This window comes from Lepisma saccharinum, chromosome 28, assembly GCF_977018435.1.
Source record: "Lepisma saccharinum chromosome 28, izLepSacc3.1, whole genome shotgun sequence".
In the NCBI taxonomy this organism is placed as follows: Eukaryota; Metazoa; Arthropoda; class Insecta; order Zygentoma; family Lepismatidae; genus Lepisma; species Lepisma saccharinum.
This window is the reverse complement of record NC_139256.1, coordinates 11563543-11635631: the sequence shown is the minus strand read 5'-3', so window position 1 is coordinate 11635631 and position 72089 is coordinate 11563543. Positions and strand designations below refer to the sequence as shown.

Below are 72089 nucleotides of genomic sequence, written 5' to 3'. Positions count from 1 at the left end.
GTTAAGGTCCAGGAATTTTTAATAAATTCAATTCCGGTCCAGGAGAGAAAATCAGCGAGCGTAAATTAGTTCTGGACCGTAAAGAACCTTTTTATCTGTAAAGTATTCCAATTCTGTCGAGGAACCTTTTTTTCCGGATAAATTTAAATACGGTCCAGGAACCTTTATTTTCGGTCCTGCAGCGGAAAACCCAATAGAACCCATTAGAATTTATGGTCCACTTTCCTTTCTGAGGAAATATATCTTTATCAGTTTGACGTATGAAGTTTAAATAATTCCACTTCTGTATTGATTGGGAAGTCTCTCTAGTTTGTGACAAAAGTCTATCATGTCCTCAGTGATTTTTAAATCTAGTGCTCGACCTAAATTTTTTAGAGCTTCGAAAGAGTGTTCTTTGTGAGTGTCCATCAATTTCATCGCTCATCCTCATCTTCGGGATTAGCCAAAGTGGCACAAAAGCGACGCTAAATAGCAAAAATAAAATAAAATCATCTTTCGTCACCAACATCGTGATGTACCTCTCAGAAGGTACTTACTTCTCGGCCTCCCTGTGCCGCCCCCTTGACGGAATGGTTAGCATATCGCGCTACGACGCCAGGGCCCGGGTTCGAATCCCAGCCTGGGCATGGATGTTTATGAGTGTCCATTCATCACTCATCCCCATCTTCGCAAATTAACCAAAAGTGGTACAGAAGGCGAAGTAAAAAAAATGCAAATCAAACAATTGCTCAGCCTCCCTGCTCCCAGTACACCCTTAAAGCTTATCGGCTAACGATGCTCTGGCGCTTGCATCCACAGCCAGTGCGAGGGTGTTTTGTGTCCTTTCCGCGTGATTGCTTCACCAATATAATATATAATCATCATTCACCATAGTGGTAGAGATTAACCAAAAAGTGTAAGAAAAGGAACGTAAAACTCACGACAGATGAATATATACTAAGCTACAAAGGTTGCTGATTTCAGGCTCCGTCAAAGTTTTTTACACCTTCCGCCGCGGTATATTTCTTTGATGGTCAGGGCAGGATACGGCGGCAGTGTGTCAACACTTCTCTCCAGATAAGGGTCAAGATGGCGTTTCCATCCTGTTTGATATGAAACTAATTGGACTCTGCCGTCACCCAATTATCACTCTGTTGCTTCAGTTTCCTCTGTTCTTGGAGGGGATTGCATCCACTTCCTCCCCGTAAAAGTCCCCTTCAGCCAAGGTCGAGGGATAACTCAAAAGCAAAAACAAATATGCACATTGGAGCAGAGTGGCAAAATGTGTCTTTTTTCACAAAAGAAAAGCAGACGGTGGCCGATAGCTTACCATAGCCGTAAACCCTCCCTTTCTCTGATGTAGGCGACGTGATTGGTTACATGAATGCGGAATTACCTTCCCTACGCGTCACAGCAATAAGACGAACTTGTTCTTGGCACTGTTATGCTATTGGAGGCCGGGAATAACACTGGCCGTATTCTATGTTTTCGACCTTAGATCTCGCCACAGATATCCCTGATGTTCTTTGTGAATGTCTCTTCATCAATTTAATCTAAGTATCACCCATTCTCAGCGTCAGATTAACCAAAAGTGACAAAAGCCAAGCGAAATAAAAATCCAAAACTAACAAATGTTTTGTAAATTCTGAACGTTTTAAACAGAATTTTAAATCGAGAACATGTTTTCAACAAATAAAACGCTTACACCACACGCCAAGAAAACTAATTTTCTATGAAGAATGGTTGATAAGGAGCCTACTATTAATAATTCAATGGAAGTCTGTGTTTCTAGCTATATCATAAACACTTAACTAACTTGTTAAAATACCTATTTAAGTCATTTGAAAATCTCTCATGTTGTACGATATTCGAGAATGTTCAGATTATTTCACTGTTGCCAGACCTTACTCTATCCTAAGCCGTTTCCGGGTCATTGCAAATGCACTAAATGCAATAATAATAAACAACAAATTGCGTTAAGTACGGAACAAAAGTATTTCATCCAAATGGCATTGAATTTAAAAACATTTTAAAACCCCATCTGAAAAAAAGTAGGTATGTTTTAAACGTATAAAGCATTTGTGTTTTAAATACTTTTGTTTCAAACACGTCGACCCTGTCTTGGCATGGGTCTGAATAATGAAAGTGACTATTAGCAGGCACGTAGCCAGGGGAAGGGCTCAGGGGGCTGAAGCCCGCTCCCGAAATCCTTCAAATATCTAATTTAAATAGTGTACAGTGGTAATTCATTTTACTTCATTAGCGGGATTAAACACCTTGCATAATAAGTTGTAATATATTGAGAAATTCATCTTCAGTTTTTCTACCCCCTCCAATCTTTTGTCTATAGATAGCTGCTGCTGATAAGGGGTGAGTCCCCTCCGAAATAAATTTCTGGTTACGGGCCTGACTGAGAGTATCAGTTTTTGGAAGCAACGAGTTACTTGTATGGCAGGTACTAGTAACAGCTGTTCTTTCTCCAAGTAAGACCTTGGAACTGAGAAGTAAACGTCGCACTAAATTTGTACTGAAAACTACAGACAGCATGGTCCTTAATTACCACAGCGCGTCTTGACGTCATAATGACATTGACTCTTGGAAGGGAAGTCTGGACGACCCGTCACCAGTCTAGAATTGAACGGATGAGGGGGCGAGCAGGGGTCAAAGACTGTCAACGGCTTCACGTAATAGGCTCTATTCAGTTCATCACGTGAACGACAGGCAATGTACAGGACACGGAGGAAGGGTGAATGCTCGTGATAATTATCAGTTCAAGTGATATAATTCTCATTCCCCTGACTAGGGGATTAATAGAAATGGATGAATGACTTATCCTCATCGCCACGATTATCCTAGAGACGGAAAGCGACTAGGTAGCCTAAAACACAATACAGCACTAGTTTCGATTTGATGTAAAGTGAGAATACTTTCGTAACATCTCATTGGTAGAAACAATCCTCTCTAAGCTTCAAAATAAATACTGTTAAAATCGGTACACTACTTCTCGAAAATGGAAGATAAAGCGCAAAAGGAACGTACGACAAAACGAGAAAAGGAAAGAAGACAATATATATATATATATATATATATATATATATATATATGTAACGAGTGCACTCACGGTCCCCGAAATGACGTGTCAATCATACCCCGGCACGGGGCCAAACGTCGTTATGTGTACGGGAGACCGGTCGTGACTCTCGGTCCAGCTTTTCAAGTTCGGTACTGAGACGGTCGTTTATTGTCATACTATTGCGAGGCGGGGATAAATACCTTGAAATATTACACTGTTTTGTTTACCTTTGATATGTAGATTCGAACATTCATAACACACTAATAGCATAATATCCGGTACCTGAAAAACGTCAAATAACAACACTGACAAACGGTAAAAAGTGAATATATATTGTAACAACAAAAAAAAATATTGCAATCAACAACTGTTTACAAAGCCTCCTCACTCTCACAACATTCACTCTATCTCTCTTTCACACACATGAGGTATTTTTACATGTGAAGTATGGATACAAATCATGGATCTCATTAACATATCATTCCTTTTAATTTTTAAACCTTTATGTGAATTTAGGGCATTTGTCTGCCAGCTCCTGTGCTCTTTTAAATTAACTTAAGTGCCAGCCCTCGGAAAGCGGTTAACTAAGACAATTGGGTCGGCGTGGTTAAATCTTTCGTTCGAATGAACGTTTGCACCCAGTCGTAAGCACGACATTATACAAGTTTCTCGGACGGGGGTAATACACATCAGCCTCTCTCGTCCAATGAGAACAACTACACAATTACATATTGATGCAAAAACTTAATTGGCTCCAGCTGCCGGAATACACAAATCAATCGTCGGCGCGAGCAAAAATTACCTTGAAAACCACTATGCAACAAATAATACTATTTCACGCACACGACCTTGCAATAAAAACAACTACGCTTTCCACAATTAAAAGGACTCATCAGTCAACTATTGACAAATTAAATGGCGCGACGGGGCGGTCGGTTACACAAGAAATGGAGCACACTTTGACAATTTATACTAAATATTAAAGAAATGAAATGGAGCTTCTAACCCTGAATGCAGACAATTAAATTTGAACATCTGAACATGAAATTACCCTTTTTTATAACAATACCAAAACAATTTTTAGACGCGGAAGTTAGGTTTGGGTTTTCCTGAGTAACTTTGCGAATAAGTGAGACTTCGGCGTTAACTGTACGGTGTTGATACTAACGACGCACGTTTACATGTACATGAGACCCTCTGAAGTATACTGTACCAGACTCTGCTACATGGCGCGGTCATTCATCTCTCCTGGACGCGGGACTTGCACACGGTTCCTTTGTGGCGAAATTGTCCTCCGAGGTCGATCGCGACGAAGAATAATTGCGACGATCTGGTGTACTTGCACCTCCTTAGTACTTCGGGCGTTCCTCTTGCCACTAGCGTCGGATGTACGTGGTCACGCGTAGGTTCGGAATCTCTCTGGTGACGGGCTTCGACTCGGCGTCGTTCTGGAAGCGTCGTTCTGGAGTCGTCCTTCAATCTCTCCCTCTGGCTTCGATCGGCGTCGTTCTGGAGTTGTCCTTCAATCTCTCTCTCTGGTGACGGGCTTCGATCGGCGTCGTTCTGAAAACGTCCTTCGGGCTTTGGGCAGTGTTTGGCTTTGGTGTCGTCTTTGGCGTTGGCTGACTGGCTTCATCGGAAGATGGCGATGCATCGTTGCGGGGTCAGGGAAGTCGACAGACTCCCTTCTCAATCTCCTTTAGCCGCCCATGATTATGTAGTTAACGCTTGGCAAAAACAAATCACCGCGTAATCTTCACCAAAATAAGGCGCACACTGGTAACCCTCTATCTGCGAGTCGCTCACGGTACGTAAGGAAACAAAGTCCACGGACACAAAACAATGATCACGCGAGAGTGTAGCGCGGAGATGCTCTCTCTGTGAAATCCGGGTAAAAACTGTGTCTGGAATCATAGTACTGCCTATATATAAGAGATTCAAATTCTTCCGTTGAACAGGACGCTCTAGTGGCTTGGCTTCTGTTTCAGAGGGATGGAAATGACCTCTCTCCATTGTCTTGAAACGCGGTCAAGTGCGCGTCGTCGATCCTTTCAGGCTTGGGCTCCAGCTGATCTTCCTGGTCATCCGTGAACATGGGTTCGAACGCCTGCTGCGACTCGAGTCCGGTAGCGGCGAAAATAATCTTTCCTTATCTCCGTGTTGGTGCAAATATGTCATGTTCTAAGCGGCGGCTGTCACTCAAGAAAAACCCGTCCCCAGCTTCCGACGTCTGGCTCGGATACAAGTTTATTCACAAAATAAGATCAAACCTCACACTTTCATGTTTGTGCATAAAATGAATCAATAAACAAAAAATAATTTATATCGAACCGCGTTTCACATGTCACTAGATACCGTGACATATATATATATATATATATATATATATATAAACGATAAACGAGAGAAGCATTTTAATATTCAAAATCCTGGGAAAAACCTGGTTCTACATTTGGATAAATGACAAAGCTTATTCCTTTCTTTAACTAAGAACTACAAAAATCTACTAATGTTATCAATATCACCTCATAATCAAAGGGTCCTGGGTTCGTTCCCTGGTGGAGATTCCACCCTCAAGGTCTAGTCCCGATTAGTTTATCTGGCTACAAATTAGCCTTAAAACAAGTCCTTGTGATTGCACTGACGTGAATGTTACATTACACGCACGCTCGCACACATACATATGAGGCTGCGTTAGCACGGAGAAAAATTTACACATTATATTTCCAGTCTTACGACGTGTTGCTATCATATGTTTACAGCATAATCTGTGCCCCTCCCAGAAAAAAAGTTCTACGAGGGCTGATCAACAAAGAGGGAGACTGATTTTTCTGCACAGCGTCCTGTATCCTTACATGTTTGTAATGTGCATATTGGACAAGAGTGGGGTTTCATATATAATACCCAGAGATGGCAGCACCATCGGATCCTTTGTTTGGCAGCAACGCTCTTTGTTTTAGGCACTGTGTGCATTTCGCACAACACACAATGGAGATGAGGAGCAGTATGATTCTGGAATCAGTTATCATCAGTGATGAATCGTGGATGCACCACTACGAACCAGAAGGAAGACAAGCCAGGATCTCCAACATCGTAAAATGATAAAGTTGTTCCATTTGCAGGTCAAGTATTGGTGATGTCTTTCTTTGACTGTAAGGAAATGGTGTACCAGCACGCAGTTCACCTGCACAACAACATTTCAGCAGAATACTACACATCAGTGTTGGCGACCCTGAGGAGGCACATTGCGAAAAAGCGACCACAACTTCATCGGAACGGGTGGATACTTCATCAATACAACGCACGACCTCATGTGGCATACTAATTTGGCGAAATTCAACATCCCCTTTAAATCCCAGACCTAGCCCCATGTGACTTTATTTCTGTTCCCTACACTCAAAGGCCTCAGTAACGCAGTGGAAGCGTCGTCGCCTTGTAATCAAGGGGTCTCGGGTTCGATACCCGGTGGAGGCACATAGTGGTTCGTATCCCACTTTAAACTGTAGGTCCAGTCCCGATTAGCCTTACTGTGCATAAAGTGCACTTAAAACACCAACTCAACTCAACTCAACCCTACACTCAAGTGAAAGCTACAGTGCCATTGTTTTGCGGACTTTCAAGCAATGCCGAAAAGAAGTGAGGCGATTCTCAAGGATCTCACAAAGAATGGCTTACCTCGTGTGTTTCCGGACTTGTGGAAATGGTGTCATAAGTGCATTCGAGTCGGGGGGTACTACTTTGAAAAAGATCACGCAACCCTTTCACCAGATTAATAAACATCTGTAGGAAAAAAAATCAGTCTCACTCTGTTGATCAGCCCTCGTAGATCCTTCCATGACCCTGTGCAATATTTCTATAGCATCTCCAGCAATAATACCACCGTCACACAGTATTCATGATCTATGCATGTTCTCAGACACTTCCCAATATACATTCTAAAATACAGAACGTGACAATTTGCAAGCATTTCCACTTGCCTGCGGCCATATACGGAGCACGAACTTACAAAATAGCACTTCAAGATATCAATTGCAGAAAGGGCACACACGAAGAAATGCAAACATTTGCACAACAATTGCAAAACACCAATAAAAAGCAACTAAAGCGTACATGGGAACAGGTCTTCGAGTCGCAGCAATTTTCGGGTTCATTTCTGATTTACGATTTCTCTCGACTGGCCGATGTGAGAAATCTCGAACGTCACATTTCTCGAAATTCCTTTGTTTTAGTGTTATGAGAAATGCCTGTGGGGAGGATTCACCAAATGCATGCACCTTCTTATATAGCATTCGTGACGTCGCTAGAGAATTTTGTTCGTATGGGATCAAATGGTAGATTTTTCCTTACATTACATATATTTGCCCCCAAACATTTCCCTTTCATTCTTACTAGATTGATTTCCTTCTTCCCTGCTCCGTCAATTACTCTTTCTTTTTCTATTTTGTTGTCCTTCTTTCTCTTCCCTTTTACCTCAATCTTTCCCTTTCATTTTACTCACCCAATATCTCCTTCTGTTTTTACTCTTTTGCTTTCCATATTTCTTATTTTCCCTTTCTCTTTCATTCTTACGGGCTTGCTTTTCTTCTCTTCCTTTTCTATCTTTCTCTTTCATTGTTACTTGATTTCCTTCTCTTTCTTTCTTCTCACCATTTTCCTTAATCTCTTACTGTTGTTTTACTCGCTATCTTTATTTTTATCTTTTCCCTTTCCCATCATTCTTCCGTTTTCATCCTTACTTGCTTGTTTTTCTTCTTTCGTTTTTTCCTTTTTCCCCTTCAATATTTCCCTTTCATTCATACTCGCTTTCTATCCTCATTTATCTTTCTTTCCCCTTTTGTCTAAATCCCTTACTTTCCTTTTACTAGCTTGTTTTCATTATTTCCCTTTAATTTTTCCTCCATTTTTACTCTTTTTCTATCTATACCTTCCGTTTATTTTCCTATGCAGCCTCTTCTCATTTGCTTTTTTCTTTACTCATTCTTTCGATCTCACTTATTCTGTTCTCTCTTGCCAATTGTCTATCTCTTTTGAGCATCATCCTCATGTCTCTGTCCTTTCCTCGTTGTTTCAATTTCCTTCGTAGGCTATTTAGGTGTTCAGGAGAGTGATTGCCGATATCAACGTGTAGTCGCATGTAAGACTGAGAATGAGTCTAGTGTACTGGGGGTTTGTTCTTATTGCTTCTCGAAATATTAAACTGGCCATTTGCCGTCTATGGTGTGGATGTAATCAGCATATAGACCAGACGTTACAAAAGTTTCCCCGAAGATCGCTATTAGATGTTTTTGAACGACTGTGGCGACCACTGCACTAGATATAGAGGAACCACAAGCAAAATAGCCTGCGCTACTCCTGTGCAGCGTACTCCCGCGAGGAGAGAAGGGGCAGAGTGAAGGATGTTCTCTTAGTTATGAGAACAGCAGGAAAAGAGCAACTTCTAAACCAATGGACCGAATTGCATGAGATTTTAACCAGCGGAAGACCACATCTTGAAAGTACTGATTCCAAGATTTGAGCCTAATCAGAACAGAACTACGGGAGTTATGAATTATTAAAGATTCATCGCTGAATTCAATGGGAGACGCTACCCTACTGAGTTGGCTTTTCTGAACGTGTCGAATACAATAGCCGAGGATTTAACCTAATCTCTGCACGAGGGGCTGCTACCAGAGGTTAAGGACCGGAGTGAGCGTTGACCAAGATAGGAGGACAACGGTCAAAGCACCAGAAACAATAAATGAATACCTAAACACTGAGGCTAGAGCGTCCCTTCGTTCAAATCTGGAATAAAAGGGATGATTCTGAATAGCGAGAAAACAGTTTGCCTACAATCGCCACCGGAGTGTGAGCTACGTGCGACCTAGCTCGGAGACGCGATCAGACCCGTGGTCTGGATTTGTCTTTTTCCTCGAGTGAGTGTTTCAGAGCCATGGAGTAGAGCAGAGTAGAACCAGGGGGTCGTTTCCCCCTCGCCGTCAACGCATTCGTGCACATACGTGTGGTATGTGAGAATAACGCCAGACACGTCCACCTGTGTCAATCGTCCGAAACAACGTCCTAAGTTAGCAGAAGTAAATAACATTTAATATCCATGTGTGTCCATGGGAAACCGCGAGAAGTGAACGAGTGAAGCCAGGATCCGATTATGCCAGACGGAACTGCCGGGAGATCCATTTTCGCCAACCAGGATAACCGCGAAGTGCAACAATGGAATGCGGACGTCTTCCAAAACTGTAGGACCACTTTCACCCTACCCAGGTCAGAGGGAATGCAGCGAAGGTAAGATCCAACCATGTGCGTGTGTGAGAGAGATGACGCCAATCTACCGCCAATCTGCGTGAATCAAATCATTGCATAACTTAAATCAGTGCTAGTGCATAACTAGACATCGGTATTCCGGTGGACAATCAATGTTGTAGATCAGAGTTTATGTTAACAGCAAACAATAGTTCATTGAAATATATTTATACCTTCAGAAAAGATAAAAGGGGTTCGCACAAGGAACAATTATTCACTTTATACTTAAAATCCTAAACGGTAAATTGTAAACGGCAATGTAGCCAAGAAATAGCATGAGTACAGTCAAAGTATTAATAAATCTAGCCTTTGTAATTATCATATTGTCGCAATATGCCATGGAATGAGTGTATGAATGTGAGATCGAGTGAAAGAGGGCAAGATGTACTGTGTATTTATCTGTGCTTTAATATATGTGTATGTTCAGAACCACCGTAGTATTATGTAACGTCATTTCAGGTACTTAAAATCAAATCCTCCTAGGTTTATTCTCGGTAACTCCGACTGTAGGCACTTATCCTCACCGTATTATAATTCATGTAATGTTTAACCCCCGTGACAGGTGTCACGTGGAGCGATTCTACGTTGTTGCGTTGCTTAGTTATTTTATTTTAGCCCGTAACATCATCTAACAAGAAAATTAATCTTCCACAACTTATATACACTAAAACAGAAAGACACAGTCCTATTTGTAAAACTTGAAAACTTTGGTAGTTCAGTTGAAAATTTTCCCAGGCGTTCGAAAGTTTGATTGATTTTTGTTATTGAGCGTTACTCCGACTTTTGCCTAATGTGTTATGATGAAATGGACACTCACAAGGAACGTGCATGCAAAGGTACGGTTTTAAACCCTGGATCCCTGCCGTCATAGCGCTATCCACTACGCCACGTAGGTCGGCATACAGTTCGAAAAGTCGAAATATACAAAATTTTCAAATGATGACATTACATATTGATAGCAAAACTGTTTGTGAAACTGTGGCAACAACAATTCTGGCGGGCCTCCCCCCCCCCCTTTCTGTACCCACCTTAGCGACGCTACCGCAGCTGAACTCTTGCCCTGAAGTCAAACCCAGCCAAAATGGCCGAAAGAATGCAATAATTGCAAACATCTTTCACGCAATAACTGACAAAAATCCCACATGTCACGTGACAGCCAGGGTCACGGCTGCCCGAAGGGTAATGTTCGACAATGGAATCTCCGATGCAAACAAACAGGAGATTTACGTCACGAACACTCCATTGTCTACACTCTCCACGGCTCATTACGTAACGACGTTTCCCAACTCGAATTCACACACATTCTACGATATTAGCGGCTGCGTGACGTGCACGGTATTGTCGTCACAAGGCAATTCAACTAACAGCAGAGAAGCCTTTTCAAGTATACGTTTCAACTACATGGCTTGATAATACCGTGTGTTACGAAGCCAGATGCCATCTGTTCGAACTCTGGATGCATCATCGCTTATGTTCACCAGATATTTATCCGTATAATCACGACGGGTACTGAACGTTCATGTAGAGTATGATTTTCTTGTTTAACCCTGCTGTAGTGTTCAAATTTTGCTTACGTTTGTAGTGTTCAGGTCAATATGACCCGAGTGACATATTTCTTATTTCTTTAAAGAACTATGGCAACATTTGCTTTTCATAGCTTTTATTTTTTATTTTTGTTTCATGTTTTTTTTTTGTTTCGTAATTTTATTTCTAATAATAATACATTTATTCCAGTTCATGTAACGAACACACCATTAAGGGTATGTAGTGATAATAAAAAATACTACATATATATATATATTTCTTTTGAATAACCAAGCAACCCACTATAAACATAAAGTCACGGGAGTACAGCTTTGTGTAAAAATTAATGCAAGAATTATATACACATAAAATATAGTTTCGCGTCACTATGACCCGAACACAACAGCAGGGTTAAAAAATATCCACATAGACAAAGTTAATAGTCAATGCAAGATTCATTGTGCAAAAGTTACGTAGTACGTTCAAAGTCTTGGTTGTGTGAATTATTGGACACCCTGTATGTTGAGTAGCAAAATCAGGAATTTTGTCCAATTTATGTTGTGATTGGATAACCGAAATCGGACCTACAGTTTAAAGTGGAATCCGAGCGGCTGTCCTAAGTGCCTTCACCGGGTATCGAACCCGTAGCCTCTTGATTACAACGCGACGGCGATCAGGAAGACTTTAGTGGTTTCCTAATTTTTTTAGCGTTCACTGGAGGCGCGGTCGTCCAGTCGGTAGGACGTTCATGGTTCGATTCCCAATGTGGGTAATCTCAGGTGCGATTTTTTCAGACCATGTCCCTGCACAGTGTACGTGGAATTCTTGGAAACACTGGTTTACAGAGTTTGAAAATGTGCAGTAGAGTACTGCTCGCTCCTACTCGTTCGAGTGTATACAATGGAATATCATTTTAATGTGACAATAATTGTAGACACACATATATAAATATGCTGGCAGTTTCAGCCCACAATTTTATTTTCATACATCACTGTAGTGGTAAGATAGCCTACATTTTAGCATGGAGATAATTACTATGCTTACAGACAAATTATGGTTATACGTCTATTATTGGGATTTAAGCGTATACCGCTCGTTATGCCTGTTAGAGCGTTATTCGCTCGAGCGAAGAAGCTCTCAATTTCATACTCTATCTAGCGTCGCCCGTGCGAATTGGCGCTCGAGCGAAATCATCTCCCTAGCATGTAGTGTCGAAAGGTTAGGAAAACTTGAGAATTTATGTACGTCTGACAGATACACGGAATTTCGTCTTGCCATTGGAAAATATGTCCCACATGCTACTGGGAGTTTATAAATTCGTGAAAAACGTTGAAAGTCCTGGTACCATTTCACACTTCACGGTACATCTTCGTCGTGTAGAAGGTCATGTCGAAAGAGGGGACATAATCACTTTAGCAAAAGTAACACGAAGAAAGGGAAAGATACAAAAGCATGCTCAGCTGATCCAGAAAGCCCCCTGACCTGACTAGAGTAGACCACAGGATCATCGTGACGTCACTCATGCAGAACCGAGGTACCCTTCCTCAGACCTATCCCACGGTCAACACCGATTGTCTCCGTGGGACGGACGGCCAGTTTCCGTGAGGGAAGGGGGATTTTAGGGGCACTTCCCTCCCTTTGTGGGCCGCGCATTCGGATGCTGAGGCGAACACAATGCGACTCTCCGTCCCTCTGCGAAGGGCATTTCGTTATTATTGGCGACATTTTCTCACAGGACCCTTTCTTGCAAATACTACAAGGGCCACATTAGGACTTGTCTTCAACGATACAGATACGCTCTCACGCAGATAAAGCCTCCTCATAAAATCAACTTGACTAGGAACCAAGTCGGGACGTGGAAAAGATTAAAACCACAATTCGATACCATACCCCCAATTTAATTAACATTACAAATTTTGAAATACATTAAGCCGACCTCCGTGGCCCAGTGGTTAGCACAGCGCACTACCTCCGTGGCGGAGTGGTTAGCCAGGGTGCGAAATCGCTGCAGATTGGTGGGAGGAAGGAGCAGACACACCCACAAACACCCACTATATATATATACGTATATCATTAAATATGTGTCAATTATTGAATAATCAAACTATTTTATAAAACATACAATATGTTATATCGACTGTCCATTTAAAATTCGATTGCAAATTTAAGATTATAATATGGGCTACTTCCAATGCAATTAACAATGCTTTGCGTGACTAAGGGGCAAAAATTAACAGATTAAGAAGATAACTGTTTCCTGTATAAAATTCACATCTAAATTCTCTTTGCGATAGCCGACGAAAGGCGATGAGAAATGGAGAAAAAATAACAAGGACTAATTTCTGTGTTCTGGGGAATGCTGGGTTCAGTGTCCTGAGAGAGGAGATTTTTTGTTGTCAGTTCTTTTTGTATGTTTTCGATATTATTCCAATGAAGTATAATCGACTCCCAAACTGTTTATGTTTGTTGTTAACTCTCTCTACCCCCGGAAAAGTTTGGTGTGAGGGACAAGATCGTTGGTGGGGGGGATTCCCCCTACCCCCCCCCAGTATTTCGCACCCTGTCAGGTTAGCACATCGCGCTTCGAGGCCAGGGGTTCCGGATTCGAATCCCGGCTTGGGCATGGATGTTTGTGAGTGTTCATTCATCAATTTAATCACATCATCATTCATCCTCACCATCTCGATTAGCAGAAAAGTAATAATAAAAATTTAAAAAATCGAATATATCAATTGAATGGTCAGTGTGGAACAACAGGTAAGTCAACGCTCGTCAAACTCCTCAAAAATGAAACTTTTAACTGCAAAACGTCATTGAATATATAAATTAAAAGGTACAGAAAACATATACTTCTAAGAATGGAAGTGCCAAATGTATGAAACGAAAGAAAACATGTTGTAAAGTCAAGTACAGCATCCACATGGCAGGAAATGACACCACTGCCTCGCTTACGACAGAAAATATTGACTTACTTGTTTGCATGTTCTTTCTGCCCTGAGGCCACAATTGCATTTTCGAATTCTGAATACAGGATTATCTCGTTTCAAATGATTCCTGAGCCTGAGTAGAAAGTTATTTGATTTCTGGACGAATTATGATTTCGAGACTTGACGAACTTTCGGTCTGGCTTCAAGTTGTAAATGCCTTACTCGTTCTCGATCTTGATTCGAGTTATAAACATCCATTTCGGTATCGAACGGTAAGCCTGAAAGTTTGTGGTGCAGTGACAGGTTATATATGTTGTTTATACCATACGTTTCGAAACTCGAGACGAGACTATTCGAAACCAAGACGAAAACGAGACGAGTATTCGTATATCGATACGATACCGAGAAGAGACAGGAATTCACAACTCAAGACACTGCCAAGCAGGGTGCGAAATCATTTAAGACTGGTGGGGGAGAAAGATCTTAATCTACAAACCCCCTCCCCACAAATATACATATAAATTATACGATATACATATTTATAATGTTTTTAAAAGTAAAAATAAATTACTAAATTAAAAATATATTATTATTAATTACAAAAAAAGAAATAAATTTGTTACTTTTATATATATCAGATTACTATAAAGTAGCAAACTACATCCTTTACTAACTGGTTAAAGATGTTAATAAATTATGAAATAGTTGAAGTGGTTTTATTATGTGTAAGTTTTTATTTAGATTTTGTTTTATGTTAATATAAATCAATTATATTTCATTGTTATAATTGTATTACATTCTTGTTTTACTTTTATTGTGCGTATTGGTGTAGATTTGTTAATGATCTCTTGAGAGAGAAAAAGCATTGAACACTCGCAACTACACTAATTTGTGTATGTTTTCGATATTATTCTTAGTACAGTATATTTGAAATTATAAGTAATTGCTTATCTTTTGTTTCTTGTAACAAAAACTCTCCCCTCCCGTGGCGCACTGGTAGCGTCGTCGCCTTGTAATCAAGGGATCCCGGGTTCGATACCCGGTGGAGGCTCATAGTGGTTCGGGATCCCACTTTAAATTGTAGGTCCAGTCCCGATTAGCCTTCCTGTGCATAAAGTAGACTTAAAACATCAATCAATCAATCAAAACTCTCCCCACGGAAATTTTTGGTGGGGGATTTTTGAGGGCAAGATTTTTAGTGGGCGAAATCCCCCCAGGATTTCGCACCCTGCAGTGCCAAGTATCGTCTCGTCTTGTCATTCCCATCATCTCTACTAAGAGAGACTCTTCAAAGATGATTTCAATTACAAATAATAGGCCTATTGTTCTTTTGGATTGACCATATTTACAATTAATGGTGTACTTGCTAAAAGACCGTGTTAGGAAATGTAAATGTGAAAGTAATCCTAGTAAATGCATTTAAAATTCACGAGACAACAGGAAAGGAACAGAAAAGAAACCTAAAAAATGATTTAAAAATGCAACAAAACGAGAAAAAGTACTGTAAAATGGCCTAAAAAGCCAAAAAAAGACCGGAAAAAGCTAAATAAAAATGATTTCCTTCTGTTTCTAATTGATTCTGGATTACTACCAGGTTTAACATTGTCTTCATGGCCCAGAAAAAGATGATGATTTTCCCTAATTGTGATAATTAACATTATTTCAAACTTGTGGCTCCAAAAATTTTTACCAGATAGTTACTAGACGTGATTGTACTATGCATTTGGTTTCCAGGTAATCAAAGAAATGCATCTCCAAATCTCGAATCGATATCGAGAACTCGAATTATCGATTGGAATTCCGAATATCGAAAGAATCGTTACTCGATATATTCACATGTTCTACCTCCTAAGACGAAATCGTAAATCGTAGTGGAAAAAGTGAACTCTCTCGTGTATACGTATACGGCTGAAGAACAGGGCCAGGTGAGTTTTTCAGGTCAAGTCTGATGACAATGAATGGTAAACTTTGACCGTGGGATTCGGCTGGTTCAGTTTCAAGGTCGAGCGAGCCCTTTCCCACGGAAGGGGAGGACAAAAGGGCTGCGCAGGTACGAAGTGTTTCATGTAGCCCTGCTTGGAGAAAAGATAAATTTCACACGTCTCATTGCCTAATTATGCTCTGAAACAGCATCCATGGCTTCGCAAGCAAAGACAAATATATTATCTACCTACTCCAGGTTCAGAAACAGAAATCATTGACAACATGAATAAGTATTATACCAGGCGGTGCACAAAGTGAGGGGGGTGCGGGGAATGGGATGCCCCCACTTAGCAAAATTATTGCAAGGTATCCCATCTCCCACCCCAGTTGTCTCATTGTCATCATGTTAAATCACGGGGGTATCCGACAGATAAGCCCAAGCAGGGCCGGGCGACTGCCCGAGGCGTCGCTTTCGGGGGCACCAATCCGGAGCGTGCCTTTTAAGTAGTACCAAAAATCCTAATTTCTGATTACATAAGCGTGGCTATTTGTTTAAAAATAGCTGGATGTGTGTAGACAAGAATTGATTGAAGTTACTGCTGCATAACATAATAAGTATATTATAAAATCATGTATAGCTGAGATTACTGTTATTTTGATCTCATTATGTAGGTATTAAATACTCACATACCTACAACAAACGTGTTCTTTAACAGTAACACTTGAATTTTCCAAGGCTCGACCAAGCAACAACGTCCCAGCTAACATTTTCCACTTCAAGCTTGTTACCAGGTGTGACCAAACCACGGCGAACGAACATGTCCGGTTTACTGGACTCTCAGAAATAGGTTGGATGAGACTCTTTTTACATAGGAGATAAAAAAAATACAGGCTCTATAAGGAGATGTCTTATTATAATTGTCTTTCACATGCACATTCAGTGACGATGCCAGGAAAAAAAATGAGTGAGGGCAATAACATTTTGATTTGATTTGATTTGATTGTTCTATTTATTTCGCATCGATTTCCTGCAACTTTCGGCTAATCGCAAAGATGAAAATGAATGATGTTAAGATTAAATGAATGAAAGGGCAATAACAAACACAAATGGACAGCACAGCACGCAACATCAGCTTCAAAGATAATTATGTAGTGGCTAGGGATGTAGATGCGAGAGCCATGGCCGTAGGCAGGAAACATTTTCGGGGGGGGGGGGGTTCATTCACAATTGTTCCCATGGGCGTCGCCAGAAATTTGAATAATAGAAATAATAACAGTAAATATACAATAATAATTAAAATGTAATAATAATAAAACTATTTTATCCCATAATAATGCTAATTATTATTATTATTATTAACATTGTTATATCCTTGAGGGGGTTTACTCAATCCAGCAGATGAGTGAATATCCAGCACAAGGTCTCTCTTTTGTTTTCTTCCTTTACGTTTCATATAGTGTGTACTGAAATGCACAATTATTATACTTTGTAATTAAATTTTAGATACTTTCAAGAAAAAGCTGTAAAAGTTAGATGGAAATTTTAGTCATAAAGTTTTTGTTGTTTGAACTTAAAACTCAATTTTTGGAATTTTGAAAAGTGTGGAACCAGTTACATTTTTTTAAACTTTGCCTGGTGCATGGATTGTAACCTCAATCGCTAACGGAACGCGCTACGAAACTGGAGATACTAGGTTTGAACTCCTATCAAGGAGGATTTTCGACTTTTACGGATAGGGAATTTTGGGACAATCATAAGGGAATTTTCAGTCTATATTCATTGTGACGGTATAGTACCGCAGGAACAACACTGGAAAGAGGAATATAATTAAGCTTTGTTTCCATATTAAAACCAATAAGTTGATGACCAAGGCAGTTTATTATTGGTTATTGTTTTTGGAAAGAGGACAGCAGAAGTGAAAATGGAGAGGTTGCAGGTGGGCTGCGATTCCGAGAATAAATTCCGTTTCATTCAAGTTTCAGAATTCCAATTGTATGAAAATTCTAGCTCGATCGTTTCAACATTGTCTCCTTGTATTTTTGTGATGCTTCGAAAAAAAAATTGAAAATTAGTTACAGATTTTGGTTTCTGAACTTCCATTAATCCAACATGTCAGAACTTTCGGGGGGGTTTGAACCCTAGAAACCCCCCCTCTAAATACGGGCATGGCCAGAGCATTATTACTCTTGCAAAAGCAGACATAGAACAGAGGTTGCCATTTGAGTGTTACAAAGGGTCATCCCTTACACCCCGCAATAACATTTTAATGATCTTAATATCACATATACAATAATTTTTCTCCATACGAAATGTTTCAATATATCAGTGAGTGCCTTACTCAAATATTTTCTGCAGCTGCGAAACAAGCCTTCAAAGTGGGAGTGGACAATCCTCTCCAGAATTCTCACGATCTTTCCGAAGCAATTATTTGAAAAACTGGCGGTGTAAACTTCCTTATTTCCTCGAAACCGAAAACCGCCGAACAAACGAGCAGAAGCAAGGGTAGGGTGGTGGGAGAGTTAGAGACCTTTTTTCTTTTTTTTTCCAACTCGCTCCGCTAACCTTGTTGACACTATTCCCCCTTGGGGTTCCCAGAAAAGCGTGAGAAAAGAGAAGGATATGGGAAGGTGTTCCTTCTCCACAATTCATTGCGACCCAGTTATTGTTGAGACTTCGATCCTGATATAGAACTAAAAATTATACCATTCCTCCCTAAAATCAATAACTTTACAGCTATCTCAACATTCTCCCGTGACGCAACATTTCGAAGATTTCCAATTTTTTTTCCCATCAGCTACATGTTTCACAACCACGTAGAGTATTAACGAGACGAATGCTTTGAGAAACATCTTATGAAGCCATACATTACAGTCTGGTTTGTTACGACCTTACTTATTTTGTAACTTTGCAACTACATGTTAAAAGAAAAATTTATATAGTGTTACCTCGAGTTCTTGTTAATGTCTATGATACTACATGTTGTATGGCTCAGGTTGTGACGCAAATATGAACGCGCCAATCAAGGCGTTGTCGAACTAATGTAAATCTTTCTGAAGCAATCTAATGTAGTTAACTCGCTTAAGACAACGGGTATTTATGATGATGTAAATATAGATTCGCCAATCAAAGATTATCAATAGTAGTGCAGGTGGCCCGGTTCTGCAACCTCAATTGGGGATCAAAAAACCCTCAAAAACGCACTTTCTCTCCACGTTCCGCGCCTCATTTATTGCGCTGACGATGTTTCGCAGCGAAGAAAAGAGCACCAAAACATCAAATTTTCACTTTACTCATTTGGGGATCACCAAAATCTCAAAAACTCATTTTTATTAATTGAGGTTCACCAAAACCTCAAAACCTCACTTTCTCTCCACGTTCCGCGCCTTCATTCGTTGCGCTGACACAACGTGATGAGTAAATAATGCACTCTCTCATCTTTGAAGGATGAATTACCTCATTGTAATTTTCCAACTCTGGGACCAAATGTTTATATATCGTGACCTTTGTAAACCTCTTTCGGGAACGATGTGTCGCGCACACACGTGCGCGCGCGCGCGTGCGTGCCTGTATTGTGACGAATGCACTCTCTCATCTTTGAAGGATGAATTACCTTATTGTAATTTTCCAACTCTGGGACCAAATGTTTATATATCGTGACCTTTGTAAACCTCTTTCGGGAACGATGTGTCGCACACACACACGCGCGCTGACACAGCGTGATGAGTAAATAATGCACTCTCTCATCTTTGAAGGATGAATGCACCTTATTGTAATTTTCCAACTCTGGGACCAAATGTTTATATATCGTGACCTTTGTAAACCTCTTTCGGGAACGATGTGTCGCGCACACACGTGCGCGCGCGCGCGTGCGTGCCTGTATTGTGACGAATGCACTCTCTCATCTTTGAAGGATGAATTACCTTATTGTAATTTTCCAACTCTGGGACCAAATGTTTATATATCGTGACCTTTGTAAACCTCTTTCGGGAACGATGTGTCGCACACACACACGCGCGCGTGCGTGCCTGTATTGTGACGAATGCACTCTCTCATCCTTGAAGGATGAATGCACCTTATCGTAATTTATTTTCCAAGTCTCGGTCAAATGTTTATATATCGTGACCTTTGTAAACCTACCTCTTTCGGGAACGATGTGTCGCACACACACACGCACGCGTGCGTGCCTGTATTGTGACGCAAGCAAACAAACAAAATATTACGCTTTTGCCTGTGGATATCTAGAAAAACGACAATTTCGTTCCCTCTCTCTCTGCGTGTGCTATCAACGTTGACACAATGGCACAAATTCAACAATACGTAGGCCTTGGGACGACGGAAGTTATATTTTTTTGTTTTTTTTTGTTTTTTCAATAGCCGAACAATGGAATTCCCTACTGACGTATACAATTTGTTTTGTTTATATTTCAATACACATGATGCTTAGGTTACAGCAGGTTGTTAACATCAGGTCTGGCAACTGTTGAGAAATATTGACGTCAGTTAGCAGCATAGGTAGCAGTGATGCGATGCGATGCATTAACTTGTGAATTTTCGAACTCGCAAAATGATGTGGCTGAAATGTAGGGGAAGAAGAATGTTCTAGAGAAGATTGTCTCGGATTTCTATTGGTCCACGTTGCGCTGGCTGTCATTTCACTTTTAACCTCATTAGAAAACCGTATAAAACTTAAAGCGCTAGTGTAGAAAGTTCTATTTCATTTTGAACGTCAGTGAATAAGCATTTCCGCAGGATTTTCCAAAAGTAAGTAACTTTGTTTCTTAGCTTGCATGAGTTGGCTTTGATTTATAAGTATGGTATTGCTTTTGTGAGTTGATTCTTGAAACGAGCCAAACAGATATAAGAGATTGTGGAAGGAAGGTAACTTCCTGAAAAACCAACCAGCTCTTATGTATTGTGGAAGAAAATATACTCACAAAACATGCAAAAAGAGAGAGAATATAGAAGGTGTTTCATGTCTCTCTCTGCTTTTATATATTTGAAGCATGCATCTTGGTAGCTGGAATATCTTTTTTCTTCTGTGTGCCGTTGTTGGTAGGTAGGAAATATGTGTGCGGGGCATATTTAAAAAAAAAATAAATGTGTTAAATTGTTAGAGGAAGGCAAGAAAAAATGGAGGAGAGTTGCGTGTTTTTGATATCTAGTGGAAGTACTGATTGATTGATTGAGTTGGTGTTTTTTTTAAGTCCACTTTATGTGCAGTAAGGCTAATCGGGACTGGACTTACAGTTTCAAGAACCACTTGTGCGGGTATCGAACCCTTGATTACAAGGCTATCGCTGCGCCATCACAGAGGTTAGTGGAAGTACTGATTGATTTGATGTTTTAAGTCTATTTTATGCACAGTAAGGCTAATCGGGACTGGACCTACAGTTTCAAGAACCACTTGTGCGGGTATCGAACCCGAGATCTCTTGATTACAATTCTACCGCTGCGCCATCACAAAGGCTAGTGGAAGTACATAGTTATTTGAATCTTATTTATTTAAAATATTTAGTTTTTTTTATGTACACTTATTGATTTTAAACCTAAAATTAAATAAAATCCGGCAATTATATCCAATTATACTTATGGCTACAACGAGCATTCGCAAAAAAATATGGTTTGAGATTTTTTTTGCTACGTAAACAAAATGGCCGACATGCCAAATATGAACAGGCTATATAAATTTGAGAGATGGATAGGAAAAAAAAGTTAATTAAAATTTAATTTCATGATTGTAACACGGAACTTAATAATTGATTTAGTTTATTTTACTTCGCGTTTTTTTTGTACCTCGTGGTTAATTTGCGAAGATGGGGGATGAGTGATGAAATGGATGAAAATGGACATTCACAAACAACCATACCCGACCGGGATTCGAACCCGGGACCCTTGGCGTCGCAGCGCGATGTGCTAACCACTCGGCCACAGGGTCGGGCAAACACGGACATACATAAAAAATTAAATGTTTGGTGCTGATCACATCACACATTACCAACTATGTATTGGACTTCCCATATGCACAGAGATGAATTTATTTTTGCTTGATGTAGTGCAAATATGTCGTCTGGGGGCCTCCCCTATGGCGCAGTGGTAGGCTTGTATTCAAGGGTTCGATACCCGCTGGAGGCACAAGTGGTTCGGATAACACTTTAAAAACTCTGTAGGTCTAGTCCCGATTAGCCTTACTGCACATAAAGTGGACTTTAAAAAAACACCAACTCAAATGTTGTCTGGTTCGGGTGACTTGGACCTACAGTCTAAAATATCATGGTATTATTATTCCTGCAATTATTTGCAATCTTGGCCAGAGAGAGGAGAGGAGGAAAAAAAATAATATTTTGTTTCAATATCGAGCCTATATTTTAAATTTATACATGTGCGCATGCGCGCAGGGGGTAAATTTTATTTTTTTTGATCGGGTGGGTTGTAAGGTGAGTGAACATGTAGGAAAAGTACTGATATATTGATTGATTGATTGATTTAGTTTATTTTACTTCGCGTTTTGTGCCTCTTGGCTAATTTGCGAAGATTGGGGATGAGTGATGAAATGGACATTCACAAACAACCAAGCCCGACCGGGATTCGAACCCGGGACCCTTGGCGTCACAGCGCGATGTGCTAACCACTCGGCCACAGGGTCGGGCAAATACTGGTATATACATAGATCAAAGTTACATGGTTCTAGGCCCCATAGGAGCCGAGAAAATCAACGTCTTGGAAAATGTCTTAAGACAAATATCTTAATCTTTAAGAAAGTCGACTTCCGGTATCTCAAGATGTTACTTCCGGTCTGTCAAGAAAATTTTCTTAAGACAAAAATCTTAAGACGTTTTCCAAGACATTGATTTTCTCGGCTCCTAATTGAGCTAGGATCATGATTTTAGGTTTGTTGGATAGGATTCGACGAGAACTATTCGACTAGCAAATAAAATCGATTCTACCCCCTCAAGTTTCGGAAATACAGACAATTTTTTTATTTTTTTGAGAAACTTGATTTGCCGGCTTAGTTTTTACTCTAATTCGAAAATTTTAATAGCATTCGATACAAAATTAGAAGTACTCTACAACCTATTGGAGGGATGATGACTAGTGCCTGCTGTTTTCGAGTTATTTTGGATTAAAATTTCAAGATGTAATTTCTAAGATGTTTTGTAATTCATAAACTATGGGTTGTAGGAAAACGATTCTTGCTCTATCTGCTATTGCTCGACGAATACTATAAACATAAACAAAGCTTATGGTTTAATTTTAAAAAATGACGACCTTAAAATAACTCTGTTTTCTGAAATTATGATTTATACTTCATACGCCAAAAGGGCTGAGGGTTAGAAAAAAAAAAGTTTGTTTGGTAGAATTATGTACACATAATATTTTTGTGTTTTCTATACACAAGCTTAATTATTTTTTTTTCAATTATTTACAGGATTCATTAAGAAGCAAGAAGTAGCATATACATAATAGCACACTCACACCAAACCCAACACCATCGCGAATTAGCCTTCCAAGTTTTTCTTTTTTATTGCACAGCATTTATTTTGTGGCACTCCACTATATATATAAAATAACATACCCCCACAAATATTTTCACTATAGCGAATTAGCCTTCCAAGGTTTTTTTATTGCACGGCATTTATTTTGTGGCACTCCTCCACTAAATATATTAAATAACATACCCCACAAATATAATTTTTTTCAACAAGATGCAATCGGTACAAATTTGCCCCACTTGTGAAACTGGTGTTTCAGCTAAACATTTCCAAAGGCACTGTCGTACCTGCGTACCTGGTAAGCGTGTGGCCGCTAAAAAATCATGTCCCAGGTGCGACAAACATATTACCATTAATAATTTGAAAAGGCATATAACATCATGCAAAGTCGTCGGAGCACCTGTTCCACAACCGTCGACCAGCTCGACCAAGAGGAAAGCGGAAGCCGACTCGCCACCATCCGCCAAACGTGTCAAGCGTATGGCGAAAGCGAACCACTCTGCTTTCGAGCGGTTGTTAGAGGACTTTGTCCACACTTCTGAGGGCTCATGCGATGTGCGTAGCTTTTTAGAGGAGAAGCGAGCAGAGATAGTTTCTATTCTTTGTAATGCACTGGCTACGCACCCCTCCACCAAATTCTACGCATCGCTACGTTGCCAGTACAAGAAGCCGTCTGACGAAATTTACAGCTTCTGCCACAACACCAAGGCGAAGACGCTGCATCTGGCGGATGTCGACAACCTCGAGGTCATCTACAACAAGTTTGCCGATGAGCTGGCGGCGAAACAAGAAGAACATCAAGCTAAGGGCTCGGGGGGTTCGCTGTGTGGGGAGCCTCACGAACTGTGCATCAAACTTTGTAAGTTTGTGCCTCTCTCCGCCTCCAGCTACGTCCCCTTACCACCTACCATTGCGGCAAAGAAGGCCGTCCTGAACATTCAGAACAGTGACGCCAAGTGCTTCGTATGGTGTGTGCTTGCAGCTTTGCACCCTGTCGACCGGAAAAACCAACCACACCGGGTTAACCACTACCTACCCTACGAGCCAGAACTGGAGGATGCCATGGCTGGGATCGACTACCCGGTGGAGGTCCCGGACATTCGCAAGTTCGAGGCCCGTACACACAACCCTCGGTTGGCCATCAACGTTTACGGCCTCACTGACAAAAATGTGGTGTACCCCATCCGGGTGAGCGACGTAGACGACGATGATGCTCGAGAAATTCACCTTCTGCTCATCAAGGACGAGACCCATCACCATTACACCCTTATTCGCTCGCTCTCTCGGCTTGTTTCGAGCCAACGGAGCAGTGATAGTCACCACACAGAAGTTTGTCGCAGGTGCTTGTCTATATTTCATAATCGAGAACAGCAGGATTACCAGCGCATCAGAGGTCCCAACATCGCTGTCGAGAAGCTTGCTCGCCACAAACTTTATTGCAATGCCAACGAGCCGGGTGTGGCAGTCTTGCCCAAACCTGGCACCGTGGAGCGTTTCCACATGCACGGTGCCATGGTGGAGCATCCCGCTATCATCATCGCGGATTTCGAGGCCTTCCTCAAACCCCTGTCCACTTGCGATCCAGATCCCGAAGTTTCCTCCACCACCCCTTACCAACTCCACGAGGCATCCAGTTTCGCATACGTTGTGGTGCGACGTGACCAGCACATCGCCCCCGAGCCCTACGTGTACCGTGGCCCCGACGCAGCCAAACACTTCCTCGAGAGGATGGTTGTCGAGGCCATCGAGATAGGGAAAGTACTGTTAGTCCCCAAGTCTATGCTCCCACTGTCCCCCGACGATCAACGTAGACACGAGGAAGCTACTACCTGTCCTGTGTGCACCTGTGAGTTTAGCACCAACAACCGTAAAGTCCAACACCATGATCATTTTAACGGTAGGTATATTGGTCCATGGTGCAACGGATGCAACCTCATGGCCCGGGACCCGCGCTTCATCCCTGTGTTTTTTCACAATGGCTCGGGATACGACTTCCACCATCTGGTGCCTCACTTTGGGTACGACGACATGCGAATCAACGTCCTGGCGCAGAACGAGGAGCGTTACATTAGCTTGAGCAAGTGGGTGCGAATCCCAGGATCACACTCTACCGTCGAGCTTCGCTTCCTCGACTCCCTGAGGTTCCTCCCGACCAGCCTCGATGCTCTCGCGGGGAAGCTTAGCGACGAGCAAATACTCATCACCTCTGCGAACTTTCCGAACTTGGACGCCGGTCTCTTCAGGCGTAAGGGGGTCTACTCCTACGAATACGTCACAGACGCTACCAAGTTCGCGGAGACGTCGCTACCTCCCCAGGCGAAGTTGTACAGTCAGCTACGCGGCTCGAACATCACCGACGAAGAATATCACCATGCCCAGTCCATGTGGCGCGAGCTGGGTTGTCGAACTCTCGGGGACTACCACGACGCCTACCTCAAACTTGATGTGACGCTCCTCGCCGACGTGTTCCAGACGTTCCGTGCGACTGCAATGAAGATCTACCAGCTGGACCCCGCCTACTTCTATAGTCTCCCCGGACTGGCGTGGTCATCCATGTTTTTGGTGACGAAGATCGAGCTGGAGCTTCTTTCCGATTATGACATGGTGCTGTTTGTGGAACGCGCTATCCGGGGTGGCATGGTCCAGGTGTCGCAGCGACACTCGCACGCCAACAATCACCACATGGCCACCGGTTACGATCCCTCACAACCGTCCAGCTACATCATGTACATGGACGTCAATAACCTCTACGGGCACTCCATGATGCAGCCACTCCCCTTTAGAGGGTTCGAGTGGGCTGATCCTTCCAACTTCGACATCGAAAGCTTCGACGATTCGGAACATGGGTTCTTCGCCGAGGTGGACCTTGAGTTCTCCGAGAAGCTGCAGGATTTGTTCTGCGATCTTCCCCCTGCACCCGAGTTTAAGTGTCCACCCGATTCCAACCAGACGAAGCTCGTCATGGACTTCGAGCCCAAAGAGCGTTACGTCTTGCACTACCAAAACCTCCGGTGGTTGATGAAGCAAGGGGTTACCGTCCGCACAGTACATCGAGTTTTGATGTTCGAGCATTCTCCATGGTTGAGGCCATACATCGAGCTCAACACCAAACATCGCACAGTCGCCACTTCTGATTTCGATCGCGATTTCTTCAAGTTAATGAACAATGCGGTGTTCGGGAAAACCATGGAGAATGTGCGAAATCGTGTAGATGTAAGGCTAATATCAAACAAAGCACAATGTCGCAGGCTCGTAGCAAACCCGTTATTCAAATCAAGGACTATTTACAATGAGCAGCTTGCTCTGGTGCATATGAGGAAGAACGAGGTGATGCTCAACAAGCCAATTTATGTTGGTGCCTCAGTATTAGACCTGAGCAAGCTGCACATGTTTCAAACATATTATGGGATACTACGCCAGCACTATAACGACAACATCTCGCTTCTCTACACGGACACGGACAGCTTGGTGTACCACGTTCGCACAGCCGACGCATATGGGGATATAGCCACAGTTCCATCTTTGGTTAACCTCTTCGACACCTCGGGCTATCCCCAGCAAAACAAGTACGGCATCCTGGCTCGCAACAAGAAGGTGCCTGGCAAACTCAAAGACGAGAAGGACGGTGATGTAATTCTCGAGTTTGCCGCTCTTCGCGCCAAAGCCTATGCTATTCGGGCAGAAGGATCCATCACGAAAAAGGCTAAGGGTGTGGGCAGGCAGGTCGTCCAAGAGTACCTCAAGTTCGAGGATTACGTCAAAACCCTTCAAACTAGGACGTCAATTCCAGGAGTGGAGCAGCGCATCCAGAGCGTCGACCATGTGTTGACAACCAACCAGGTGAGAAAGGTTGCCCTGGACGCACGCGACGACAAGAGGTGCGTTCTGAAATGTGGGATTCACACGCTCCCATGGGGCCACCATCGTCTAGAAACTAGTAAGATGTGCCTCAAATGTAGTAAATAGTATGTATGTATGTATGAAAAAAACAAAAAAAAAAAAAAAATTCATGTAACAGAAGTTCTAATTTAATATAGCCAAGATACTAGAACAATAGTGTTTATCTTCAAATGCAAAAAAAAAAAAAAAACAGGTGGAGGTTTGGGATTTTTAGCGGGACTAACTCCCTGCCGCGCCCTACGGGGTGAATATGGGGCACACGCAGGGCCAAAGGGGAAGTTCCTTTGTGCGTTCAAGTGTGATTTATTTCTAAAATGCATTAAAATTAATTTTTTTTATTATTTTTTTTATTCTAGATTATTCTCACAAATGTAAGAAGATGTTCCTCGCAGTACATCCTAAACATTGCGTTACAGGTTAATCTAATATTTGAACCTACGGTCAGTATGATTTTTTGAGAATTATGTGATTTTTTTTTTGTACTTAAAACTGTTCGGTCACTCTTTCATTCTTGACATCATACACAAAAGACTTCTCTGGTGCGATCGTTGACCACCACTTGCTTCCTCTTAGATGTGTTGATGACGAACATCGGCCTGCGTGTTTTGAATTCGCTGGGCGCGTAGTACACGTCCATGCTTCCCTCGGTCACGCGTTTGTAAGCCGTGTAAGCTTCGTAAAGTTTGAGGTAATCGTTTTTGGTCATGTCGAGGTTGTAATTCTCGCGCGGGAACACTTCGTTCCTACCGTTCTTCAGATAAACGTTCTTGATCTTGCAGTCGTCGAACTTGCTGGAATCTTTTTCCTGATCGTTATCGCGTCCGGTCTGAAAAAGCACTACGACGAAATCTGGCATGTCGAACTGTATGTTGTTGAACTGCGTCGTCACGTCGAATTCCATGTGACTTCCCGACGCCATCTTCTGCACGCACTGGTAACCGTGAAAGTGAATCGGCACCTGCGGACTTTTCAAGATCTCCGCTTTGTACTTGAGGGCGTAGTTTGTTTCGTATTCCACCACCGGCATTCTAAATTCCATGCTCCGGATGACGCATTTCGCTGCTTCGGGTAAAGTGTTGGCTATCGGCGTGGTGCCGTCCGGACCCAAAGTAGCGTATCGCATTAGTGCGTCGTTGTCGTTGGCCGCTCTTCGAAACGTGATCCTCAGTCCTCCCTTCCACATGATCTCCTTGTAGTCCGAGAAGAAACCAGGCAGCAGACGCATGGGAAAGAGCACCGTGTGACTTCTCGTCGATATTTTGGTCCCGGCTTCGAATCCCCCGGCCTGGTAGTACGCTGCGTCCGTTTTGGATAATTTCAACGTTCCCACTGCCGTCGACGTGATGCCTGGATAATCTATTCTGTCGATGACGGTGTTGTGTTTCCTCACCTCCACCTGCGAGAACAGGTGAGGCACGAAGTTGTCCACGAGTATCAAGTTTGCTGCTGCGGGAAACGCGTCTCCGCTTTCCTTCTTCACCACGTCGAATTGAAGGTAGAGGTCCGCTCTGTGAGGATGAATAAACCCGTCGCCTACGTCCACGTCGTATTCGATCTCCCTGTTCGCTTCGTTCAGATTGGCGAACGTGCGACGGTTGGGAGGGAAAGATTGCAATTCGTAACTTTCGATTTGCTCCATTTTACATGTATGGTTATTTATTATACGTTGATCTCCACGATGGCCGTCGTAGTGGCACCTGCGAAATCCACCACGTCTCCTTTCTCGTTCGTCACCACCAACTCTATGTCGTCTATGCGGTTGCGACATACTGGAAAATAGATCGGCGAAGAGGGCGTGTAGATGATCGGTTCCATGAACTCGGAACTTGGTTTGAAAGTGGCTATGATTCCCGTCTGCTTGTGACTTCCTAATAATCCGTCCGAAGATTTCGTGATCATGCCTTCCGCCACGTTGCAGTGTACGTTCAGAGTCTCTATGGCCAAGAATTTAGGAATGTTGGTTGCTACGTGCTTGATGCCAGCTTCGAGTTTTGGGTGGTTGTTCTCGAAACCTAAAAGTTCTCCCATGGTGCCCAGGTCCACGGTCTCCGTCGCGGATAGGATTTCCACTCTGTGCGTGACCGAATTTTGAGAAAGGTATGTGCCTTTGGGTAATTGAGCTTGCAAAGTGGAAAGATTGTATTGTCCTGGCGTGACGACGATGTGTTCGCTTCCAACGCTAATTTTGTTGTTGTGCTGCGTGACGTTAGGTATGAGGTACATGCTGTAGAATGCACGCAGAGCCACGGATTTAGGATAGACGATGTCGTCGTGCAGCGTGAGTTTCAAGATTGAAGATTCGCTCGTGAGATGGAACACGCCCATCCTAGTGATGCTGTTTGAGGTTCCACAATGCTTTCTGGAAATCCTCGATCGTAGGGTTATTTATTTTAGAGAGAAACGCGAGCACGGAGAGGCAGAGATGACCGCAGTTCACGTCTCCGAAATTTTGAATGCGTTCGTCGTTGTAGTATATAGAGGTTTTGTTCGTTTTCAGATAATGAATTAAATTTGTAGGTGGAACACCTCCGAAAGAATCGAAAACGAATGCTTTATCATCATTTTTGTGGTAACATATCCAATGCGTGCCTGGATTTTCTTGACCGTCCAAGTTGACTACTCCTCATTCTCTTCTTTTAACGCTTGAAGGTAACGAGTCGGACATGAAAACTCCTCTGAAGTGTTTGATTTGTAACGGTTCGATCAGAGATTCAATGTCTCGGTTGGTGAGTGCTGTTGTTTCTTTTTTTTAAACTTCTTCATCACGCCCTTCCCCCCTTTCTTCTCCATGGCCAGGTTGTGACGTTTCTGTTCTTCCAATTCCGCCTTGTTCTTCTTCGAGTCGATGACGGTTTTCGCGATGGCGGCACTTCCGCCAGCCAAACTTCCAACGGCCCCCAATGCTGCTAGGATGGCCGGGATGCTGAATATGAAACCTCCGATCTTTTGCTGTTTCCGCGAACGCTGCAAGCGTCTCAATTGAGGTGTGCTGAGAAGTAATTTCATTCCGTGTCCTTTGCTCAAGCAAGAACGTTTCTTCTCGCGTTGTTTCTTGGTGAGTAACCCATCGAGGGCACCTAGATTTTTAAGATTGGAGTATGGTATCTGGTACACGACACCCTTGGGCTTCATGTTGATGCTCTATGTGTTATTTTCAGGGTATGTTATTTATATATATATTCTGAGATTTTTTCTCGTGTAGTTTTTTTTTTACGGTATGTTATTTATATATAAATGTTCTGAGATTTTTTTTCAAGGCCTCGCAGTCGTTACACAAATTCTATTACGTGCTTCGTTTTCTTGCCAAGAAGTTCCTTTGTCCCCTTGTACACGATTCGAGTTTTGTTCTCGATTAAAATAGATAGCTTCTCGTCGGATAACATGTTAGCGTATCGATCTGGTAAAAATAGACTGTATTGTGCGTTGAGCAACAGGCGTACCTTGGGACCATACTGCGTAGAAACGATTGAACCGGAAGTTATCGTGTAAGGTTTGTCGACTTCCAATTCCTGAATTTTTACATACTCGACTGACAAATTTAGCATTTGTTTTAATGCTTGGAGATCACTCATTTTTTCAGTCGTCATATCAAAGAAAAATTTCAGAGTGTTAGAGAGAAATTTAATTGTTTTTTTCACAATGTGTGTTATTTATATATACCGAAGATTATTTTTTTTCACGATGTGTGTTATTTATATATCAAGTTTTTTTTTTTTGACACCTATATATATATTATTATTTTTTTTTAACAGAGGAAGAAAGTCCGTGCTTCGGAAAACGCGATGATGTGCGTAATGATATCTTCCGTCTCCTGCTTAGACTTGCGCCAATCTACTGTGTACCGTCTTCTTCCCTGCCTTGCCTCGTGCAATTCATCTAACCTATCGTTTAATTTTTCCCCTGCAGCCGAAAGCAGAATGTTGAGATCACCGCACCTCAGACCGCTGATCTCCCGAAGATGGTCCTTGAGAACCATTTCACAAGGGATGCGAAATTCCGGCGTCGTTCTTGCTATGATTACAAGTTTCCCTACATCCTCACAATCTCCGTTTACTGCGTGTTTAAATATTTTACATAGTAGCTCGGGCGGCAAATCAGTTATACGAGACATGTTGTTATTATTATTATTTTTTACTCTATGTTATTTATATACCCCACCCCAATTTTTGTTTTGTGTTCATGGCGATGGTGCGGCGACCCGTTCACCCAGCGATGCGTCTCTGCTCACGAACCTTTCGAAAGCTGCGTGCTCTAACTTTCTGTCTGCTTCGTGACGTGGATCCAGATCCGTCTGCGTGGTGTTGTAAGCGATGTCGTGATCTTTGCATGCGGCGTCCAACGGATTCACACCCTTGTCTCCTCTCTCCAATCTTTTCTCGAGTTTGGTACCCGGTCCGCAGTACTGGTAGCCAGGTAAATGCATCTCGAAAGTAACTTGTTGATGATGTCGTTCACGAGTCCTTTTCCTTCGGCCACGTTCCAGAATCTCGGAGGCAGCGTGTTGATGATTTTGATCAGGTAACCTATGCCCTTGTCGTCGTTCACGATGAAGTTGGAAAGTTTCGTGCTGATCATGTCCACGATGCCAACCTTCTCGTTGTAGAAATTACGGTTGCCTGCATTCTCTTCGCCGGCTATCACCAACAATCGGTCCACGAGCTTCCTCACGTCGTCCACCCAAACGAATTCTTTGGGTAACGTGTTGTAGCGTTTGACGCCGCTGCCTGTTTTGACCTGGTTCCAAATCGGTTTGATGAGATTCCTGTACTTCTCGCCGCTGCTCGATTTCACCCTATTCTGCGAGGCGTCGTTGTTCTGGTACAAGGCATCCGTCATGATCAAAATTTCCTTGTAACTCTGGTAATCTTCGTCGGTGTAATCTTTCGGCTGCTTTTTGGCAACGAGTTCCCACAGTCCCACCGTACCCGGATACCTGGTCCAACTATCCTTCTCGCCTAAATTAACTTTAATGTCGTTGCCTTCGAAGGTCACCTTCGATTTCCCAATCTTCCACACCACACCACCGCCTTCGTTGGTTTCCATGCTAGGATACAATCCGAACACTTCATCCTTGTCGAATTTCCCCGTACTCAGGTAGTCTCGTGCCAAAGGTCCCAACTCGATTTTATCCGAAGACGACGTGCTACCAATGGCTCGACGTCGTGCCGGTGCATCCTTCAGTTCGAACGGTGTCGAAGGAATGCTCGAAATGGGCGTGGGTACAGCGTAACTTTTAGCCGCGAGCGGTACGAGTTCGTTGATCAAATTTTTATTTTGTTCCGTGACACTTTTAATTTCTTTACCTAGACCGCTGATGGCCTGGGCTGGGTTATCTTCCCAGAGGCAGAGCTGCATGCCACCAGGCGCGTCCCCAGGTTGCGGATAGGGGAACGGCCATCAGATATGTTGGCTAGCTGGAAACAGTCGCGGACAAGCAGCAGCAGGATTGGAGGAGGCAGCGAGATGTGGAGTGGCAACTGCATCTCGGTAAATACTGCAAGGCTCCGATGAAAATCCTGCGATGTGGCGAGGAGAGCCGCCACTAACTAAGCTCAGCCCCTGCTGCCTTGCAGGGAGGGGAGGGATCCCCAAAGGCTAAGGGAAGGATACCCTGACAGAAAACCAAGGGTGGGGCAGACTCGTAAGGCATAGTGAAGCCAGCTGCCCTACGGGAGTAAACCCTAAACAAATCCTGGTCCTCCAAGAATGGGGGTTGGGCGTGGGGCCGACAACCCCATCCCACAAAAGGAACCACGTTACGAGACCTCAAAGAAATGTAGCCGGACAGATCTACCGACGACGGACTGGCGTGAGCAATGGACAAGCGAATTATGGAAAGGGAAGGGATCTATATGTAGGGAGCTGGAATGTGCTATCTTTGTATAGGGCAGGTGCATTGAGGATGTTGCTGGATCAACTAAATAATTATAAGCCTGCGATAGTGGCATTGCAAGAAGTACGTTGGATCGGAAAAGGAGTTTTGGAAAAAAGAGAAGCAACTGTATTCTATAGCTGTGATGAAAGGCTGCATATGCTAGGAACTGGGTTTATAATACATAAACAACTAAAACATCTAGTGATAGGATTTAAAGCTATAAGTTCAAGATTATCGACATTAAGAGTTAAAGGAGAGTTCTTTAATTACAGTATAATCAATGCACATGCACCCACGGAAGTATCCACAGATGATGTAAAAGAAGATTTCTATGATGCGTTAGAGAAAGCATTTGATGATTGCCCAAAAAATGACATAAAAATAGTAATTGGAGACTTCAATGCCCAGATAGGCATTGAAGACGTGTATCAACCAACAATTGGTAAACAAAGTATGCATAAAGTAACAAATAACAATGGTATGAGGCTAATAATGTTTGCAACATCTCGGAATCAAGTAATAACAACAACTCTGTTCCAGCACAAGGATATTCATAAAATGACATGGAGAGCCCCGGATGGAAAAACTTACAATCAAATTGACCACATGCTAATAGATTGTAGACATAGATCAGATATCATTGATGTTAGATCTTTTAGAGGGGCTAATATTGATTCCGACCATTATTTGATTATGGGAAGGATTAGAGCAAGAATATCTAATAGTCGAAAAATGAAGGCGACTAGCCTGATTAAATTTAATGTCACGCAGTTAAGAAATCCAACGGTGGTTGAGAGGTACAGAAGTAAACTACAAGAGGGATTCGTCGGGATGAAACCGGCAGAAGTGGAAAATGTAGATGAGAGGTGGGATAGATATAAGCTGAGGATCAGTAATGTAGCAAAGGAAATACTTGAAACACAAAAGCCAGTAAAGAAAGAAACGTGGTTCGATGAGGAATGTCAAAATGTAACCAAAGAAAAGAATTATGTATATAAGAGGATGCAGCAAAGAAGTGCAACAAGGAGAGCTAGGGATGAATATCAAGAGAAAAGAAGGATTGAGAAGAGAGTCCATAGGAAAAGAAAAAGGGAATGGATGAAGCAAGAGATGAAACAGTTGGAAAGCCTGCATGAGCAGAAGAATGTAAGGCAGATGTATAAGCTGGTAAATAATACAAAAGATGTTTTTAAACCAAGGACAACAGTCTGTAGAAATGAAACAGGCGATATAATTAGTGACACTAATGAAATTTTAGAAAGGTGGAGAAGGCATTTTAATGATGTATTGAATGGCAGTGCAGATGTAGCAGGTATGCTGGAAGAAGGATTAAATGAAGAAGAGGAAGGAGAAGAAGGCATAGAAAGTCCAAAGTTAGATGAAGTATGGGAGGCAGTCAAGATATTGAAAAATAGTAAAGCATCTGGAATAGATAACTTGCAAGCAGAGCTGCTTAAGCATGGAGGCGAGAGTGTCATTAGAGGCTTGAAGGAAATAATAAACATAATCTGGAAAAAGGGACAGATGCCAAGTGAATGGAGGACGGGTATCATAGTACCTATCCACAAGAAAGGGGACATGATGGAGTGTGCAAACTATCGTGGAATTACATTGTTGAACGTTGCATATAAAGTATTTGCAAGAATTATATATAAAAGACTACTACCATATGTAGAAAAGTGCATTGGACCATATCAATGTGGGTTCAGGCCAGGAAAATCTACAATTAACCAGATATTCACCTTAAGGCAAATACTGGAGAAAACGCTGGAGTTTGGGATAGGAACGCACCATCTATTTCTTGATTTTAAATCTGCATACGATAGTATAAACAGGACCCAACTATATCTGGCAATGAAAGATCTCGGAATTCCAATAGGATTAATAAGAATGGTGAGGATAACTATGGAGGGCTCTAATAGTAAGATAAGAGTAGGAGGACAACTCTCAGAACCTGTTGAAATAGAAAATGGACTAAGACAAGGCGATGTGCTGTCCTGTTTGTTGTTTAACATTGCCTTAGAGAAGGTTATACGGGAAGCTCGGGTGCAAATTAGGGGTACCATATATTATAAGTCAATCCAGATACTTGCATATGCAGATGATGTGGACATAGTAGGAAGATCTCTACATGCAGTGGAAGAAGCATTTCTGGCCATAGAAAGGGAAGGAAAAAAGATGGGATTGGTGGTGAATGAAGGGAAGACTAAGTACATGGCAGCAGGCAAAGCACACAGATATAATCCATCACCGACCATAACAATGGCTAATTATACCTTTGATAGAGTGGATGCCTTTATCTACCTGGGTTCTGTTGTGACATATGAAAATGATTCACAGGAGGAAGTAAAGGCACGACTTATAGCAGCGAATAGGGCCTATTATGGACTACAGAGACATTTTAAGAGCACCATATTGTCCAGAACAACTAAGTTAATACTTTACAAGACACTGATAAGACCTGTATTGACTTATGCTGCGGAAACTTGGACCAGTTCAAGGAAAGATGAAGAGTTGGTAGAGACCTTTGAAAGAAAGATATTGCGAAGAATATTGGGACCAGTATGTGAGAATGGAAAATGGAGAAAGCGATTTAATAAGGAGCTCTACGACTTATATCAAGAACCAACAGTTATTGGTGTAATAAAGGCGGCTAGATTAAGATGGGCAGGTCATGTGATGCGCATGAGTGATAGTGACCCTGCAAAGAGAGTGATGTTGGATAGCCCAGGTGGACAAAGGAAACGAGGAAGGCCTAAATTAAGATGGGTGGATGGAGTGGATGAGGATGTTCGGAGGCTCCAGTATAGAAATTGGAAAGTTGTGGCGAAAGGTAGAGATAGATGGAGACAAATCACAGAGGAGGCCAAGGTTCATCAGTGGACTGTAGCGCCATAAGAAGAAGAAGAAGACCGCTGATGGCATCGATCACAGGTTGATCCTGACGTTTCTTCTCTTCGTAGAATCCGCGATTCTCGGATTTCCAACCTTTGAAGCGTTTCGCGAGGTAATCGCGAAGCTTGAGATTTTCGTCTTCGATTTTTCGTTTCGTCATAACGTTTATTTATATACGTCGTTTCTCACAACGTTGCAACGTTTAGAAAGTCGTTGATTTTGTTTCTGTATTTTCCGTCGTTGGGTTTCCTCGTCATGTCGATCGTCGCGAATCCGAAATCGTCACCGTTCCAGCAAGTAGAGCAGCAGCGTTCCGAAAATTGATTGTAGTTCATGTCTCCGCCTACGTAGTCATCGTACGCGTGCTTGAGGTTGGTGTGATCTTGACGAAACAAACATATGAAATTAGCGTTGTCGCGTACTAACTGTTTTGGAATTTTGGAAAACGTTTGAGCTAGGTAGAAGCAATCCATTCCTTTGTGACGACCTTGCGTGAAAAAGTTGCGAATTTCATTTTGATTTTCCAGGATGACGTCGTCGAACACAACAACTGAATTTTCACGACAATCGTCGAGTGGTTTTATTTCCGAGGCGAACGTTGCAATGTCCAGACCATCGTACAGTTTCATCAGTTGCTGGTATTTGGATTGCTCCAAACTTTTCGAGAACACGTACAGGTGCCTGTTCTTCCAATCTAACCAATTCGGTGCGAGGAGAAAATTGTCCACGAGCAGTGTCGTTTTCCCACACCCCGAAGGACCTACGATCAGACAGCGGATGCTGTCGGGAAGCAACTCACCGTTCTTTTTTTTTCTCGTTTGACTTTCCGGATCCGGTAGACGCTTCACCACGTTCCACGTACTCACAAGATCACTTCGTTCGCGTCGATCCAACTCTTTTCCGGAAGTCCCAGCCATTTGACAAACAGTTTGTCACCTTTCCTACGCAATACTTTCTCGATGAGGTACGTGTCGGGGTGTTTCGTTTTAGAGAGTTCCTCTTCGTAAAATCTTCCTTTCAAAATCTCGCCGCTACTATCTTTTATTATATACGTGTGTCGGTTTCCGGGTAAAACTCGAACCACCGTAAAGAGTTCTGTGCTCCAATTTTTTGTGAATCCCTTCTCGAAGGTGCGTTTGAATTTGCTGATCCTCACCTGGTCTCCAATTTTGTATTTAGCTCTTTTTGTCGTGGGTGTGTACTTTGGACAGTAAACTGTAGAAATTAAACGCTGCTCGTCAGATTTCGTAACGTCAACTGGCTTCATGCCTATCGTTCTGTATACCGTATCATTATAGGTGTCAACGAGTTCCGGCAGGATGTAATTTGTAATTTCCCCGAAGCGTGAATCGTTTCCACATGTGTGTTTTCAAGGTTCGATTAAATCTTTCCACGATGCTGGCTTTGATGTGACTGAAGGTCGAATAATGTCGAATGTCATGTTTTTGAATAAACTTTTGGAATACGGCGTTGTAAAATTCTTTACCGTTGTCCGTGTGCAGAAATCGAGGTCGTCTGCCGCCGCTTTCGCGAAAAATTAATTTGAATGCTTCCGTGACGCACGATCCCGTTTTCGCCTTCAAAGGTAGAGCCCATGCGAATTTCGAAAATGTGTCTATGACGGTGAGGAGGTACTTGTTGCCATTGTTCCATTTATGTACGTTTTTCAAATTGCCGCTACTCATCTCCACGAGATCGCTTTGCCAGAGGTCGTCGATGCCCTTGGTTACCACAGCCAAACGTTCGTAGTTGCGGCGTGCAGGTTTATGCAATTCTTCGACGATGGCTTGCCTAGACATTTTATTATTTTAGAGATTACGTTTGAAGAGAAGCACCAGCGTGATGGGATTCAAAGAGGGGGGCACCTCGCTCGTGTTTTGAATGATCAGCTTATCGCCGGCACTCACGTCGAAAACGGTAAGATCTTCGTCTTCGTGTATTTCATATATGTTGCGCGTTTCGTTCCAACGTGCCAGAGGAATGTTTCCTGCTTTCTGGACACCACGATTCGATATTAAGGTCATGGTGGGAACGCTAGCTTTTCTGCCGTGAGACCAGTACGAAAATTCGTTTATCTGAATTGTGCCATCGAGGAGAAACTTGTAGTACGGATGATAAGGATGCAACATGTACAGTTTGTTACCTTCGACGAACGTGGAGATTCTCTGTTGATTGGGAACGCTGTTGATTTCGATGGCTTGCAAGGTGAACAATTTGGCGAATTTAGTGTCGAAGGTGACGAGATTACTGTGAACTTGTCCGAGTTTATTTTCGATGGGCAGCAAATGCTCGATTATGGTATCCGTTACGGCAGAAAACGACGGTTTGATTTTCACTTCCACGTTCAACTGCTTGTAGTTTTCGTTGAGTTCTTGCAACTTGGCACCGAAAGAGGCCAGCGTCGATTCCTGCGTGGATTCCAGCACTCCAACTTGATCTCTGATGTTGACGACAATATTCTGAAGGTTCTCGACTTGATTCAATTTCGAGCTCTTGTCGGTAAGATCGTTCACGATGCTTCGCATCTCTGTAAACTGCGTGTGAAGGTCGGCGACGCTCTGCGAAGTGGGCAGCGTCGACACCAGCGAACTAATTTCGTCTCGAATCTGTTCCACGTTCGCCGTTTCCGTTTCTTGTCGTTTCAGCATTCGAGATATGTTTCTTTTCAAAGCGTGCAATTCTTTGGAGGTGGGGAGATTGGCCACCCTACTCTCGAGATCGCTCAATGAACTTTTGATGTCGCTCGAATCGGATAGTGAGTAGTGGTATTTGTGCTATTATAAACCCACGAAAGTATGAACCCCCTCTCATGCAGATTTGCTACACTTAAAACAAGCTCAACATGCCCATATGAGCTTTTTGCTCAAGTGTGGAATCTTGTCTAATCCAAGATTTTTGTGAAAATGCCCTCGGGAATTTCTCGGAAAGTATGACCTCCTCAGATTGATTTGTCTACACTTACAAAAGGCACTTCTGTGAGATTGTTGTCCATAAATTTGTTAAAAATATGCCCCTCTTTTGGCCATACTTAAAACTAGGCCAAGACACACATACACATATTCAGACACACACACACACACACACATATTTATTTCTGGTTTAAGTTCAATTGGGCACCAGGCTCAAATTGTATATCTAGTATTAAGATAATGTAATTCTTCTAGAATTGCTCCGTGACCCTCTCATTTCTTACATCATAAACATATGATTTTTCCCCTATGAGAATAACACTACATATGGTGTCATCTGGTAATGCCTCATGGAATTCACAGATAATTTTAATGTTTGTCCTGTCATTTACCACAACTTGTTTTCTTTTTGAGGTGTTGATGACAAACATGGGTCTCCGTGTCTTGAATTCATCTGGTGTGTAATACATGTCAGTACTGCCAGTAGTGACACGTTTGAAAGCCGAAAATGCCTCATATAATTTAAGGAAATCATCCTTGGACATGTCTAAATTGTAATTTTCTCTAGGGAAGACCTCATTTCTGCCATTTTTAAGATATATGTTCTTGATGTTGCAGTTATCAAATCTACTTGAATTTTTTTCCTGATTGTTGTGTCTTCCAGTCTGAAACAGTACCACCACAAAATCAGGCATGTCATATTGAATACTGGAGAATGAATTTGTAGCATCAAACTCATAATATGTGCCAGATGCGGGCTTCTGTACGCATTGATATGTGTAAAATTGCAGAGGAATCTGTGGATTTTTTATTATATCAGCTTTGTATTTAAGAGCATAACTGGCTTCATATTCAACAACAGGGATTCTTAGCTCCATAGTCTGAATAATGCACTTGCCTGCATCTGGTAAGGTATTAGGCAGAGCTTCTCCTGTAGGGTTTAATGTGCTGTACCTCATCAAAGCATTGTTATCATTTGCAGCTCTTCTAAATGTGATTCTTAACCCGCCCTTCCACATAATATCTTTGTAATCCGAGAAGAATCCTGGCAACAGGCGCATGGGGAACAGCACTGTGTGGTTCTTAGATAATATCTTATCACCAGCCTCAAATCCACCTATTTTGTAGTAAGAAGCTTCGGTTTTGGATAATTTTAGTGTGGCCAAAGCTGTGGAGGTAATGCCGGGATAATCTATTCTGTTTATAACAACACCATGCTTTCTGATCTCAATTTCAGAGAATAGATGCGGCACAAAATTGTCTACCAATCTTATATTTGAATTTGCCGGATAATCTGTTCCATCGAGCTTTACAACATCAAATTTGATGTATAGATCTGCTCTGTGGGGGTGTATAAAGCCATCCCCTACATCAAGATCAACCTCAATTTCTGTGTTGGGTTGATTTAAATTTGCAAATGTCCTCCTGTTTGGGGGGAATGATTGTAGCTCATAACTCTCAATATTTTCCATTGTATGTATTTTTATTTAAATGTTAATCTCTATGATTGCAGTTGTTGTGGCTCCAGCAAAATCAACTAATTCTTCTTTTTCATTAGTGACCATCAACTCAATGTAATCTATTCTATTGTGGCACACAGGAAAATATAATGTTGGGGATGGATTGTAGATGATTGGCTCCATGAATTCGGAATTAGGTTTGAATGTTGCAATGATGCCAGTTTGTTTGTGAGTGCCTATGCCATTTGATTTGGTGATCATACCCTCGGCCACATTACAGTGAATATTCAGAGTCTCTATGGCTAAGAATTTAGGTATATTCATAGCAGTGTGTTTGATGGCCGGTTCAAGTTTTGTGTTGTTCTCAAAGCCTAACAGCTCTCCTATAGTACCCAGATCCACTGTTTCTGTGGCAGATACAATTTCTACTCTGTGAGTGACAGAATTTTGACTTAACACTACACCTCTGGGTAATTGAGCATTTAGAGTGGACAGATTATATTGCCCTGGAGTGATGACAATTTTTTGATCCCCTACTGCAATTTTGTTGTTGTGGTGCGTAATATTAGGGATCAAGTACATGCCGTAAAATGCTCTGAGAGCTATTGTTTTGGGATACACTATGTCATCATGCAATTTGAGTTTCAATATTGAATTTTGGCTGGTGAGATGGAATACCCCCATGATGTTTCAGATACCACAAGGCTTTTTGAAAATTTTCAATTGATGGTTTATTTATTTGAGACATATATCTAAGAACAGATAAACACAAATGTCCACAATTAACATCTTTGAAGTTTTGAACACGGGCATTATTGTAATAAAGATTAGCTGATTTTAGATATTTTATTAAATTTTCAGGTGGAACACCTCCAAATGAATCAAACACAAATGCCTCATTGTTTAAATATTTAAGATAACAAATCCAGTGAGTGCCCTGATTTTTGTACTTATCCAAATTAACAATGCCACACTCTTTGTTGAGTGGTTGTTCTGGTAAAGAATCAGACATGTACACACCTCTAAAATGTTTGATGCCCAGTGGCTTGATTAAAGCTTCAATATCTTGGTTTGTAAGCGGCTCTTGTTTTTTTTAAACTTACTCATGGCTCTCTTAACACCTTTGCCTTTTTTCTCCATGGCCAGGTTATGGCGCCTCTGCTCATCTAATTCTGCCCTATTTTTCTTGGCATCTATTACTGTTTTTGCTATGGCAGCTGATCCCCCAGCCAAGCTCCCAACAGCCCCGAGAGCAGCTAAGATGGCAGGGATGGTAAATATGAAACCCCCCACATGTGATTTTTTTCTTGATTGCTGTAATTTTTTTAATTGGGGGTACTAAGCAACAATTTCATACCATGTCCCTTTGCAATACAAGATTTTTTTTTCTTGCGCTGCTTTTTGGTCAAGAGACTATCAATAGTTTTAAGAGATTTGAGACCTGCATAAGGTATTTGATACATAACACCCTTGGCCTTCATTGTAGGTTTATTATATACATATTCACAACCCCCACCCCAGTTTTTGTTTGGTGCTCATAGCTATTGTGGTCCCCAATGCTGCTATTTTCTCACTTAAAGAAGCATCTTTGCTTACAAATCTACCAAATGCAGCCTCTTCTAATTTCTTGTCTGCAACATGTCTCTTGTCAAGATCAGAATGTGTGTTGTATGCTATGTCATGGTCTCTACAAGCAGCATCTAGAGGATTAACACCAGGATCACCTCTGTTTAATCTATGATCCAGTTTTGTGCCTGGACCACAATACTGATAGCCTGGAATGTGTAGTTCAAATGGCAGCTTGTTTATAATGTCATTAACAAGCCCCCGACCCTCAGAAATATTCCAAAATTTAGGTGGTAGAGTATTAATAATTTTTATCAGATATCCAATCCCCTTAGTGTCATTCACTATAAAATTAGACAATTTTGTGCTTATCATGTCCATAATTCCAACTTTTTCATTGTAAAAATTCTGGTTCCCAGCATTTTCCTCCCCAGCTATCACCAATAACCTATCTACAAGTTTCCTGACATCATCAACCCAGACAAATTCTTTGGGCAGGGTGTTGTATTGTTTGATTCCACTGCCAGTCTTGATCTGTGACCATATGGGCTTGATTAAATTATTGTATTTTGCCCCACTGCTAGACTTGACTCTTTTTTGTGTGGGATCATTGTTCTGGTATAGAGCATCTGATTTTATTAATATTTCTTTGTAATGCTCATAATCTTGATCTGTATAGCTGCCAGGCCTTTTCCTAGTCATCAGTTCCCACAATCCAGGTGTTCCGGGGTACTTAACAAAAGCACCTTTTTCTCCGAGACGAGATTCTGAATATACAATCAGATCATCTCCCATAAATGTTACTCTGAAGTTGCCAATTCTATGTATGATGCTGCCATCAAGCTCTGTGTCAGCATATAAGCCAAAGACCTCATCTTTGTTGTCTTTAGGTGTGGTTAAATATTTTTGAGCAAGAAGACCCAATTCAATAGTATCCTGAGTAGCTTCAATCCTTCTAGGAGCAATAGGACTAGGTGTATGAATACTGGAAAGTGGGGTGAATGGATAATCTAATATGTTCCTTGCAGCTACAGGCACAAGCTCTGTGATCAAATCTTGATTTTGCTCTGTAACAGTTTTGATATTCTTACCTAAATTATTAATAGCATCAATTACAGGCTGTTCTGTTTGTTTGTGTTTTTCATAGATTCCTCGGTTCTCTGATTTCCATCCCTTAAATCTTTTTACAAGATAATCTCTTAACTTAAGATCGTCAATGATTGGCCTTTTCATGGTTATTTATTTATATTTCAACGTCTAGAAAATTGTTGATTTTATTTCTATATTTGCCACTATTGGGTGTTCTTGTCATATCAATTGTGACAAACCCATAACTGTCCTGGTTCCAGCACCTGCTGCAAATCTTGGAAAAATCATTGTAGCTCAAGTCCCCACCTACATATTCATCATGTATGTGTTTGAGGTTGGTATGATCTTGATGAAACACACATATAAAATTGCTGTTGTCTCGGATCAGCTGCTTCGGAATTTTAGAAAAAGTCTGTGCCAGGTAGAAACAATCAATGTTTTTGTGTCGGCCCTGTGTAAAGAAATTTCTAACCTTGTTTTGATTATCCAGTATAATATCATCAAACACAACAACAGAATTATCGAAACATTCATCAAGTGGCTTAACATCTGATTCAAAAGTGGCTATATCCAATCCATCATATAGCTTCATCAGCTGCTGATATTTTAATTGTTCCAAGCTCTTAGAGAAGACATACAAGTGCCTGTTTTTCCAGTCTAACCAGTTGGGTGCCAATAAAAAATTATCAACCATTAGTGTAGTTTTACCACAAGCAGATGGCCCAACAATAAGACACCTAATATTATCAGGCAGCAAGTTGCCATTTCTCTTATTCTGCTGTTCAGGTTCTGGCAGCCTTTTTATAACATCCCAGGTGCTCATATTATTATTTTGTCTGCATCGATCCAGCTGTGTTCTGGAAGTCCTAGCCATTTGACAAATAACTTGTTGCCTTTTCTGCGGATGATTTTTTCTATGAGATATGTGTCAGGCTGTTTAGTTTTGTTGAGTTCTTCTTCATAGAACCGGCCTTTGAGAATTTCTCCTCGGTGATCCTTTATTATATGTGTTAAGGGTCCCGGGTTTAACTTGAACCACTGTAAATAATTCAGTGCTCCAGTTTCTTGTAAAACCTCTTTTGAATAAGTGCTTATATTTGCTGATTCTTACTTGATCCCCCACCCTGTATTTGGCCTTTCTTGTTGTTGGCTGATATTTAGGATAATAAACAGTCCTGATCAATTTTTGCTCATCAGATGAAGTTACTTCAGAGGGTTTCATGTTGATTGTGGAATGGACCGAGTTGTTATATTTATGTAGAAGTTCTGGAAGAATATTAATCCATTTATAATTACCTTGGAGAGTAAATTGTTTATACATAAGATTTTTTAGAGTTTTGTTGAATCTCTCTACAATTGAGGCTTTGAGATCACTGTAACTCGAGTAATGTTTTATTGCCTGGCTTTTAATAAATTGTTGGAACACAGAATTATAAAATTCTTTGCCATTATCTGTTTGCAAATAGCGCGGGGATCTTCCACTCTGATTGATGATTGTCCTGAGGGCTTCTGTAACACATTTTCCAGTCTTGGATTTGAGTGGCACAGCCCAGGCAAATTTTGAAAATGTGTCTATTACAGTAAGTAGATACTTGTAGCCCTTGTTGATTTTGTCTAAGTTTTTCAACTGTCCACTTGACAACTCAATCAAGTCGCTCTGCCATAAATCATCTATGCCTTTTGTGACTACTGGGAGTCTCTTAAAATTATGTCTGGCTTGTCTGTGTAATTCATCAACAATAATTTGTCTAGACATAATATGTAAACAAGAATATTGCAACTATGGGGTGTTCAGCAGCTGATACTACAGGATTTTCTAAATATAATTTGTCCCCTATTTGTATTTTAAATTCCAAATCTTCAACATAAGATGTTTCTAATGTATTGGGATCTGTAAAATCCTCTAATTCTACACTGGTGATTTTTACTTTGTTGTCAGCTTTTGTTATTGATAAGGTAGGGTAGTGGTGTGCCTGTGGTTGAAGCCAATATTTGATCTTGATTGGTCTCAATGTGCCCCCAACAAAAAACTGGTAATAAAATTGTGCAGGGGACAGCATATATATTTTGCCACCTGGTGTAAATGGAGAATCATATTCTTTATTGGGGATGCTATACAATTCAAGAATTACTGTATGTTTTGGATTCTCGATTATGCCTGTTATTTCCTTTTCTGCTGTAAGCAATCTGCTTGTTACAGATTCAAGGTGCTCATTGATGGTCCTAACAACATCATCATGGCCTGGCTTGATTTTTATGTCCACAACAAGTTTCTTGTATTGTTGCACAATTTCTTGTAGCTGGGTGGCAAAAACAGACAGAGCATTTGCTTGATTGGATTCCATGGTCCCTAGCTGTTGGTTGATATTCGCTACAATTTGTTGCAAATTTTCAACAACTGCCAATTTTGAATTTTGAGCAGTAAGATCATGGACCTGTCTTCTGATATCCTTAAACAGGGCATGCAGTTCATTAATATGTTGATTGGTTGGTAGAGTGGCAACTGTCTGAGTGAGATGTTTGATCTCTGCTTGGATATTCTTGATATCTTCTGATTTCAATATCCTATTCACTGCCCTCTTAATATTTTTAAGTTCCTGTGATGTAGGAAGATTTGATACTGTATTTTGCAAAGATTCAAGTGCCAATTTTACATTGTTTAATTCAGAAGCATCAGCCACATTTTGCATAGCATTTTGGAGCAGGGCTATATCTGCCTGAGAGGGTGTGGATTGTTGTAAAATTTCAAGTTTTGTTTGGATATCATCGATCAAGTGATGAAAATGAGATAGCTCAGATTCAGTGTTGAGGTTTTCAAGCTTTGTGATTTGGTGCTGGACACTGACAAGGGTGTCTACAATACCGGGCAATCGGGATTCTTGTACATTTGCCAAATCACTTTGCACTGCTGCTATTGTACCTTCAAGATGGGTTATGGTACTTTGAATTTTTCCAAAATCTTCATATGTTTCAAGTTGCAGCTTGATGTTGGCTACACTCCGAGTTATTGCATTCAAGGCATCAGAAGATGGCAAATTGTTCATAAAATTTTCAAGTGTCTCAATTTTTTCTTTAACCTCGGCTATGGCATTGTGCAGAGGATCCAGATTAGGTATTTGGAGTGACTGAATCTGTTCTTTTAGAGTGGAAATCACTAGATCAAAATCTTCTTGTGATTTTATGCTTTTGACAATTGTTTGGAGCTGTGCCTGGACATTATTTATTTGCTCTTCCAATTGTTGTTTCAATTGCTCAGAATTGGTGGCCTGGGTCTTAAATTTGGCTTGAAGAGCTGCTACAGCTTCTTCTAAACTTTGAAAATTATCTAATGTGGCCAAATCAGTATATTTTTGAAGCAACACTTTGAGTTCTGAGTCAATTTTAAGAAGAGGGTCCATGCATTGTGATTGTAAATTTGTAATTTCTAATTGAAGACTGGCATTGAGTGTGGTTTGTAAAGCTTGTAAATCACTTCTTAATTTCTTGACTCTGACATCAAGCATCAGAATCTCATCACTGTGATCTTCATGTCTTGTATGGCCAAATATATCATTAGGCATTTTTGTTTTAATGGTTATTTATTATAGAGTATCTGATTCTTAATTCTATAAAAAAGGGTATAAGCTTGTCATATGATCCCGGGACCTCAATATATAAGCAGTCACCAGCAGAAACAGTATATACAGTGCCAGAAACCATGTTTGAGTGCTTAATTCTATAAATATTTCTCCCCACTGAAATCTTGACATCACCCTCAGGGGTTGTAATAAATTGCAATTGCCCACCTACAGGTAATTGGTAATGATTTAAATTATTGTTAAATATGTACAATGTTTTGCCTGTTTCATCATCATTATCTGTAAATATGCTGTTCAGATGAATAATTAACAAGCCACTCAGTTTAGATATTATATCAGAAGAGGGTTGTGGTGTTGGCAGGTCCATAATAGCCTGTTTTTTGAACCCAAATAAGTTCATAGGCATGTTTATTTATTTCAAATCATGCTCTGTAATTGGGCATTGATTCCCATTTTTCAAATCACAATGCCCCCAAGGTAAAGTATGTATGCCACATGATAAAATGCATCGCTTATCATCATGTGGGTCCAGGGCCACTTTTCTTACAATATTTGAAGTCAATAAGTGATCCTCACTCTGAATTCTATTTTCCGATGTTCTGATTGAATTCTGGGATTTGAGGCAATTTTCATAATCTTCAAATTGGAGATCTTTTTCAACAGTAACTCTGCCAATGCCCTTGGCCTTTTTGGTAACAGCGCCACCACATGTTTGAAAAGTGTACATCTTGGCACTTAACCCAGCAAATTTCACAATAACATCACCAAGTGTCTCATCTTTTAACTTGCCAGGCACCTTTTTGTTGTGGTGGTGTTGAATTTTTGTATGTTCACTGGTATCAAAGTATTGAAACAATTCAGGCTGTGACATATCTTGATAAACATCTTCTGTTTGAATATCAAGAATAAAACTATCCGTGTCCATGTACAATAATTTTACACGATCACCATAAAAAGGTTTCAGCACATCATAATACAATATTAACATATGTAATTTGGACAATTCCAATATCACAGCCCCTACATAAATAGGTTTATCAAATTTGATCTTTGTTTTTTTCATGTTGAAAAGTGCCATGTGCTCATCATAAATTCTTCTATAATTGAAATTAGGCTTTGCAACCAATTTTTTGCTCAGGCTGGGGTCAGTAATTATTTTAACATCGGTATGTTTTCTGACATTTTCAATTGTTTTGCCATACACTGAATTCACCATCAATTTAAACAAGCCCTTATCAAATTGGCTCTTTGCAGATGTTCGAAGCTCTGTATTTGTATCAATGTATGGTTTCAACCATTCTGAGTGCCTGAACCTCAAAACTTTTCTAATTTTGGTCACTTGAACACCATGTTTCATCAGGAACTGGAGGTTTTTGTAATATGTGACATATCCCTGTTTTGGCTCCAGAGTCATCATGAGCTTCTTCTGTTTAGAGCCAGGTGAGCACTGAACCTCGGAAATTGGGGCCAGATCAGAAAATTTATTGTGCAAATGATCTGGAATTGTCAGATCAACCTCTAAGATGAGGCCGTAGTTACTGTCATCAAAGTCCTGAAGATCTTTAATATTGAAATTTTCAACCCATTCAAGCCCTGCATATGGCAGTTTTTTCATCATGGCATCACCATAGAGGCTGTTTGCATCTAGATATGTTATATAATTTGATGGCCGTGCTGGATCATAATCAGGCATATATTTGTTATTTGCTCTGGCATATCTCTGAGAACATTGCACCATCCCCCCTCTTATACATTGCTCCATAAACAGATACATATCTTGATCTTGGATCAGATCCAATTGCATGTTAGTGTTCAAAAACGTTGCGGCCCATGCTAGGCTCGGGGCACTGAAAAAATATATTGGATCCAGTCTATAATTTTGCATAGAAGATTTTCTGAATGCTTGAAGTATATCAGCTAAGAGGGTCACATCAAGTTTTAAATAAGCCATGTGATAATCACCAAATGTCTTGCATTTTAAATTGTTCCACATCAACTGGGCATGGTGATAATCTTCATCAGTGATTCCAGATCCTCTGATTTTGCTGTAAAACTCTTCTTGTGGTGGCAGAGAACACTCATCAAATTTAGAAAAATCTGTAACATAGTCATATGGATATACACCCTTCCGCCTAATTAATTTCAGGTCCTGATTTGGAAACGAAGCACGTGTGATTTTCAAGTGATCATCAGATAATTGACTGGCCAGTGTAGCCAGGCTAGCAGATAAAAATCTGTAAGAATCAAGAAATCTTATGTGAATAGGAACACCATTAACTTTAATTATTTTGCTAATAGATATATATTTTTCATCATTTTCTGCTAAAATATTTAAATTCTGTTTGTCAAACCCCTCGTACCTGATCAGATGATGGAAATCATAATTGGATGCTCCATGGCAAAATATGGGGACAAATCTTGGTCTCTTGATCTTAATATTGCAGCTATTACACAGGGCCATTAAAAATTTACCATCTGTATGAGAATGGTGTTTCACCTTGATATTTGTATCTGAAAATTCACAATCACATACCGGGCATTTTTCTGCATTGTTGAAATCCTCAATCTGTTTCTCTGTTAAAGGCAACATAGGCTTTGATTTTAATAAGATGTTAGATGCTATGTCACGGCACTCATTTTCTATTCTATGTGCAAATTCTTTGATGGCATTTGGTCCCATGTATAAGTGTGGCTCACTAGCTACACCATCCCGTACAACCACATAACAAAAACTGGAAGGTTCATGTAGCTGGTATGGTGTACTTGAAGATTCATCAGGATCTGGATTGCAGGATGCAAGAGATTTGAGATTCGATTCAAAATCACAGACAATATATGCTGGGTGTTCCAACAAGGCTTCAAACTTTTTGAATTTGCAATTTTCACTTGGATTGGGCATCACCATATGAACAGGTTTATGGTTCCCACAGTATTTCAGATGCTCAATTAACTTGTTTTTGGCAATTTCTGCACTCTTTTGACAAACCCCCTTCACCATTTTTCTACCATCAAATACAGTTAAGCATCTTCTGCACAACTTAAATATTCTATTAGATTTGTCTAGTTGTGTTCTGACTATAGCTTCAAGATTATGTATCAAAGTGTAATGATATGTACCATCCCCTTCAATTAAGAGCAGATCAATCGGAATAGCAGATTCATCATCAAGTGTACTGATTCTGAGAGGTGCTATCAAGCAATTGCCAGTGGAACAAATAAATACATTAATAGATAATTGTTTACCATTGATATCCCTGGCCCTTTTTTCAAATTTATCAATATTCTGAACAGACATTGGATATTCTAAACCCTCCATTGCCTCATCAAAATCATGTTCATGTTGTTTGTAATAAGTTATTCTCTCAGGATGCCTTGAAACTGGAAACAAAGCAGCTAAAATACACCACAAAAAGCATTTCTGGTCGGTATTTTCAATATTGACCACGGCTCTTTTGTTTTTAATATTAGCAGGTAATGGCACATATGTAGATCCTTGTAATGAGCTGAATTCAGAAATATTAACATATAACTTGTGTGATGAGCCGCATAGGCTCCATCCGGACTCTTTTGCCGCAAATTCAGAGTGTTTGATATTCAGTTGATTTATCAAGCTGCTTATTATTGTGTCTGAATTTGCATTTGAATATACAGGTACAGTTTCTGTTATGTGGGGCTGTGTAAATTTTGTGCCATTTGGCTTCTTATATTGTACAAACAATTTGAGGGAGAGCTTATAAGAGCCATTTTGTGCATTAAGAATTGCCTGCAGATCAGAATTTATACTGTTCAGAAAATTCTCAATGCCACATCTTGGCTCTGATACAAACCGGTGATCCCTTAATTGGCCGTTAAAACTGCTACGGATGGGTTCATAGCGTGGCTGTTTTGCTGCTCTGGCATTAAGAGGTACTTCGTGCCTTCTTTTCAGACCAGATGTGGATGGTTGTATTGATGACTGTGCAGAGCAGGTATCTTTATGTGTATATGTGAAGTATTGCATGCTGTATTTTCTATGGCATTTGGGGCATATTTTTGTGGGAGTTCTGCATTTGTCTGGATTACAAATCTTTTGGTGCTTGGCCCAATTGGGGCTGGATATATTCTTATTGCATTGATTACAATATTTTTGACTTGGCATTTTTGTTGTTGTTTATTATATACAATTTCCTGGGATTCAATTCAAAACTTTATACTGAATAAAAAATATCAGTTGGGTTCAGCACTGTGCTTTGTATGTGTGTGTATGTGTGTATGTGTGTATACACTTAATATTTTTGGTTTTGGTATTTATATACAATTTCCTGGGATTCAAATCAAAACTCTATACTGGATCAGTTGAGTTCAGTGCAGACAAAAAAACTGCATAGCTCTATGTCAATTAGTTCTTGAGATTTTGTATTTAGGAACCACTTTGGCCCCCCTGCCAAAAATTGGCTTTTATTGTATCAGTCTCCTATACTTTGGTGGAGCCTGTTCAGGTTCTATCCCCCACTTGTGGGTTCCACTGCCGATCCAGCAATGGTGAAGAATCTGCACTGTACCCTGGCTTATATAGATTTACAGAGCCAATAGAAACACTGCTTATTTAAACCAATCAGAAAACACCACATCATCACATTATGTCATAACCATTTAATCAATTAATATTGTACAACATGATGCAATAGAAGTGGACCGGGAAGTAAATATGTATGGATGTGGGTGGGTAGGTGTGGGGGTGGGTGGGGGTGTATTCAGAAACATGAGCTATTCTCTAACATTTTTGCCGAAGTACTTTCTTCTGAGTGTATCCCGTTTTTCTGCTGAGCGTACATGCAATCCATACCGCAGCGCCATGCCTCAGCGCCGGGGAAGCGGAATTGTCTGGAACTAATCGATGTCAATAGGGAGAACCGCGCTGCGGCGATCAGTTGATAGGGAGAAATTACAGGCAATAGAACTGCCGCTCCAAATATTGATCCCACCGCTTTGGGGCCGTCATGCGCACATATTGTTCAAGTATTGATCTTATACCCTCTCGGTGCTTGATTTTATATATGAATAGATTACAACAAATAAACTGAATGTAACAAATGCAAAATATCCCAGTTTCAATTCAATCCATTTATCTGAATCGAAGAAACCAACAATTCACATATCCCCATATCATTGTATGCTTGCCCTATTGGTACCTCTTTTGCTGTTGTGCTCAATTAATTTTCACTAATTGGCAATTTTCTTGAAGAGGCCTAATAGAACAAGATACGGCGGTATGAGAAATATGTGAATTAAAGATATTTTAGTAATATACGACGTCTTAAGAAAGGCATATTCAGCTCCAAAGTACTTTGTTTAACACTTACTACCATTCCCTATTACTAGCAAAAAGAGTTAAAAATATTGACATAATGAAAAAAATTGACTTGTTCCCAAGTGTTCACCGAGTTCAGACATTTGCACATAGATGGCCCTGTTGTTGGCAAAAAGAGTTAAAAATATTGACATAATGAAAAAAATTGACTTGTTCCCAAGTGTTCACCGAGTTCAGACATTTGCACATAGATGGCTCTGTTGTTGTTGCTTATTTTTTTGAAATATCTCTAAAACAGGCAAATTTTGTTTACTGTTTTCTACAATTGGCAGTACTGACATGTATTACACACCAGATGACACCATATGTAGTGTTATTCTCATAGGGGAAAAATCATATGTTTATGATGTAAGAAATGAGAGGGTCACGGAGCAATTCTAGAAGAATTACATTATCTTAATACTAGATATACAATTTGAGCCTGGTGCCCAATTGAACTTAAACCAGAAATAAATATGTGTGTGTGTGTGTGTGTGTCTGAATATGTGTATGTGTGTCTTGGCCTAGTTTTAAGTATGGCCAAAAGAGGGGCATATTTTTAACAAATTTATGGACAACAATCTCACAGAAGTGCCTTTTGTAAGTGTAGACAAATCAATCTGAGGAGGTCATACTTTCCGAGAAATTCCCGAGGGCATTTTCACAAAAATCTTGGATTAGACAAGATTCCACACTTGAGCAAAAAGCTCATATGGGCATGTTGAGCTTGTTTTAAGTGTAGCAAATCTGCATGAGAGGGGGTTCATACTTTCGTGGGTTTATAATAGCACAAATACCACTACTATAGTGCCGTCACCGCCGTTTTCAATTTTTCCAAATCTTCGCTCGAAGGCACGCTCGTCCGTAACGATTCCAAGTCACCCTGTATGTTGTCGAGTACGTGATGAAAATGAGCGAGATTCGTTTCGATGTTCAAATTTTCTAAATATTCGATCTTCTGCTGAACTGTGCTTAACGTGTCTTGAATGCTCGTCAACGCTCTTGCTTCAGCGTGAATATTTTTAATTTCTTCGTTGATCAATTCCAAGGACGCCTGAAGCGTAGCGATGGTGGTTTGAATGTGTTCGAAATCTCGATACGCCTCCAATTGAATTTTTATGTTCGCGACGCTTTTACCGATGACCTGCAGTTCGTCCGACGATGGTAGGTTCGTCATTGTATCTTCCAAAGTCTGCAACTTGGATTTAATTTCTTCCAACGTGCTGGTGAATTCTTCTTGTAATTTGGAAACGACGACATGCAAGCGTTCTGCGTCTATATCGTTCACAACGGTTTGAAGTTCAGAGAAATTCTTTTCTATTGCGGAAGTTCGTTCTTCGATTTCGAGTTTCAATTTTTCCAAATCTTCATTTTTCGATTGAAATTGCTGTAATTTGGCCAAATCATTTTGAAGCGAATCCACGCTCAACTGTATATTTTGAACGTTGTCGTAAAAAGGTACGTCGACATAATTTTTTATCAGCGTCTTCAGTTCGGAATCGATTTTCAGAATGGGGTCGAGACATTGCGTTTGGAGCGTAGCGATTTCCGACTCTAAACTTTTGTTTAAGGTCTCCTGCAAAGCAATCAAATCGGTCCTCAACTTTTTAACTCGAATGTCCAACATGAGAATCTCTTCTGCGTGGTCTACACGCTTGGTGTTGCCGAAAATGTCGTTAGGCATTTTTGGTTAACGGTTATTTATAATAGGATAGACGATTCGTAATTCTACGAAGAGAGGAATGAGTTTGTCGTAATCTCCGAGAAGTTCCATGTAAAGATAATCTCCTGCAGAAACATCGTACGTAATGTTAGAAAGCATCTTGTCGTGCTTGATTCGAAAAATATTATTGCCGGTAGAAATTTTGATTTCGCCTGCGTTTTCCGGATTCACGGTGATTTGAAGTTTCCCGTCGATCGGAATTTCGTAGAAATGTAAATTGTTATTAAAAACATAAAACATCTTGCCCACATCGTCATTCAGTTTCGTCCAAATGCTGTTGAGATGAACAATCAGTAAACCATTGAGTTTAGATAACACGGAAGGTAAGAGGTTATTGAAATTTGGCGGTGCAGTCTCCATGTTGATCTGTTTGCGGAAGCCAAAAAGATTCATTGTCCTTGTTAGTTATTTAAGAATACGGTCAAAGTTTTTTTTTTGTAATGACAGGCAAAGTTTTTTTTTGTTTGCTTGCGTCACAATACAGGCGCGCGCGCGCGCGTGTGTGTGTGCGACACATCGTTCCCGAAAGAGGTTTACAAAGGTCACGATATATAAACATTTGGTCCCAGAGTTGGAAAATTACAATAAGGTGCATTCATCCTTCAAATATGAGAGAGTGCATTATTTACTCATCACGCTGTGTCAGCGCGCGTGTGTGTGTGCGACACATCGTTCCCGAAAGAGGTTTACAAAGGTCACGATATATAAACATTTGGTCCCAGAGTTGGAAAATTACAATAAGGTAATTCATCCTTCAAAGATGAGAGAGTGCATTCGTCACAATACAGGCACGCACGCGCGCGCGCGCACGTGTGTGCGCGACACATCGTTCCCGAAAGAGGTTTACAAAGGTCACGATATATAAACATTTGGTCCCAGAGTTGGAAAATTACAATGAGGTAATTCATCCTTCAAAGATGAGAGAGTGCATTATTTACTCATCACGTTGTGTCAGCGCAACGAATGAAGGCGCGGAACGTGGAGAGAAAGTGAGGTTTTGAGGTTTTGGTGAACCTCAATTAATAAAAATGAGTTTTTGAGATTTTGGTGATCCCCAAATGAGTAAAGTGAAAATTTGATGTTTTGGTGCTCTTTTCTTCGCTGCGAAACATCGTCAGCGCAATAAATGAGGCGCGGAACGTGGAGAGAAAGTGCGTTTTTGAGGGTTTTTTGATCCCCAATTGAGGTTGCAGAACCGGGCCACCTGCACTACTATCAATGCTTGAGGAACTAACCTAATTGTAATTAAATAATGGCGGAACATTTAAATTTGTATATTTCCAGAATGTAAGATTTTATCAACGTTAAAGAAATAATTATTAACTCAAATTAATATGTAAACTTTCTTTGTAAATTATTCATAGCCAAACTATGTATTTTTCAAATATCATTCTGTTATAATTTGGAATATTGTAATAAGAAATTACCTAAAGGCAGGTGCTCGAGGCTGGAACTTTGGGTATAAATACGAAGGAGTTTGGTCCGTAATGAGGTCTGTTCTGGTGTCAGTCTAGGAAGAAGTGAACAGGTGTATGCCGCTCTTCTGTAAAACCTAGGCTTGGGCCACCCTAGTTTGACCTTTCTAGTAAGTTTTAAATTATCTACTAACAAAGGATCTTCAAGTTCCAGTTACGAGTTACCTAACCACTGGCTGTAAGTACTCAAGTGGTAAATAAGCATTTGATTAAAACTTCACGACTTTAGTTGGATTTGTTCTGCACCTACCCTGAAGATACGTTTCAGTGTAGTCCTTTAGAGCCTCAATGCTCCCGACTATAGGAGTTAAGGGTGAGGAAAGTTACTAGGAACCTGGCATCTACATAGCTTGTAGCGTGGACATAATCCTAGAGCTAACTTACTAACTAACTAACTCTCTAGCCTTCTTAAACCCGAAGGTTCATGGCTGCAGCAACACAGGCCTTCCATCTTTCCCTATCTTGAGCAAGATTTATATACTCTTTTCCATCCCTACCGATTTACTTTCGGTCCATCTCAACGTTGTCCCTCCATCTTCGTCTTGGCCTCCCTACAGGTCTCTTACCATCAGGTTTCCCAACAAGAATCCTGTAAACTCCTCTTTCCTCTCCCATTCGTGCCACATGGCCTGCCCACCTAAGTCTTCTGGATTTAATTATTCTAATAATATCTGGACATGAATACAAATTATGTACTTCTAAATTATGTAACCTTCTCCACTCACCTGTCTCCTCATCCCTTTTAGGTCCAAAGATTTTCCTAAGGATCTTATTTTCAAATACTCTCAATTTATGTTCCTCTTTCAATGTAAGGGACCAAGTTTCACATCCATATAATACTACAGGCAAAATTACTGTTTTGTATATTTTAACTTTTAGTTTCTTAGATATTAAACGAGAAGACAAAAGTTTATGAAGAGAGAAGTAACATGCATTTCCTGAATTAAGCCTACTTTTTATTTCCTCTTTAATATCATTTTCATTTGTTAATATTACTCCTAAGTATTTGAATTTGGAAACTGGTTCAAACGAGTTGTTATCAATAATTAGATTTTGATTATTACCTAACACTTGGTTTCGGCCTGTAAGCATATATTTAGTTTTCTCTTTGTTAACTTCCAAACCTATCTCTTTAGCAGTTTTGAAAAATATTTTAGCATTATTCTTAATTGTATTCACATCATCCCCCAGTAAGTCTACATCATCTGCATATGCTAACAACTGAGTCACACCATTTAATTTTAGTCCTTCTTTAGTTTCTTCATCTTTTTCGAATCAATAGCGAATCGGGAACTTGATATGCTGGAAAATTGTAATGAGTAATTCACCAAACGAACACATTGACACTAGAGCAGCAGTTCTTAACATTTCCTTTATCACAGGCCCCCACCCCCTCCAGGACTTGACATTAGAAGCTATAAAGTGTATAAAATATTTATTTGTACATAAAAGGTCATTCATAAGAAAAATTATGCAATAAAATTTATTACAAAATCCATAATAACAATAATACTGAACCATGACTTTATACTGTTTGACAATAAATTAGGCTGGTATGTAATGTTAATTGGATATTATCCGTTTTTTAGTATTTTTAACTACTAGGGTGTCGACCAAAATAACAAATCAAAAATTCTTGACTTTCATGATTTTGTCTTGACCTTTCTTTCCCTTTTCTTGACCCCCCCCTTTCATAGCATTTATTTAATCGCCCCCTACTTAGATATAGTTGGAAATTACGAAAATATATATTTTTATTCAATGAAAAATCCATACCACAAGATGGTTTATTAATGCATAAAAAAATTAATGCTTCAGACTTCATTCTGGATGGGGAATGGCCACACAACTTTATTTAGTATATATTTTTACAAAACTTCACGCATACAATAATGTAATTCTTAGGAAACAAACTGAAGAAAACTAATCCACAACTCAATACAATTTTAGATTTCCAAATATTCAATTTTATCAAATCCAAGTACAGATATATATTAATGTAAATTCACTATACTGTAAAAAATAGCAACAATTCTTGACCACAAGTATAATTTCTTGACTTTCTTGACCTACCTGTTGATTTCTTGACTTCTTCTTCACTGGTATGTACTGTGCTCATTCAAACAATACATTTGAAGACAGTATCCCTTCTCTCGTCTTCAGTTGAACAAATTCCTCTTTGCCGGTGCTGGGAATTGAACTTACGGCAGATCTGAGATTTTTGTGCTAACCAACTACTCCACGCTGCTCCCACAGTTTGAGACTTTCTAGTTTGAAATATCTACAAGCTCCATTTCTACCGATCATCTTTTTCGAATCAATAGCGAATCGGGAACTTGATATGCTGGAAAATTGTAATGAGTAATTCACCAAACGAACACATTGACACTAACGTGCTGATAACCCAATTCAAACCAGACGCCAGGGGCGCTGTTCGTACGTTTTCGGTATGCTTCTTTTTAATTCCTAAAATTCCACTAACTAGTCAAGTCAGCCGCAAGAAAACAAACGCAAGAGCCTTTAGAACGTTTATGCTAAATGCCAACATTAGCATGCGAGTGTTAGACGCGAACTGCAACATACATTTGTCCAGGAACTTCACAATTAACGTTTCGCTAATTAAAACGCCTGTGGTGATTCACAAACACAAATTTGGACTCGAAAACCCAAGAAAAGAATTTGCGGCTGCTTTAATACTAGTTTTCAATTTTGACCTTGTTCATTTTCTGCTGACGGCAATACAATACATTTAAGGAGCAACAGACAGCCATCAATTCAAAGGTCTTTGAGGACGAAGTATGACGTAAGAAAGAGGAAAATAGCACCATCAGCTGACTTTATATAAAGTCTGAGTTGATGATGCACAGAATGCTCATGTGCAGTTCTCGTGTGCACAGCTTGCTTTAAATCAAAGCAAGATGAGCCCATCACATTTGGCACTTTTCGTGCTGGGGAGTTTTCATGCCAGACAAATTTACACAATACTACAATTCTAGAGTGTCTTTATTTTTCAATTAATACTACACAAGGATAATTCAACGTTTAACGTACATGTGGGAAATCAATTGCATAAATGTTAAAAAGTTATAGTACTATTATTCTGCAGAAAGTGAATGGCCTCCACGTGACGTCATGCACGTTATCGTGTTCATTGAATATCCCGGACAGAGTCACCTGTACAAATTCCACCTTGTTTTAATTTGACTAATTAACTAACTTTCTAGCCTTCATAAACCCGAAGGTTTATGGCTGCAGCAACACAAGACTTCTATCTGTCCCTATCCTGGGCAAGACAAATCCAATCTTTTCCATTCTTACCGATAGGTCAAATCAACGTTATCCCTCCATCTTCGTCTTGGCCTTTTACAGGTCTCGTACGGTTTCACAACAAGAATCCTGTAAACTCTTCTTTCCCCTCCCATTAATTTAATTAACATAATTTGAGGAGTATACAAAATGCCGACAGAGAAGACAGCATCAATTCATGTGCTGTACGGTGGGTGTACACCACAGATATATAGCCCGGATATAATGATTTCAGAATTGAAACTGCGCTTTTCTGTTGTGTATGGCGATACAAAGATGTCGATGATGTGTTCACAATGCACATACATCATAAACATAATAATGCTCTCTTTTGTCAGGCGTGTTTTGTCTCTACTTTGATAATTTATGTCCTCAACTTGACCAATGGTGAAAGAATGCGGTTTTGCAGTCTGTAGATACCTATGGTAGCTAGATATTTTTATGATTGAATGTCAAAGCAGGTGTGCGTATCTATGCTGGTGAAATATAGAGTTAAAGTATGGCCGAGAAATTTATTTAAGGGTAAAAATAAATCACCACCACATGTAGGTGTAGTTTCGCGTGTGAAGGTCCCAACACGTGCTCCATGCAGATATATAAGAATTCAAATCATGTCGCCAAAAGCATTAGGTATGTGTCTGCGTACGTCATTGCTGACACTACGCGTAGCATGAATTATGTAACTGCATTCTTAATACAGCTGAATATTAATGATTTCCGGTTCTCGCCTCCCTCCCATTCTCCATCCGTGTGTTTGTGTTTATGTATCTATCTCTCTGCTTTCCTCCCCTCTCTATTTTCATTATCTCGCTCTCCGTTTATTCATCCCACTGTTTTCTTGTATTACCTCCACCCACTTCCTTTATTTATTTCTCTCGTTTCTACCTCTATGTTTGTCTCTGCTTCTCTCAGTTTATTCCTGGCCTTATCTCTCTCTGTCCTGTATAGTGGAAATCCATTCAGGGGCGTATATTCTAGGCCACCTAAGCTATCTGCGAAGCCCAGTGACTAACAATACAGAATAAAAATTGATGAAAAAATGTGCCTGAAATTGTTTACTTCGTTAAGACCCTGATTTCTTATAAAGTTGGAAACATGTCAGGGCTGCATCAAGAAGTTGCGAAGTACCACAAGAATACCCATCCGGTCCCCGTGGCGGAGTGGTTATTACATCGCGCTAAGACGCCAGGGGTACCGGGTTCGAATCCAGGCCCGGGTATGGGTGTTTTGTGAGTGTCCAATTCATCAATTTCATCATATCATCACACATCCCCATCTTCACAATTAGCCAAAAGTGGCAGAAAAGCGAAGTAAACCAAATCAATAAGAATATCCATCCACCCCTTTTCTAGCAGGTTACACTGAAACCTTGCCCTATGGCGCAGTGGTAGTGTCGTCGCCTTGTAATCAAGGGGTCCCGGGTTCGATACCAGGTGGCGGCACATAGTGGTTCAGATTACACTTTAAACTGTAGGTCCAGTCCCAATTAGCCTTACTGTGCGCACCAACTCAATCAATCAATCGATGAAGGCTTACCTTAGCCTTTCGTTGAAAAAAGCAGTGTCGTTCCCAGCATGAAATTTGCACAGAAACGTGAAATTTGGAGTGAAAAGCTTACAGGAAAGAGAAAAAGGTAGAAACGCCTACTACTAATAATAATAGCAATAATATATGTGCATCTATGTGAATGGTTGGTATTTTGAGGTTTCAAGTTGACGAAAGAATAAGTTATCCCGCCTAGAGCTATATGTCTTTTCTTAATGTAATTTCTGATGTAATTCAAAACAGGAAGTCAAGGTAAAAGACTTGGCAAAGGTACGTTCATAAAGCTTTTGGATTGATAAGGGTATGGACACTTGTCCCTCCTCCACAAACAAGATTCCTTGCAAAGGACACTGGGTAAATCACGCCCAGCCTTGAATATTGTTTTATCCTATGAATGTGTTTTCCGGAAATGGGCTTGCAAGGTCGACAGTGAACTCGCTAAGTAACGGTATTGAATAATTCAATGTGCAACTTTTCTTTCTCCTGGTACCAGAGGCTCATGACAATTATTCAAATGTTGAAAGGCACTGTCTAGCCTTGTACGTGCAACTTTGTTGCAAAAGCATTCAACCTCAACTGGACAAACATAAAACGATATCCGGCCGATATCACCATATCTCCTGATTAAGATATAAATAAATGATACGACATAATATTAAATTTCAATTTATGGTGATGTAGATACATCAGATATAATGGGCAATCTTGTGAAGAAAGTATCAAGGTAAAATATCACTATAGTTTTTTTTATAAGACACACATGGATATTTCTAATATAATCTAATACAATATGAATATTATTGTGAAAAAATAAGTAATTTTATGAGACGAGTCCAATTACATTTACAGGTTTGTTGTACGATTAATAAGCTTTATGTACAAAATTTGTCAACTTTTTATATACTTTTTTAAACCTAGTTAAAGTAACAAGAAGTTTGAGGCTTCGACTGGGCTACGGTTTGTTAAAGAAGAAATAATATATTGAGTGGTTCGAAAAGAGGAATAGGCAATTCTCCAATGTTGGAAACTGAGGGACAATTACAGATTGTGAGCTACCATTACAGGGAACTAGATATGTTTGGAGCTGGTCTGGTATCACACAAAAACGAAACCAGTGAACGCGTTTCAAGATGACAAATAAATAAATAAAAATAAATTCCTATTTTCTGCACACTCCAAATTATGTAAATTAGGAGAGATTGTGCTTACAAAAGTATTACAAGCAATAAGGACGCAACCGAACTACAAAATGATATCAATTTCCTCGCGAAATGGTGCGAAGAGACCAAATTAGTGCTTAATCTAAGTAAATGCAAAATAATGAGTTTTAGTCGCAAAAAAAAGTTCTTATTCATATCGTTACACAATCAATTACCACATTTTGGAGAAAGTAATTAACTATAAAGACTTGGACGTCCAGTTAGAATATGATCTAAGTTTCCAAAAACACACGGACCGAATAATAACCGAAGCGCATCGACACCTTGGTTTTATAATGAAAATGGGAAGCGAATTTAAAAAGAAAGAAACGTTCGAAATGTTATACAACTATTATGTAAGGTCAAAACTAGAATACGCATCTGTTGTCTGGTCTCCACAAATCCAAACCCATATAGACAAAATCGAAAGAGTGCAAAACAAGTTTCTTAGGTTCCTGACACTAAAAATATCCGGCGTCTATCCCAAATATGTTCCAACCGAAGCATTAAGAAGTTTTCTCAATATAGAGTCCCTTCACAGCCGAAGACAGATCCATGATTTACTTTTTCTGCACAAATTACTCACAAATAAAATAGACTCCGAACCTCTTCTTTCGAAAATTAATTTTTACGTACCGCACAGCAAAGTAAGGCCGCGCAATAACCTATTCCAAATTTCCAGAGCCCGAACGAAATTTGCAGATGCAGCTCCAATTCGAAGAATGTGTAAATCATTTAACGAAGCTACAAAATCAAGGTACCCAGTGGACATCTTTCTAAGCACCCTAAAATTTAAATCCGAACTTCAGAGCTACTTCAGAAAAGCGCAAAAAAACTATGATGTAACAGTACACGTAATGGTTCCGTAATCACAAGTAGAACAAACAGGATACCCATACAATATGCATAATACCACAAACATTATTGTGGCCGCGATGGCTCAGTCTAAAGGTCCCGGGTTCGATCCCTGGCCGTTTCAAATCCGGGAACTTTTCTAACGTTGGAAGCGGCCCCGGCGCCCACCCAGCGTCGAATGACATGGGTACCTGGGGGGTAAACGCGGTCAGGGGCGTGATGCTGATCACATCACCCCCACTCACGACCGGATCAAGAAAGTGTGGGACGTTACCCCAAAACCCCCCTATACGCCTTCATGGCGTGGTGCTAAGCACAGGGGAGCACTTTACGTTATTTTAGTTTTTTTTTACCACAAACATTATTATCTAAATAACATAAGCCGGACCCTGTGGCCGAGTGGTTAAACACATCTCGTTGCGACGCCAAGGGTCTCGGGTTCGAATCCCGCTCGGGCTTGGTTGTTTGTGAATGTCCATTCATCTATTTCATCACTCATCCCCATGTTCGCAAATTAGCCAAGAGGCACAAAATGAGAAGTAAAATAAACTAATTTAACCAATCAATCAACTAAACATTATATATTTTTAAGTCAACCTTTTGTATTTTTATCTTTTTTAATGTATTTACTATTATATTCATCTGCTCCTAATGTAATAGAAAGGTGACGAGCAAATACGTTAATCACTGAATTGTTTACACTCTCATGTTTATCACCATGCCTTATCTTCGTTCAAAGTCTGTATCTTCTCCTAAATATTTTAAATCTCGTACATTGTAAATCTGTGTAATCATCATGTTGTTTAGGCAACATTATATACTCTGTATTCTCACTGGGGCAAACACCCATGTCCGAACCGGGATTCGAATCCGAAACCCTTGGCATTGCAGCGCCACGGAGGCCGACCTGAGCCTGGCTTCGCCTGATTTTCACTGTCGCTGTTTTACCTGCGTGGAATCGTCTCCAGCGTGTACCAAATCTTCATGTAATTTACATCTCTATGCTGGGAGGAACCAGGCAAAGTGTTCAAAGATACCAGATCCCGTTGCGGTAGCACTGGCAGAGAAAATTCTACGTGAGACGCTCATGTCTCGTTTAAAACACCGCCTCTTCCATCCGCATCTCTTGCCCTGCGACATTCTTATTTTTCTTTCATTTTTTTGGCATCGACCTGTACCCGTAAATATGGGAAAACGTGGCAATTTCTGGATCAGGCACGGTTTCGCAACACCCTCTTTTACGTTGCCTTTGATGCAACCCTCATGCCCCGATGAGAAAGGCTTATTTCCCCTCGCCCGAACAACAAACAGATCGCAAAGCTTCCGTCGGGCTGAAGACACACGAAGATGGCTTATAACAAAGTGATGCAGCCTTCGAGAGGCTGGCTCTTAATCCCGACAATGTCATGCAATAACACGGAAGGGCTTTACGCCGGAACATTCATTCCGAAGAAATTCGTGATTCTGTTCCGACGGAAGGGATAGACCTTGGGAGGTGCCTCCAACGAATTTCGGAAAAAAAACAGTGCTCAATTTTTTTTCTTCTTCATCCATTTCTTTCTTTGTTAACGGCTTAATGTGCTGTTTTCTTCTTTTGACATGTTTTTACAAAGCAGTAGATACTATTATGACTGCCACACGATGTACGAATCAGGGTTGCTAAAGGTTCAGGAATTTTAAATAAATTCCATTCCGGTCCAGAAGAGAAAATCAGCGAGCCTAAATGGGTTCTGGACCGTAAAGAATCTTTTTATATTTAAAGTATCAATTCGGTCCAGGAACGTTTTCTGGATGGATTTAAATACTGTCCAGGAACCTTTATTTCGGATATATATATATATATATATCAGGAGCGTATATTCTAGGCTAGCTAAGCTATCTACGAAGCCTGAAGTCTAGAGATTAAAATATAGGAGAAAAATCGATCAGAAATTGTAAATAAAATTATTCATATCAGTGAAATGATGATGGAGATTCTGGAGTTGGCAACCTGATTTCCTATGAGTTGACAACCCGATTTCTTATGAGTTGCCAACTTGATTTCTTATGAGTTGCCAACTTGATTTCTTATGAGTTGGCAACCTGATTTCTTAGGAGTTCGTAAATTTATTTCTATTCATAGCCTACGACCACGTGACACTGATATATACCGGTATATATATATATATGCCTATCTATTCAAATACGGTCTTTACACAATTACAATATACTCGTATGGGTTAACATACATGAATATGAGTTGTTTCAGTCCAGTTTATGCACAGATAGGCTAATCGGTTCTGGACCTAAAGTTTAATGTGGGATCCGAACCACCAAGTGCCTCCACCGGGTATCGAACTCGGCCCCTTGATCACAAGGCAACGACGTTTCTTATGAAAGATAACATTTTCAAATTTATATATATAAACATATATGAGTGCGTTGATCTGTGCTTAATATACCATGTTTACTTATCATTTCAGCCACAGACCAGATGAGTGACAAGAGCAATGCACCAGCGCTCACACAAAAACGTTTTGCCCCGTCTTTGTAAATTAACAGGCAGAACATTAAACAGCAAAATACTGTAATTTTTACGATACCTTCTAAGACTAAATGACAATCATTGTCGTTTTCCTGCAAGGAGAAAAGGAGAATGTGGAACAAGAATTGTGGAATGAAGAATAATATCTTGGATAACGTCTTGGACAGAGAAGTTTAGGCTTAGGAGGCGATAACTTCTTGGTCACCCTCTAGATTCTTATTAGTTTATATGTCTCATGAATGTGCTGAAACTGCCATTTGGGCTGTAATTTATTTCGTTTTGCAACCATTCCATATTTAATCTTATTCCGCAGAGTAGTTCGGAGTACAACAACGAATGATAGAAGATGCAGCACAGAGATCGCAAGTAGGAGAGCACGGGCAAAGAAGAGATTTTCCCACAATACAATTATTAACCTCCAGGAACATATAAGGAAGAGATTTCTAAAGGCACTTGTCTGGAGCACAGCGCTATATGGATGTGAAACATGGGGACAGTGGCTGAAATGAATATACTGGAAGCTTTCGGAATGCGGTGCTACTTGAGAAGGCCTAACAGAGGAAGAGGAAGTACCGAGCAGGAACAAGTGAAGTCCGCGGAAACTGATCATCCAAAGAAGTAGCCAGACAGTAGATTTTATCCTGAAACGCGAGAGGATATCAAAATAGTAACTGAAGGAAGAACAGAACGGGAATTAGCAGGCACAGGGTGGTGAATATCAAACAAATCTCTCAAGATGTGAATTGCAAAGCTACTGAGAAATGAAGACTAGTAGAACACAGGAACAAATGGGAAAATGCAACAAAGGAAGAAGAAAATGATATAAAGCAATTCGACAAGCCGCCTTTCTTGAATAAGGCAAATGAAAGAAAGTTGCAATGAAGCAAGTTGAGAAAATAAAGAAAAAAGAGAAGTTTGAATTAGGGTAAACCCTTAGAGGGGTTAAATTTTTGTAATGCATGAACAAACCAACATCGGGATTGAGTATGAGTGTCTCTGGATTGTAGAATTTTCCTCTGGGGAAGGTAAAATTGTTTTTAGTTGATGTAAAGGTAAATTTAGCGATTGATAACCATCAATTTGAGCTTTCTGAAAACTTTCAGAATGGTATTGCGAAAACTATGAGGAGGGGTATTACGTGTGGATAAATCAATGAGGAACAAAACAGACACTGAAGAAAGCGAGACGAGAATACAGGCAGGAAGCGAGTGGAGTGTGTGGAATACTGGATCCGCAGCAGTAAGAACAGACATGCAACTGGAGAAACACCCCGCACCCAAGACGTGTCTCAGTAGCTGCGGAAGTTTTGGGAGAAGATGAAGCTCTGCAAATCCACAGACTTCCATTCTCCGCGCGCCGCAGAGGCGCCTGGTCACGCTCGCAATGTTTTCGGCAAAAGAGCTTCCCCATACAAGAAGCTGTCTCAGATGCAAGGACGGAGATGACGGCTCCTGTCCCCCCAGCCATTGTTCTCTGCAGGCCTACGTGCCGAGGTGTTAATGGAGAAGGGTCGGTCAGCGTATTCCAGTCAGGCACCCTCTTCCCAAACCCAATCAGAAAATGGAGCTTCATTCTAGGCCATTACTCGGCCAGCCACGTTCCTGGCACGGAAGTAAGGGGCATGATGGTGCATTGTAATGACGGGTGCCTGGAGAGAATCCCGCCCATTACTTCCTTCACCCTCCTGCAACTCTATCTTCGGACTCCCTACTTCTACTAACTGTAAAGTAAAACCTCCCTCTCAGACATTAAATAAAGATATTGCTGGCCGCACATACAAAGTACTGCATTTGTATTGAGTGCTTTCTCTCTCTCTCTCTCTCTCTCTCTCTCTCTCTCTCTCAGCCATCCTGAAGGATCAATGGGGATACATGGACATCTTGTGCAATGCCTTCTGGAAGGACAAGCCTAGGAGTTCAGGTGCACCAGAATTCACCAATGCACAAGACTGGTGAAGCAGAGATGGATTAAAATCTTTGGACTCTTCTTTTAAAGAAACTTTGTTACTTATTCCATCTTCCTGCTGTGATCGCGCCGTAGACTGTGAAGAGCGTTCGCTGAATAGTTCAAGTCATTGATTACCTCACCGAAGAGTAGACGACACTCAAGAAAATACATTTTTCTACCGTGCTTTAGAGATTGTAGTAAATCAAGTAAACAATATATATTTCAATGTGTGAAATAAATCAATGAAAGCTTTAAGCCTCACCACCCTAACGGAACACACAGACAGACAGTTAAGTCTGAATCACACGGAACTGGATATCCAGTGGGAATGCTCTAGTTGACGCTGGACTGGCTACCCATTTGCTAGTTTTCGCCTCACACGGTACTTGTTACACCGTACTTGTCGATAGTCTTTTGTTCCCATAATGGCGGCCGCGCGAGATGTAAACAACGTATCACTTCACACTTTTAAAATACGATAACTATTCAAGCGAGAGGAATATCGCTTAGTATTAAATGGTTTTAGGTACAAAAGCAATGGCACTGATTAAATACATATTTTACAACGTTTACTATACACGTATGGAAGAATATTTTAGCTTTTTCAATTGTAAACATGTCTTTCGTGCAGTATGCACTCTGAAACCACAGACAAAAAACGCTACTTTGCAAACTCACAGATTATCTTCACATGGCCAAACTTTGCTCTGATTGGCTGTTCCACAGAATCTAGTCGAAGAAAGTTAGTAGCAATTAAAACATGTCCTATTCCTCAAAACCAGTCAAGCAGTCAGCCAGGCGGCCATGATTTCTACCTAGAAAGCGCCAACAAGGACATTCCTACTAGAAATGCAGTTCCGTGTGATAGGGGTTTTAGTGGAAATATGAAGAAAATGTGTCTTGCACTGTAGCTACAGACGTTGTTTGCTTTCGGAATGTAATGTCAGGGCTGAAATTATAATAATAAAAAAAAACATGTCCAACATCAGCTAAGTTTCAGAATCAAAATTCTGGCTAGTAGCATTCCTGACGTATGCACTGCTTATATATGCCGTATTTGACCCTACCTGTGACGTCTTCATCAACTGAAAGGTCGTTTTCGAAGCTAAAATTGATCAAACATTACCGTACTTGAAGAGCACAATGACAAGAGTGAGATTGAGTGGTCTGGCGTTGTTTAGTATAGAAAGCGATCGGGCTTGGACTTGACCAAAACAAAAAAAAAACGAGTAGGGGCACACATCTGAAAGTTGCTGGGGGGGGGGGCGCAGAACGTGTTAGTTACGCTACTGGATTCGACCTTTATTTATGTTCCTCAACTAAATCTAAGAAGCCTAACCTAACAACGAAAACATTTAGCCTAACAATGGATGCATTTCGACAGACGCCAGAAGCCGAAGGTGTGCAGGTTGGTTGAGGCTTGTGCGATAAGTAAGACCCATTTCTTTAATTTGCTAGAACACACCCTCGCTTCCCCCAGTCCAGGGCCCCATTGGATTTCATTGCTCTCCATTGCGTTGTCAGAATATTAGAGCCCATCTCACGTGCTCAAAGGTACAGGTTTCTTCGAGAAGGACTTTATATGGAAAGCACCTCTTCGTTTGGTTAACAGACAGACAAGGCATTGAGAAGCGCGTTTCACACTCAGCCCTACCCACTCATGTGGGCTGTTGTTTGAGGGAGTGTCGACGATCCTCACACACTTGAGACGAATCCACAAGGTCAAGATCATTAGAAACAATAAGGTGGGCTCTAGTGACAGACCGGGGGCACGTAGGGGGATGGGCACTGAGGTTGTGAGACGGGAGATCATATGCAAGGAATCAGCTGAAAGTCTGTGACTGATTGATTGAATTGAAATGTTGGGCGCTTCAGCACTTTGGCTATATTTGCACCAGTTACATTATACGGGGTGCAGACCCTTGTCGTAACGAAAATCAACATCTGTATCTGAGGACTAAATCTCCTCTCCTAATTAAAGCTGAGGCTCAAAAGGGGGCGCTCGGAACATATAAAGACAAAGTCAGGACAATACAGCCCTACAGAAGATTATACTGATCGTAGGTTCAGACGCCAGAGCCTCGTTGGCCTGCAATTGCAGTTAGAGCCTGTACAGCTGTGCATACCATACAAGGATAAAAAATTTTAGTGCGATTTTCCTACACCCTTCCTCCTCTCAGTCTACTTCCACATTCACACTGCTTGGGAGTTCACAAACACCGTCTTTGATCTCCCTTACTTTCACTACACTTGCACTGTTACCAGAGTGATCCCTAAATTTTCTCAGATTTATTTATTTATTTAGTAGCCCCATTTCACACATTTTCGCTATCCACACTTCAACGTCCCTCTAGTGCACTTCTTAAAATAAGCTTATACCACGGCTACAGATATATCTTAATCTCAGGGGATAGGTTCTTTATTCGAGAATTCCAAATAAGAAAGCGTTTTTATAGCCAAGAGGATATAGGTAAATGCGGATCTATAGTCTGAAAACTGTACACAATACAGAGAAAATATATAGCGAAGCTTGTATATATACACATTGAAATATATATCTATGCTGATTCCAAATTTACGTCGGTTATATTCTTCTTATAAATATATGTATAATTGAAAGGAAATCATCTTCTTTCTTCAAGTAATTTTGGGGAAAATGCTTCTTCTACTTTTCTTCCTTCTATTTTTGGAAAAGGCTTCTTCTTCCTTCCTATCTTTGATTTGGGAAAAGGCTTCTTCTTCTTTTCTTCCTTCTATTTTGGTAAAAGGCTTCTTCTTCTTTTCTATATTTGATTTGGGAAAATGCTTCTTCTTTTTCTTCTTCTATTTTTGGAAAAAGGCTTATTCTTCTTTTGTTTCTTCTAATTTATTGTCTTTCCTTTTAAAGCGTAATCTTATTTATTACATATATGCGCTCGCTTTCCCCGCTTTTTTGACACAAGCTATACTTATAGAAAGATTAGGGGCGTCTAAACTGACAGTAGCGCCACCTCCTATGTAACGACCAAAAGGGGAGTAGCCCAGGATCGCTAACAGCAAGCGCTGTTTATGGCCCAGTGCGTCTAATAAGGAGAGCAACCGTAAGTGCTTCGGGGCGTCTAATTTGGACACAGCGCCACCGAGGGACGGACAAACACAAAAGCTGACGATGTTCTCCTCGTCAGAGGTATTAAATCAAATTTTGATCACTAGGATAAAAAAGAAGATACATTTCTAAATTCATTTGCTCACTTATTAACTTTCCTAATTGTTTCATATACGAGCATATTCTTAATTATCTTAATTGGCTATTTACAACATTTTATTTACTCCTTCTATAATTTTTATACTCTTCCTTTATGTGTTTTGCATTTACTATAATATATATAATCGCTCTTCTCCGCTCCTAGTTTCTACAATGAACTCTGCTCTTCTTTATATGGCGTGCTGCCATCTATCGTTGCTCTCGGGAAACAGTTCTTCCTTGCATTTTTCATTGTGTCGTCGGAACTGGCACGTGACACACTGAGCTTCTTTGCTCTCTATGCCCAGGTATAGTGTAGGAAAGATGCCAGATTCCTAATTTGCGCCTCCCCCCTCTCGGTCTCTCCCTCCTAATAACGGTTGTCATTATATTCTCAATGTAAGCTTCATTTATTTCCCTGATATATTTTTGCAATGGAGGAGAATGTGAAATTTCGTCTCGTCTTCAAGGTATAGAGGGAATTCTACGCTCCCGTCCTCTTTAGTTTAACGAGTGTACTGCGTTCACACTTGGGTGCCTTCTCACCCCATCGTTGTGATTCCGATACCAAAGTTTGAGCTTACATAATAGAAGTAGCGGCAATTAGGAGTGCAGTTGCCCCCCTCACACACTTTTTGCCACTTTTACCCCTTCCTTATGCTAAACCTTATGTACCATGGGAAAGTAAACTGTCCTTGCCCCCCTAGATTTGGAACCCAATCGCCGCCACTGAAAAGTGGTATTGAAAAATCGAAAACACCAGGTAAATTCGTTTTGTATGAGTATGCCAACAATGAAAACTAACAATAAGAATGTACATTGCGTGCCAAGAAATACCAAAACAATGTTCTGATCTTAACGTTAAGTTACATACAGAGTGTTTTCATTCCCCATGAAAAATACAAGTGTTCATGCTATTTTTAATATAGAGAAATAATAAAATATTTATATAAATTCAAAGCCTAATGAAGCCTAGTAATCGACTTTAGCTGCTTGCATCTGCTACGCGAGAAAACAGCGGTTCCAACCTTCATGAACCGGGAGTCTGTTAAATTGTTGTTGTTTTTTTCAAGTCCATGCTCAAATTCCAACAAATTTAATTTTTTTTTTAAAGTTTAAACGTTAATTAATATGTACCCTTGAAATTTAAAGTTAATAAATTATGGCATAATCCTAGAGAATATTAATTCGATTATGTATAGGCTTGGTCCTCCTCCGTGGCCGTGCTGTCTAAGGCACCTTGCTTTGGACGGCGGCTGCGGGACGGCATGGGTTCGATCCCGGGTTCAGTCTCCGGGAATTTTCGGCCTGTGTATAGGGCTGCAAGCCTCTTCACCCTTTCAGCTCTAACTCGAGAGAGGCTTAGATTCCTCACCTGTACCGGCGAGAAAGGGTTTCCTGTTAGCGCTGATGAACGCCGAACGAAAAGCTATCTTTGCGTGGTTGCCAGCCCGAACTGCAATTTGCAAGCTTCAAGTGAACCTCTCGCTGGCCGGCGGTTGAGAAACACTGGTTTACCGGCGGTTGGGAAACAAATGTACGTACACCTTACGCGAAATTGTGTCCCATGAACATAAAATTAGGTATTCAAAGGGAATCGCGCAAAAGTAAACACTAAAAAAGAAGGCAGAAGGGGGTGACAATAACCGCAAAAGGATAAACGAAACAATGTCAAAGGAATAAAAACAAAATATTGCTGGTTGTTCCAGTGTTTCTTGCACAGAACCAAAAAAGAGAGGACGTCAGATAAATAAGACGGTAAATTACAGGACGGGTTATTACAAAAAGAAGTCACCCTCTTTCCCTTTACGGTCATATACGCCCGTTACAAAGTTTCCGGGCACGACACTTGCCAACTTCATTCATTCTCATAACTGATGTCCCGGCTCCAGCCCATATTACATTCCTGTATCAAGTTTTGTGCCCGCAGGGTTAAGAGCGAATTATATCTGATGTCGAGGCTATAAATAAACCCGTAACTGGCAACTACTCAAACAGCGCCTCCATTCATTACGAAGGGAAGAATTAAGGATATTCCTTGCTCCTTGACTTTGAGCCAGCAAGAAACCTTATCTCTCCACAGGGAACAGAGATTACTGCAGGCCCATTCAGGTCTTCCATGGCCCGTTGCCAGAGGGACGGTTGCTGTGCAGACTGCGGAAGTGTGCAACCCTTTCGTCCCTTTACATCCTGCAGATGCTGCAAAAACAAAGTGTTGCAAGTATACTGTATCATTAGCCCCATCTGTTTCGCTACACTTTTCTGACATTAGGTGTACTGCAGGTCAGGCACGTATCTAGCAGGGGGTCTACCAATCTAGAATGTCAAGACAGTCAAGAAAATGTCAAGAAATCAACAGCAAGAAAGTCAAGAAATTATGCTTTTGGTGAAGAATTTTTGCTATTTTTTTTTACAGTGCAGTGCATTTCATTGTTATAGATACCTGTATATATACACCTGTACTTGGATTTAATAAA

The 72089-nt window shown here is 40.6% G+C and overlaps 1 protein-coding gene across 1 annotated transcript; it reads left to right on the top strand.

Annotated features, from left to right (window-relative positions):
• The first annotated feature begins 33016 nt into the window (after window positions 1–33016).
• On the top strand, window positions 33017–64451 carry LOC145980593 (uncharacterized). The gene is made up of 2 exons (XM_083113628.1): window positions 33017–34454; window positions 64381–64451. The coding sequence occupies exons 1-2, from the start codon at window positions 33017–33019 to the stop codon at window positions 64449–64451; spliced, it is 1509 nt and encodes a 502-aa protein (XP_082969754.1).
• The last annotated feature ends 7638 nt before the right edge of the window (window positions 64452–72089 follow it).

Bases quoted from the DNA above. Each gene is read 5' to 3' on its own strand.
- LOC145980593 (XM_083113628.1), top strand. From the start codon at position 33,017: ATGTTGCTGGATCAACTAAATAATTATAAGCCTGCGATAGTGGCATTG. The intron at 34,455-64,380 runs GCGAGAGTGTCA...TTATCATTTCAG, and splicing joins AGAGCTGCTTAAGCATGGAG to CCACAGACCAGATGAGTGAC.